The 65,040-nt window shown below is 45.4% G+C and overlaps 2 protein-coding genes across 2 annotated transcripts; both read right to left on the reverse strand.

The window, feature by feature from the left end:
- Positions 1 to 23,072: 23,072 nt before the first annotated feature.
- LOC117053384 (fatty acid-binding protein, adipocyte-like) lies at positions 23,073 to 23,716 on the reverse strand. The gene has a single exon (XM_033161070.1). It carries the CDS (start codon positions 23,659 to 23,661, stop codon positions 23,263 to 23,265), a length of 399 nt encoding a protein of 132 aa, XP_033016961.1. The 5' UTR covers positions 23,662 to 23,716; the 3' UTR covers positions 23,073 to 23,262.
- Positions 23,717 to 41,431: 17,715 nt separating this feature from the next.
- On the reverse strand, positions 41,432 to 58,204 carry MEPE (matrix extracellular phosphoglycoprotein). Its single transcript, XM_033160994.1, has 5 exons — positions 58,116 to 58,204; positions 55,122 to 55,187; positions 48,851 to 48,904; positions 45,973 to 46,065; positions 41,432 to 43,682 (listed from the first exon to the last, which is right to left on the reverse strand). Exons 2-5 carry the CDS (start codon positions 55,173 to 55,175, stop codon positions 41,454 to 41,456), a joined length of 2,430 nt encoding a protein of 809 aa, XP_033016885.1. The 5' UTR covers positions 55,176 to 55,187; positions 58,116 to 58,204; the 3' UTR covers positions 41,432 to 41,453.
- Between the last annotated feature and the right edge of the window lie 6,836 nt (positions 58,205 to 65,040).

The following is a 65,040-nucleotide window of genomic DNA, read 5'->3' on the forward strand; positions in this document are numbered from 1 at the left end:
TGAGGACCCAAACACATCCATAACTTAAAATGCCTCTCCCAAATCTCTCTTTCTTCCTTACTACATGAATTAGTTCCACCAAAGTCAATAACTGGTTTAGCACTGTACTTCGCAAGCCCTGAGGTAGCTTGTGGATTTATTGGCTGCCAAAAAACTATGAAGCGCTATCAGGGTTTTTAAAGCCCACAAGCTTATAATGGAAGCATGCCACAAGTCTCAGCTGGTAGTTGCTGTCTCTGTCAATGTTGGTGTGGTTTATTAAACCATACTCGAGACCAGCTGATGGTGCAATGTATTAACTGGGTGGAAAGCGAGATGAGAGGCAGACAGGGCTGTAATCTGAACCCCTGGATGGGCTAGAGGCCTTGGGTGGTCAACCTGGATGACCTCCAAGCTTTCAAGGCCCAGACTAACCACATGTAAACAGAGAACAAGCAGACGTCTGTGCAACATTGTGAAATGTTCCTCACCTGTGTCTGCAGCTTGTCTTTCTGTATGCACCACTACTAAACCACCTTCAACTTAAGCACCTTTAAGATGAGGTCTGTCAACATAATCCTTCTCCATCATCATGAACTCAATCCCACCATACACTGGACCTCTTTATTTGAAGGCTGCTCCAAACATGGCTTAATTTTTATTTATTGTATTGATTTCTCATGTTTTCCTCCAAGCAGCACAAGACAGCACACATGGTCTCCCCTCATTCAACCCTACTTAACAACCCCATGACCCTATATAACATCTGCCAGCCTTGGTTATTCAGTGTATGCAAGCTGATTCTCAAATGTTTAGTACTAGAGCAAGGTTAGGGTCTGATTTCCAGATCTGGGATGTACGTTCTCATGTTAGGGCCTTGGTGTTAATTATTATTGCATTTATTTGCATACATTTATCTGGTGCATGGGTAGTGTAAGGATACGATATTATTTCTTGAGTATATCAATGCAGTAATTTCTTTCTCAAAAGTGACACCCAAGATAGCTTGCATCTTGAGTCATATGCAGAAAATACTACAAAACACTGAAACCGATTAAAGCAGAGTTAAAATGGGATACAGAAAGAGCACCTAAAAGCGTTTGAACATCTAAAAACTCAAGGGGTTAAATGACTGGTGGAATAAACAACAACAACACCATCATCATCATCATCATCAACAACAACAACATCTTCCCAAGGCTTAAAAAAGTATCAAGGAGAGGGCCAGTCAGCCCTCCCTAGGCTTTGCGTTATGAGCTTTGCTGGATGAGGTCAAAGGCTCATTTAGTTTGGCATCCTGTTCTCACATTGGCCAAATGCACATACACGTACACACATCACTTTTAATTGTTCTTCGAGATGCAGCAGGAAGGAAAAAGGAAAATTGGGATATTCTAGGATCAAATCAGAAACCAAGATGACTTCTGTAATTCCAGAACTGTCCCTGGAAAATCAGGACACTTTGAGGTTATGTAAACTTGGAGATACCCTCTATTTAAAGTGTTCCTAAGGGAGTGACCGTCCCAGACCAACACACTTTTTTGGGGGGTGGGGAACGGTGCCTTAATGTGGAATCAATGACAGCAACCATGGTGGGCAACTAACAGCTGGCTAACAGCAAGGTAGGACCTGCACCCTCACCTGGGGCCCTGCTTCACTTCACCTGTATTCAAAACACAGCTAGAGACGCCGCAGAGCTGAGAGGAAGGTCAGAGACCAGAGGAATGGAGAAAACAGAGCATGGCTGGGACTGATTAGCTTTTCAGAATTTAAAATGTTTTCTGCTAGTTAATCTTGATGAGGTTAATCTGTATGCCTATTGTTTAAAATAAAACCGAAAGAGACCTGCATAATGGGAACCCTATTTGCTTTAGATTGCAAGTAAGACTTTTTGTTCACTGATCTAAGAAGTTAAGGATCGCTGTGTATCAGTGTTCTTCTACCTGATCTGAGTTTGCAGAAGGTATACATCTTTCTCAGCTAAGATCTCCCCCTTTTTTCTGCCCCTTTGGCTCATCAGCTTTTCACTTGATCTGAATACAGCTGGTTTGTCTTTTCTTAGATCTCTCATTGATCCAGGTTTAGGGGGAAGAAGAATGGAAAAATAGTCCTTCCCACATATAGCCCAGTTTGGGTTGGAACAATCCAATCTGATCAGCAAGCAGAACCTTAAACAAATTTGCTCTAATTAACCTTATCTCAGTAATCTCTGAGTCCCATAAATGCTAGCGAGGTCACCCTCTTGCGTGATGCAGCCTCATTCTGCCAACATAAATGGAGCCAAGCGGATTTTCACTAGCCCTGTGCTGGCTGGTTCACTGAAAGGAAAAGCAAAACATTTTCCTTCAATAGACAATGGAAGCAGAAGACTTGGATTAAGGGGAAAGGGGAGACCCTGCCATCTTTTTTCTATCTGCTGCAGAGCAAAAACTTGCTAGCATTTTATCCTCAAATCATTGCACACCAGTCTGCTTTGCTTATGGATTTGGGTCAATAAAAAACAGACCAAGAACTCAGGCCAATATAAGTTTCAATAGTGAGAGTAATCCCTACTCACAAGTAAAATTTGAATTGCAACAAGAATAAATATAGTTATATACAGAAATTGTAAAGTCAAAGTCACAAGGATATATGCAAAAAAATTAAAGACTCTCATATCCAATGCTGTAACAGATCATTGTTTTGCATATATCCTTGTGACTTTGAGTTTCTTGTTGCAATTCACATTTGACTTGTGAGTAGGGATTACTCTCACTATTGAAACTTATATTGGCCCGAGTTCTTGGTCTGTTTTTTATTGGTGCATTTACTAACAAGAACTCCAATTTATTTAACTTTAGTATTATGAATTTGGGTCAGCTCAAGCAACTGGGAGAAAATAGGTTTGCCATATTTTAAAAAGTGAAGCCTGTTGATTATTGTTATTATTATTTGGTCAGAGTTGTTGAGCTTTTTTCTTTCTTTTTTCTTTTTGCAAAAATCATCATATGTTGCCACATTTTATGTTTTAACACATAACGGAAATTCCCCCCTAAGACAAAACCCTAGGACAAAAGCAAGGCAGTTGGGTGAATGAAAGCCAGCTTGCATAATTGCAGGAAGGGGCAATGGAGGATCAGCTGCCTGTGACACATGTCAAAGTATTGTGCAAAGAGATATGCAAAATGGATGCTGGGGCTTGAACTGAGGACCAAATGGCCTGTCTTTGGGATCTAGTCTAAGGTTACCAGATAATAATAATAATAATAATTTATTATTTGTACCCCGCCCATTTACAAATCAGTCCCCATACAAAATACATTGAAGTCAAAAAGTGTCCCTGCATTCATTGAAAAAGAATCTAGTAACCTTAATCTAGTCTTGTGTGGTATTTGGGCCTCAGCCAATAGAGCTTTCTTAACAACCATAGTCTAATGGGATACCTGAAGTAGTTGCTGGTTACAATTTTATCTATGATAAAATGACCTCGTGATATTCTACTAGAACTTTATTGTGAAGGGCAATTAAGAATAAATAAATACTACTAGGTCTTGCACAACATGGAGAATCCGAGGATGCTCAGAAATTCTTTGTCTTGGATCTGTGACTTTTAATGAGTATCCATAAATTGCATATATTGGGAAGATTATATTGCCTTGCCCTAACGTATCTAAATCGATGTACCTTTGAAGACTGAAACCTTCTAAACATCCAACTTGTTTGTCAGCAAATTATTTTCTAGAAAACATCTCTGTAGATCACACCAATGATGTTCTTTCTCCAGAAATCCTGGAGATTTTTTTTTGTGTGTGTCTCTTTTTTATTATGCCCCTCTGAAAGCACTGGAGCAATCATGGGTTTCGTGGTTTCTTGCATGGTTTCGCTTTGGGAGGCAGCAAATAAAAAGCTTAATAAGAGAAATCGTGTTTTCCCAGACTCCAGCTGGTGAAGTGCAGCGTGTAACTAGCTTAATTTGCAAGTGGCTTTGACTCATATGTTCCAAAGTCTTGCAGTTAAACGCTAGACGTTATGTGGACGTCACAAGTAAATTTACTGCTAATGGAAATAAAGGAGAGATTGAGAGAAGTCTTGCGACTGAAGATACTACGCAAGCTTTCCATAGTGATAGTTGCTGAGCTGCATTCTGGCAAATCATAGCTTGCCATAATCAATAATGTATTAAAATTTTATTTTAAAAAACAGCCCCCAAGAGAACAAATTGTGGCTACTCAAGCATTAAACATAACTCTGCCTCCTCTCAGACCACACTGCCTATTTGCAACCCGTGATTCCATATCCATTGTCATGGATAAAGGCAAGAGATCAGTGTGGACCATAAGAGGTACTTTGTGGCTGGGGTGGTGGTGAGGTGATGGCTATAATCTGCCTCCACTGTTGGAGGCAGCACACTGGTATTCACTACCAGTTGCTGGGAATCACAAGTGAGGGTTCCTCTAGGCACCTGGTTGGCCACTGTGAGAACAGGATGCTGTGCAGACCTTTGATCCAGTATGACTTACATTTTTGAATAGAGCATTTCAGATAACACTGCATTAGCCCAACAATGATTTATAGAGCTCCTTTTCTAAAATCAACTCTGGTTGATGTTCTTGAGAAAAAGAAAAAAAAGGCAGCGTTCAAACAACATTTACCCTTGAAGCTTGACACAACAGCTTGAGTTTCTACAAAACCTCCCTGACGTTAGCCGATCCCTGTTTCCAAATTAACTTTAATAGGAAGGGAGCCTGAGGAACTGAGGCAAGTAGTGGTGACAAGAGATGAAGTTCTAGGCCTCACTGATAAAATAAAAAGTGTCAAATGGCCAGGTCCGGTTGGCATCTTCCCAAAAGTTATTAAAGAAGATAAATGTGAATTGCTGATATTCTAACAACTTTAAGATCAGCCTCTGTACCCATGGACTGGAAACTGGCCAGTGTTAAGATCAGTTTCAGAAAAGGGCAACCAAATGATTGAGGGGATGGAACAACTCCCCAGTGAAGAAACATTTCAACACTTGGGGCAAAAAGGGAGCAAGAGCCAACATGATGGAGCAGACCCTCCAAGTATCTCAATTTTCCAGGGACAGTCCAGATTTTCAGAATCCATCCCAGTTTCTTATTTGATCCTGGAATGTCCCACTTTTCCTGAATATGTCCCTATTTTCACCGGAGAAATATTGGAGGGTATGGAGTTATCTGACCCACAAGCCATCTGTATAGGGAAGGTTTTTTTTTTAAAGTTTAATACTTTAATATGTTTTTATATATATTGGAAGCCACCCGGAGTGGCTGGGGCATCTCAGTCAGGTGGGTGGGGTATAAATAGAAAAATAATTATTATGGAATAGGAGGTCCCTATTTTCATTGGATAAGTGTTGGAGGGTATGGTAGAGGCAGTGGCGTAGGAAGGGTGAGGTGTAGGGGGTGGTCCGCCCCGGGTTCCAGGGGAGGGGGGTGACACTCCCCAGCCCCTCCCGCCACTCCCTCGCTGCCCGGCACCCCATCTGTGCTTCTTTACAGAGGGGCAGGGCAGACCCACGAGCCACCACTCGCTTGCCGGCTCGCCGAGGGGGCAGCAGCACCGGCCCGGGCATGCGTAGTGTATCCGAGTCGGCGCTGCTGTTCCTGCGGCGAGCCAGCGAGCGAGCAGCGGCTTGTGGGGCTGCCCTGGCTGTGCTGCTTTACAGACGGGGCAGCCCCACGAGCCGGCAAGCAAGCGTTGGCTCATGGGGCTGCCCCAGCTGTCCGTAAATTCCGGGCATGCGTAATGCATCCGAGTTGGCACTGCTGCTCCCGCGGTGACCAAGCGAGCTGGCAAGTGAGCGGCGGGTCGTGGGGCCTCCCCGTCCATAAAGCAGCATGGCCGGGGCAGCCCCACAACCGCCGGCCCGGATGCACTACGCATGCCTGGAAATCCCGGGGGGGGGGTGCCTCTGCTCTGCCGCCCCGGGTGGTGGAGAGGCTTCCTCCGCCACTGGGGGTGGACACAGCAGACGACACAGTGATTTCCAAACAGCTCTTGTTTATTCTCAGGCTGGAACAGAAGTGAGCTGAAGGCCTCAGCAGCCTGCTTATATAGAACTCAGCTACAAAGCAACAGTAACAACTTTCCACAGTTAACCAATCCCTGAACGTCCCTTTACAATCCCTCTTTTGCATATGCTGACCTGAGTGAAAACTGCAGCAGAATGAACTATATACACACACCCCTAGTGGCCTAGGGTGAGAACTTCAATACATAACTCTCTCTCTCTCTCTCTCTCTCTCTCTCTCTCTCTCTCTCTCTCTCTCTCTGTGTGTGTGTGTGTGTGTCTGTCTGTCTCATAAGGCTTGAACTTATAGCCATCAGGTGAAGCTGAATGAAGACTCAGGACAGTTAAAATAAAGTACTTCTTCACAGCCCATATAGTTAAACTGTGGGATTCATTCCCATAGGAGGCAGCGAAGAGTATCAACTTGGATGGCTGGCTGTAATGGGATTAGACCTATTCACAGAGAATAATGGCTGTCAGTGGCTACTAGTCACAATTGCTATAGTCTTCCTCCACTGGCTACAATCCTTCTGAATAACAGTTATTGGGAATCGCAGGGGGCTAGAGTGTTTTTGCACACAAGTCCTGCTTGTGAGCATCGCAGGTGACATTTTTTTACCACAGTGAGAACAGAGTGCTGGCCTAGATTGTCCATTGGCCTCTTCTAATAGGGCTATTCTTATGTATTTTTAAATGCTGTTCTGGTGTCTCTTCTTCATTTTATTGTTTATTATTGTATTAATATGTTGGTTCAATTACAATTTGCCTTGAGCATTTTTTTTTTATAATGGAAAGGCAGGATAAAAATCCACTACTAAACAATAGTAACGATATGAAGCCATAACTTTTAAGCGTATTTTGCAGTCATTTATCTCCTTAAAGCGATTTCAGGTATAAGAGTTTCCAAAGTGGTTTACAAATGTCTGAAATGGTAAAGTTCCCACAAAGGTCAATACAGTAACAACAGAGCGCTGCAACAGGGGACCCTAATGCTAAGTCAGAGAAGGCCAGCTGTTGAATGAACTAAAAAAATTCTTCACCCCATGCCAAAAAAACTAATACTGTTATGGTTGAATAGGGGAATTATATAAACAGCAAAGTCCAAAGGGAATTAAATTCAAGAGGGTACAGACTGCATTAATTACTTTGATATCAGCGACTATTCATAAAATACAATTGTGCTGATAACACAGATATCCAGGCATTGTTAAACCAGGATGTCTATGGCATACTATTCTTAATTTCAGTTTGTTTTTACCCTTACTGTTTAAAATCCTCCAATTCCCACTGTGTGTGCCAAACATTTCATGCATCTAATGAAGCAGTCTGTAGTCCATGAAAGTCTGTGCCCTAATAAATTGGTTAGTTTTTGAGATGCCATTGCAACCCATTTTGTGGACTTCATAGCCATTTCCTCCTATATCCATATTAACTGGACAGCAATTTCCAGTTTTTCAATTGGTCTTTCCATACAGGCATAGGTATACTATCTCCATTTCCTCGGGCCCCTTTGGAAGGAAGGGTGGGATATAAATTTAATAAGAAACTAAATAAATATTGGGCCCAAATCAACATATATTCCTTCACTTGTTTAAACTCCCATTCAAATTTTAAAAATGATTTTGTAATGATTAAATGAGATGTTCAATGAAGTTGTTTTTGTGCTGCAATGAATTCCTTGGACTTGGTTGATGTTCTTAAAGATACGTTGCCTCTCCAAAAAAAAGAAAAAAGAAAAAGAAAAAAGAGAGGACAGGTTTGTTACAGCTCAAATATAATTATTTCATTTCTTACGATTTATATACTGCATCGTAAGATCTCAGGGTAGTTCACAGAATAAACTACAGGCTAAAGATCTCAGGGTAGTTCACAGAATAAACTACAGGCTAAAAGCCTGGTTGGATTCATTCCATTTACCTTGTTTTTACTTTCACTGTAATGTAGAATATTTTAAGGCACAGTTAAGGCTGTCACCCTGTTTCCTTTTACTTGCGAGTAAGTCCACTTGAACTCAAATGTGGCCCTCCAGGCCTTTATCTGACCCTTAGAATTCTCCCGAGGCTGTGCCCCATCCCAAGGCCCCATCCTTCCCCAACCTGCACCACACATAGATTGTGCTTTTGCATGGGTGAAATGTGTCTTTTGAGCTGTGATAATCCCTCTTGCTTGATGAAAGATGGAGAGATAGGGGTGTGTGTTACACCAGTGTGGTGTAGTGGTTAAGAGTGGTAGACTCGTAATCTGGTGAACTGGGTTCGCGTCTCTGCTCCTCCACATGCAGCTGCTGGGTGACCTTGGGCTAGTCACACTTCCTTGAAGTCTCTCAGCCCCACTCACCTCACAGAGTGTTTGTTGTGGGGGAGGAAGGGAAAGGAGAATGTTAGCTGCTTTGAGACTCCTTCGGGTAGTGATAAAGCGGGATATCAAATCCAAACTCCTCCTCCTCCTCCTCTTCTTCTTCTTCTTCTTCTTCTTCTTCTTCTTCTTCTTCTGTACAAAAGGTAAAAAAGAATACCCTTTGCTCTTCCAACTTTCTTCTGGCCCACCCACTTCTGGCATGTGACACTTGCCTTTCATCCAAAGAAGGTTGCTCATGAGGGAATGGCTCTAGAGCTGCTGTTTTAACTTCCCCTGATGCCTCTGATGCAGTGTTGCTCCAGGCCATTGTGGGAAATTAAAATGGCGGCTCTTGGACTCGGCCTCCTGTCTGCTTCTGCTGGGTGTCTGGACATGCCCACATTGGAGAGGGGTCCCTGACACAGGACAGAACCTACCAGAAGATAATTTTGAGGGACCTCTGAAACCTGGATCGAGCCCTATGTTAGGGGATCAACATTGAAGGAACATCTTTGAACTTCTGTCAAGACTCCATGTAGGGAGAGACTGCCACCCTGGTAGTCTTCCAGTTACACCCTGGACTGGAATGACATTGGTTTACTACTGAATAAACATATAAGAAGAAGTAAACAGTCCATTCCCTGTACATGTGGACGGTCAGATGTTTCTTCTTCTAAGTGTCTCTACATGCAGCTTGTCCTTTACAGCTCAGCCTCTCGACTTAGTAGACAGACAAGTTGGCAAATCAACATGAGCTTGTCTGCTGGAGGAGGAGTGGAGTGGAGTGAACTCGGTAAATGTGTACAGAACCCTCTGCCAGTAATCAAGTCAACAGATCATATTTTATTGGAATGGGGCCTGTGCGGTAAAGGAGAACCTCCACCCTTCCCTCCACCTACAGTGATAGTTTTTAATGTCCCATCAGGGCAGTAAGAAAAATAAAAACAGTCTGTCTGGGGTCTGAAATTGCTAGAGTAGAGCACATCAATAAAGATGTCCATCATGCTAGATGTTCTGCTCAGGAAACACCGGGGCCTGTTAATAGTTATAACATGCTCAGCTAACTGCACACAGAGGCTCTTTAGAATTTATTTATATACTGTACTTTTCCGTGTATAAGATGAGGTTTTTTCTTTAAAAATCACACTAAAAAGTGGGAATCATCTTATACATGGGCAGTGCATAGGGTGGACGTTTGATTGGTTGCTGCTGATGCTGTCAGTGGCTATTATGCATGTTATTGGTTGCTGCATCGATGGGTGGTGTTGATTGGATGACGCTCTGGCAGTTGGGCGGGCGATGGGACAGATGGGAGGTGGATTTAGCGACGTGCGTGGGAGAGTGATTTCGGCAATCCCCCTCCAAAAAAGCTCAACGACCCTGGGTAATTCCCCCTAAAAACAGCTCAACAACTCTGTGCCATCTCCCCCCATTTTCTTAAAATTGAGCCCCCCAAAATAGGGGTCGTCTTATACATGGGGTCGTTTTATAGACAGAAAAGTACGGTATATACCTGGCACTAATATTATGCCATTTTAAAAGGGAGCTTCGCTCCACTGCTTAAGGTGCCACTGCTTACTCTGGGGCAGGCCTTCACCTCACTGATGCCCAAATGGCACATTGATTATGTGAAATGCAGGATTGAATGGACAGCTGTGGGGATGGGTGACTGGTGTTGCAAACAGTGCAACTGCTCCATTTTGAGTGGGACATCCTGGATTGACAGAAGCCATTCCAGCTTCTGATGCCAATCCTGGATGTTCCAGAAGCCAGTGCCGCACTCACCCATGAACCAAAAGATCGCGGAACCAAAAGTTGAACTTTTTTCGGTGCCACGTGCTCCTATTCCTCCCATGCCACTTCCAGAAGTACGTGTTTGTGAGTCGTTTGTGGAGGTGGTAATGTGTACACACCCAAACCTGAGATTCTCTCATCTGTATTTTTAAATACTTGAGTCAAGAAGCATGCTTCTTCTGAAGATGTTCCCCAGCTCTTGGTTATACAATATACCCATCTTATTTTAATTTATATATTGAAAAGGAAAATACATCTCTCTCTCTCTCTCTCTCTCTCTCTCTCTCTCTCTCTCTCTCTCTCTCTGTGTGTGTGTGTGTGTGAGAGAGAGAGAGAGAGAGAGAGAGAGAGAGAGAGAGAGAGAGAGAGAGAGATGTATTGAACATTTGGAAAACAGTGACAGAATAGCTGCAGACTAAATTTTTGCAGACGACAAAAAGTTGGGAGAAGCAAGGACAACCAGTACAGAGAGGAAGAGGAATGAGAAGATGATAGAGGACAACCAGAAATGGATACAAGCAGATGAAATTACATGTCCTTCTAGTCTAAGGGCAGATTGCTCTAAGATAGAAGGCGTATGCCGTGGATGTTGCTCTGAAACATCCAAATCAGGGAAGCACATTAGAAGAAGGGCTGTAGCTCAGTCGTGGAGCATCTGCTTTGCATGCATAATGTCCCAGGTTCAATTGGACTGGGAATGTTCCCATCTGAAACCCCAGAGGGCTTCTGCCAGTCAGTCTAGTCAATATTGAGCTACATGGACTGATTCAATGGGGAAGCTTCCTATGTTCCAAAAGAACATTTAAACTATTGCCAAATTGAGAAGATCCATATTGGGGGGGGGGGGAGAAATTTTGGCCTTGCAGTGGGTGCCATATTACAAAAGATTACCAAAGTTGGCACCTGTTACTGCAGGTGTGAAATGCTGCCCTAATAGGTCTCTGTTATAACTTAATCTACTCCCCCCCCCCTTTGCAACACAGCACAAGTAAACCTGTCTTCTTCTGTCTTGCACCGGAAGCCATCAGGGCAAGGGCAAGCTATTTTGCCAGATGCGGTGACCACTTCCCATGAAAGAACGCAAGAGATTCTTCTGTGCCCACCCCAATGAAAACAAATGGGAGCTGCGCAAGATAAAAACGGTGCTTGATCGCTCAAGAAAGCCTTTGCCACCCTGGTGTCCTCCAGATGTTAGACTACAACTCACCTCTGCTTCAGTCAGCATGTGGCCAAACTCTGTGGTACACAAGATCAGGCCAGTAGACCATCTTAGTCTAGCATCCTGTTCTTACAGTGGCCAAACAGATGACTGTGGGTAACCTGCAAGCTGGACATGAACACAACAGCACCCTGCCCACCTGTGATTCCCTGCAACTGGTATTCAGAAGCATGATGCCTCTGACATTGGAGGTGGAATATGGCCATCATGGCTAATAGCCAATGATAGTCTTGCCGTCCATTAATTTGTCTAATCCCCTTTTAAAACCATCCAGGTTGGTGACCATCACTGCCTCCTGTGAGCCAGTTCCATGTTTTAACTGTGCCCTGTGTGAATAAGTGCTTTCTTTTATCTGTCCTGAATCTTCCAACATTCAACTTTGTCGGATGTCCCATAAGTTCTGTTAGTATTTCACCCCCTCCCTTTGTGAGAATCGTATGACTTGTGGTCTGAGAGAAGGGGGGGGGGAACTGAGTCTTTGATCTCCCTAGTTAACTTCTCTGTGCTATGTCTTGTTCAGACAGTCAGACAGACAGACAGTTAGTTGTAATTCTATCTCTGCTGTAGATAAGATGTGTGGAAGGAACTTAGCCACACAGGCTGTATAATCTGTGTATACAATGTAGCTTGTAGAAATAAAGAAGAACTGTTTCAAGTTAATATAGCCACCGCTTTTATTCGACCTCTGAAGTTAGTACAGGTGCTCATGAAACACAGTCGTGAGTCCAGTTATCTGGATTGAGCTGAAGGTGTTCCAGTCTTCTCGCCTGGCCCAGTCGGGGCACAAAGAGGGGCACAAGACGTGGATAGATCCTGGCTTAAATCCACAAGTTCTAGTGTTATGACAGAGGGATAAAAACTTTTTTTTTCCCTATTCACTTTCTCTATGCCATGTATAATTTTATAAACTTATACATTTCACTTCTTACTCACCCTTTCTCTTAACTAAAAAGGGCTGCCACGTAGAAGATGGAGCAAGCTTGTTTTCTCCTGAGGGTAGGATTCGAACCAATGCCTTCAAGTTACAAGAAAGGAGATTCCGGCTAAACACCAGGAAGACCTTCCTGACAGTAAGATCCGATCAATAGTGGAACGGACTCCCTCAGAAGGTGGTGGACTCTCCTTCCTTGGAGGTTTTTAAGCAGAGGTTGGATAGCCATCTGTTATGGATGTTGCGATACCTGTGCTGCAGGGGGTTGGAGTGGATGAATATTGGGGTCCCTTCCAACTCTACAATTCTATAATTCTTAGTCTCAAATGCTGCTACTGTTCCTCATAGAGGAGTTGCTCCATCTCCTTGATCATTTTGGCTGCCATTTTCCAAACAGAAACAGAAAGAATGACCGCTCCCCACATCAAATGGGGGGCGACTTTTACGTGGTCGCGCCCAGCCCCCTGGATCCCATTGCGGCTCCTGGTAGTTCAGACTGGCCTCTTCCTCCCCAGGCTTGATACCTGGAGGTCTCCGCCTCCCTCCGCCAATTGCCTTATCCTGCCTGGGGAGGCGTTGCCAGGGGACTGGCCAGGTAAAGGGGGAGGGACCACCCTGCCCACACAATAGAAGGTGTAGCTACCTGGGAGACGGCAGTCGGGCTTCTCCCACCCTCCACTCCCTCAATTAACTCTTATTTTGCAGGTTAACCTCTTCTCCCCAGGGACACAGGCACTGCTATGTCAAGGCCGCTGTTGAAGGGTCGAAAAGGAATTTCCCTGCATTGGCAGGTTTCGCCTTTCCCGTAGCAATTCGTCACAACTTTGGCGGTTTCAGGCCTTGGGCGGAATCCTTTAGTCATCTTCCTAAATGGGGGGGCGTGGGGCGGTGACCCCATGCCCCCATTGCGGCGGCGATACCAGGGCTCCCCGTTAAAGGGGTCTTGGGGGGAGGCATTGGCCATACGCCGAGAGGTTGTCATTGCTCTCCCCCTCCAGTGGCGGCGAACGGGGGGGGGGGAGGCTCTCTGCTTGAACATATGTTCTCCAGAGCCAGCCCAACCCCCACACATTCTGGATAACCCTGAAGTCTCCCAGATTCCTGGCTGGGGGCCAGGAGGGATAAACGCCCAATGCCTAAGCCAAGGTCTCCCTACACCTGAATTTTAATAAAGTTGTGGCCAATTTTAATCCCATAGCACGTTGTCTTGTGTCATTATTCCGCTCAGGGGTCGCATGGGGTTTGGGGGGCTCTGCCTGTGTCCACGCAAAAGAGGGAGCAGCATCGGTAAGTCATAAATCTAAAGGATAAGTCACAAATATAAAGTCTCAAATTGAAGGACAGAAAAGCTGAAGTGTACTGCATGTTTCCAACTAGCTGTTGTCTTGGGCAAACAGGTCTCACACACTCTTAGAGCGAGGGTGGCATATTGGTTAGACAGAGGTTTGGACCGTGATGAGAGAGAAACACATTCAGCTTCCCACACAGCCATGAACTTCACTGAGTGACTTCAGGCTAGTTACTGTCTCTGGGTCTAACCCACCTCACAAGGCAGATGATAAAATGAAGTGTGTGAGGGGAAACATTCCACACAACAACTCGAGCTCCTTAGCGGGGGAATGAAATATAAACAGTTCTACTGCCTCATCGCAGCCATTTATTTTAGAGCTACCTAAGTTGAAATTTTCCAGAAGACATGTTTTTTTAAAAAAACAAATCCCCTAGAAAATGAAGACCACTTTGCAGAATTTTATCCGAATGTTTTGCACAATATTTTTGATGGGGAGGTGTCATCCCACCCTTCCACCGCTTGCTGTGGGACGATGCTAAGTTTCAGGGACTTGTGGCATGTGCAAAAGGTTGACCTGGTTGCTAACACACTTGTTGCCATTGCCACTTGCAGTGGCAACAAAAAAATGAGAAAGAGAATAAGCATTAGGTGGGGGGGTGGGTGGGGAGAGAAATAGCTGTGCTGCTACTGCCAATGGTGAGCCCCTCACTGTATAAAGTGATCCACACCTGATTGCCCTTGGTGTGAAATATTAGGGAGCTTTCCTCTCCTTTTCGTGTGTGGAGGCCATTCAAAAATAGCACATACCCCACCCACAATCTGAAATGGCACAAACCATTCCAACAAATTGTTTTGCTGCACCTGCCTGTGGTTGAGGCTGAAGGCTAGCTCATTTTTATCTACAAAAGAGTTACATATCACCATTCATCAAAGATACCAGAGCATTTCAAAGCGATGCAGTAAGAATCGTACAAAAATTAAAACAAAACCAGAGATCAACTCTTTCAACAGGTGAAGGTTAAAACAGAAGGTGCTTGCTGAATCTTTATTGGCAGAGCATTCCACAAGACTGGGCTGATGGTATTAAAGGTGTAGTTTCTCGTTTTCAGATAAGCTTCACCACCTCAGGGGACAACCAACAACACTGCTGCAGATGATCACACAGATCGAGCTGGGACATAAAGGTTCAGGTGATTCCGAAGGGATTGTTCAGGGCTGGGTAAATTAAGATAAGGACCTTGAATCTGGCTTGGTAGTACAGTAGATGGGAAGCCATGCAGACGTTTTAACTATAGTGTCACATGTTGTCAGCCATGTGTCCCCATCAGCAGTCTGGCTGCCACATTCTGCAGCAACTGCGGCAGCTTCCAAACCAGGCCTAGGTGCAGCCCTTTCTGCCACATGTGTAGACCAGAGCACCTGAAAAAGCCACCTGACTTTCCCATGTCTTGTAGTAAAAAGGTACAGTCATACCTCGGGTTGCAAACACTGCGGGTTGCGTGTTTTCGGGTTGCGGACTGCACTGAACCCGGAATTACCGAAACGGGTTACTTCCAGGTTTTGGCGCTCACACATGCACAGAAGCGCAAAATGACGTCACGCGCATGCGCGGAAGTGCCGAATCGCGTCACCTGTGTGTGTGCAGATGCGGCACTATGGGTTGCGAACGCTGTGGGTTGCGAATGTGCCTCCCACATGGATCATGTTTGCAACCCGAGGTATGACTGTAAAGGTAAAGAACCCCTGGATGGTTATGGGGTTGCGGCACTCATCTTGCTCTCAAGCCAAGGGAGCTGGTGTTTGTCCCACAGACAGCTTTCTGGGTCATGTGGCCAGCATGACTAAAGCGCTTTCTGGCACAATGGAACACCGTGATGAAAACCAGAGCGCACGGAAACGCTGTTTACCTTCCCACCGCAGCGGTACCTATTTACCTACTTGCACTGGTGTGCTTTCAAGCTGCTAGGTGGGCAGGATCTGGGACAGAGCAATGGGAGCTCACCCCGTCATGGGGATTCGAACCACCGACCTTCTGATCAGCAAGCCCAAGAGGCTTAGTGGTTTAGACCACAGCACCACCTGCGTCCTTGTGGTAGTGCTGCCCAGAGGTTGTATAGCTTCCAATCTTTGGGATTCTTTTGTGTTGCTCCCTTACAGATTTCTTTCACTTTTGATTTCACTTGGCTGAGCATATGTTTGGATCTCGCCCTCTCCATTGTTCTCCTCTCTTTTGGCTCAAGTTGCTGAGTTTTGTTTTAATTTCTCCCCCCCCCCCCGGTGTTCCCAGCTGTTATTTTTTCCATCTTCTATAGGCTGAACAAAGGAAACTAGACCACAGTGACTAAGCATCAGCTGGTGTTGCACAAAACTGTGAAGTTCTCCCGCTGGGACTCTTTTCCCATCAGGTGGGGTTGATTAAGTATGTCATCCTCTTTCCTCTAGTTAGTTCATAGCTGATTTATTAATACATTCCATTCTTGCTCTGCAATCCACAAACCACGACCATCCAATAAACTAGCAGTTTGTCGAGCTTAAATGGCTTACAAGCATTGCATTGCCCCACATTTTTGCCAAATGTAACCCTTCTGTGAGATATGTGTTTGGCATTAAAACGTGAGCCAATCTAGCAAAGTTGCATTTCTCAAACCGATATGAGAACCAAAACACTGCTGTCCTTCGAAATCTGTACTTCTTCAGATTATGCAATGCAATTCTCCAACCCAGAAATGCATACAAACACGCATACCTTTATATGTTAGAGGAAAGTGAGCAGAAAAAGTGCATATATTTATTAAAATAATGTACAAAAATACCATTATGGTAGGAGCAATCTCATGCAAAAATATCTATGTTAGATAAAAGTGTACAAAAATGCATACCAATTTTAAGGTGAGCTTTAAAGTACTGTACAGTGATACCTCAGTTTTCGAATGTAATCCCCTCTGGAACACCGTTTGAGTTCCGAAATGTTCAGAAACCAAAAACTCAAAATGGAAGCCTAAAAACGGAAAACTCAGAACGGAAGACACATTTCCGGTTCGACTTCCGAGGTGCATTTGAAAACCGAGGCGCTTATTTCCGGGTTTACAGTGTTTGAGTTCCAAAATGTTTGACAATGGAGACGTTCGAAAACCGAGGTACCACTGTAATCACACACTAATGCTAAAATGGGGAGAATAGAAATTAAGACGAGAAATTGAGAGAAGCTACAATTGACAGATCGGTTCATTCTTCACTGCAACAGCTTCATGTATATCACTAGATCGTCATTCTTCCCATATCTATTTAGAAAATCCAATTAAGTTTGTGAATATTTTCAATAAACCGGATTGAAGGAAATGAAAGGAATGGTGTGTTTGTGTATGAGTGTGTGTGTGAGAGAGAGAAAGAGAGAGAGAGAGAAATCAATGAAGCTGCCTAATGTGTTTTAGTGATGCACTATAATTCAATATACAAAGGACATCTTTAATATTTTACTTTTAATTCCCTGACATGCCAGCACCAAATATGGTCTGCAAAAATTAAAGGACTACGGAAATCAGTCCCTACAATTAATCCACTAAGGCTTCAGTTGATTAATCTGTCCAATTAAACCAATCAAAGGCAACAGGCCTAGCTGAGAAGCAAATTGCTGGTGCTGTATAGACAGCCTCTCTGAATGTGCTGCCTAAGGAGCATGTCCTGAGAAATCAGAAGGTCTTGTGCTGCACAAGGAACACAGACAGATGTACTCAATAAAGATAAAGACTTTGAGTGATATGGAGTGGATCTCTGGCTAGGCTGGCCTTGCCCTCACAGAATTCAATGCATCTTTTAAAAAAGAACTAAATGTAAAAGGTAAAGGTAAAGGACCCCTGGACGGTTAAGTCCAGTCAAAGTCCAGACTATGGGGTTGCGCCACTCATCTCGTTTTCAGGCCGAGGGAGCTGGCGTTTGTCCACAGACAGTTTTCCGGGTCATGTGGCCACCATGACTAAACGGCTACTGGTGCACGGAGAACCGTTACAAGTGCCAGAGCGCATGGAAACACCGTTTACCTTCCCACCACAGTGGTACCTATTTATCTACTTGCACTGGCATGCTTTCAAACTGCTAGGTTGGCTGGAGCTGGGACAGAGCAATGGGAGCTCACTCCGTCGCGGGAATTCGAACCACCAACCTTCCAATCGGCAAGCCCAAGAGGCCCAGTGGTTTAGACCACAGCGCCACCCGCACCCCTAAATGTACCTGTTGCTGGAAACAGCAGGAGGGGAGAGTGCTGTTGGGCTTCGGTCCTGCTTGCAGGCTTCCCATGGGCATCTGGATGTGAGAACAGGACGCTGGACCAGATGGGCCCCTGGCTTGATCCAGCAGTGCTATTCTTACTCTGTTAAATGGATGTGTGTGTTGGCAGATGAGTATTTATTGTGGGATGGATACCCTCATTTGTGCTCGTCTGAAGGCTGTACAGAATTCCATTGGCATAAAAAATGCCAGCCCCCCTCCCATTCCAGTCCCAATTTAATCCTTATTTACTCTTTCTGTGGGAAACCTGATAAGTTAAAAGAACCCTGCTGCCAATGACTCACTTGCGATGTATCTCAATACCTGCAAGCAGTATTAAGCCCCTGTCTAGGGAGCACCCTTTGAACATGTAATCAGTGCAATTAAAGCATATAAAGACAAGGAGCATAAATGCTTCAAAGGGATGGAGTGGTGTGGAAAGGGAGGGATTTATAACAATGGGAACATTGTATGTGTGTGTGTAGGGGAGAGACCAGTGATGGCTTTTACTGCGTAAGAGATTTGTTTCTGTCTGAGTCCTGAATCCAATTTCATGGTGGTTTTACTCTTTCCAGTAAAACAAAACCTCGGTGAAATATTTCAGGGGTGTCGGAACATACCCCAAGGTTGACTTCCTTAGCATTCACTGGAGACCGTTTATGATAGATGGATTTATTTCCACAAACATATAGGCTGAGCATAAAGGCTCAGAGCGGTGATGCTCAAACAGATCTTGCTCCCAAATTAGGTTTCTAAGGGGGTTCCCAGAGACATAGCTTTGGATTCAGCACAGAGTGACAGATATCGTGTCTCCCCAGAGCTGATATCATTTAGTTTACGTCCTTACCATTGATTAAAACAGCAGCAGTGCAGAACAGGAAACAAGGAAGAAGGTGGCGAATAGAGAACAAGCCTTTTGCGTGGCCAGGCAGATTTCCCCGAACCCCGGGCAGCCCCTGAGGGAAATAATAATAATAATAATAATAATAATAATAATAATAATAATAATAATTTATTATTTGTACCCCGCCCATCTGGCTGGGTCTCCCCAGCCACTCTGGGCAGCTTCCACCAAACATTAAAATACATTTAACATACACGTGACATTTAACATTAAAATACATTTAACGACGCGTGACAACGTTCTATGGGATTAAATTGGCCACAACTTTATTAATATTCAGATGTAGGGAGACCTTGGCTCAGGCATTGGGCGTTTATCCTTCCCAGCCCCCCAGCTGGGGTTCTGGGTAATTTTAGGGTTATCCAGCATGTGTGGGGAGCGGGCTAGCTCTGGAGAACATATGTTCAAGCAGATAGCCCGCCCCCCTTTTCACCGCCGCTGGAGGGGGAGGGCAATGACAACCTCTGGGCGTATGGCCAATGCCTCCACCTGAGACCCCTTTAACAGGAACCCTGTTATCACCGCCCCACGCCCCCCATATTGATAGATGACTAGGGGATTCCGCCCGAGGCCTGCAACCGCCAAAGTTGTGTCGAATTGCTACGGGAAAGGCGAAACCTGCCAATGCAGGGAAAGTCCTTTCCGGCCCTTCAACAGCGACCTTGACATAGCAGCGCCTGCGTGCCTATGTGGCTGTGGAAATACAATGGTTAACCTGCAGAGTAAACGTCAAATGAGGGAGTGGTGGGTGGGGAAGCTCTGAATCCAATGGCTGCTTCCCAGGTATGACTCAACTCCTATTGTGTGTACTGACTAATCCCTCCTTCTACCTGGCCAATCCCCCGGCAACACCTCCCCAGGATTGGGCGGCTGTTTGAGTGGGTGGAGACTACAAGTATCCAACCTGGGAAGGTGGTGCCAGACCCAACTGTCAGGAGCTGCACCGTGATCCCAGGAGGCTACTCGCGACCGTGCAAAATGCGCACCCCGTTTGATGCGGGGAGCGGTCATTCTGTTGTACCCAATGAAATGCTCTTCCCAGAGAAGCATTTGGTCAGTGCTAGTGGTCTATCCTTCGGTAGATGTCTGATATTCGCAAGGGATGGGTATTTTATGTTTTTAGATTATTTTTCTTTGGACACCATATTGCATTGTTCCAATGCATCGCTTTGTTTTCAGTTAATATTTGTTTATACATAGTATTTTTGTAGCGTTATTTTTCTTCTTCTGTAAATTGCTTCAGTTGTGGGAAATACTTAATAAATTTAATAAACTGAATGTGCCCTCCTGCCATCTTCTGCCCCTTCTGGTTTGCTCCCCTTTAGATGGCTGCGTTTGTTTTTCTACATACAAAATCAAGAGCAAAGACACAGCACTAAAAGTATGCAATGTATATTTCGATTTTTCTTTTCTTTTCCTGATGAGTGAAATTGTAAGAAAACAGTTTACTATACCTTGTAGGGGACTATTATTATTATTATTATTATTATTACTACTACTACTACTACTATTTTGGTAGAACGATTAAGAACCAGGTAAACTGTTTGCAGTCTCTGTTCTTTTACACCATCAAACTCACATCCAAACATTTCCGCCTGAACCTAAAAGTAAAATATTACCTTTACTTTGCTCTTGCCCAAATTAGTAATATGGCTATACCCAATTCCTGCTTCATGTTGCATGGCTCATAATGAGTCCTTGTGTCCCCCCACCAACACTTTCACCATTTGGGCGTGGGTAGGATTTAATGATTACCCAGGCATACAAAATAGCATCCGTTCACTCCTGCTTGGTATGTGTGGGAGCAGGAGGTGGAGGTGGAGGTGAATGTGCAAAACAAAGGAGAGCTGTTCATTGACAGGAAGCTGTCAGTTAAACACGCTCCAGGTTAAAATGGGTGACTAGAAGGCAGTGATGCAACAATAGCTTGGAGGAAAAGGCTATGGCTGGATGGGCACAAGCACAAGCCATTGCTTTCAGGTGGAACGTGAGAATGTAAAGAGAGCTCTCTCCTGGATTAGACAACAGGCGGGTGGCACTGTGGGTTAAACCACAGAGCCTAGGGCTTGCCGATCAGAAGGTCAGCGGTTCAAATCCCTGCCACGGGGTGAGCTCCATTTGCTCGGTCCCCGCTCCTGCCAACCTAGCAGTATGAAAGCATGTCAGAGTGCAAGTAGATAAATAGGTACCGCTCCGGCGGGAAGGTAAATGACGTTTCCATGCACTGCCCTGGTTCGCCAGAAACGGCTTAGTCATGCAGGCCACATGACCTGGAAGCTGTACGCCGGCTCCCTTGGTCAATAAAGCGAGATGAGTGCCGCAACCCCAGAGTCATCCCTGACTGGACCTAATGGTCAGGGGTCCCTTTACCCTTTACCTTTGTCTTGCCCAGTAACTTTCCCAGTGAATCAGAGGCTTCCAAAAAAGACACAACACACAAGGCATTATGACAACAGCCTTCCCACACACTGTGCCCTCCTCCCCAAAGCAATTGGTAATCAGAGGTATGGTGCCTCTGAACTTGGGGGTCCTGTTTAGCTCCCGGCTAATCACTGTTGATAGGCATAGCCTCCATAACGATTGGCACCTTCATTATACCCCTTTAGGTGCCAGGCGAAAATATTCCTCTTCAACCAGGCTTTTTGTTTTGTTTTTATTTTGAAGTTTGTGTTTTTATCTTGTATCTTTATGCTGTGAACCTCCCTGAGATCTAGGGTGAAAGGCGGTATACAAATTAAATAAAAAATAGATAAGATAAATAACAAACTTTCTTTTGATTGCCCTGAATTTACTGACAATTTATTTCTTTGACCATGAATTCTAGTATCTGAAGAAGTGTGCATGCACACGAAAGCTCATACCAAAACAAACTTAGTTGGTCTCTAAGGTGCTACTGGAAGGAATTTTTTATTTTGTTTTGTTTTGACCATGAATTCTAGTGTTATGAGAGTGGGAGAGAAATTTTTTTACAATGCTCGTAATTTTATAAGGTTATATCATGTACCTCTTTCTTTCTCTCTCTCTCTCTCTCTCTCTCTCTCGCTCTCTCTCTCTCTCTCGCTCTCGCTCTCGCTCTCGCTCTCTTTCTTTCTTATGCTAAATTTAGATAATAAGTGCTACATAGGAAGCTGTCTTATGCTTAGCCAGATCACTGGTCCGTTTGGCTCAGTATTGTCAATACCAGGACTAGAGAACCAGTCCCAGTTAAGGTCCAAAGGCTCTGGGGGAACTCTAGGGACTCAGCTACATTGGCAAAGAAAAAGCACTTTATATGTGTTGTTTATGCATTCTAACACTGTGACACCTGATGGCGCTGTGGAGTTCTGTTTTTGCTTACCCGATTTCTCATACAACGTTTGCAACACATTTAACTGAAATGCTTCTTTGATGTGTCTAGAGATCCAGCCTAGGTTGGGATAAGCTGTCCTCCTAGGTCCACTCACAATTCCAGGTTACATTCTCAGTCAACTCACAAGTGAAGTGAGCTCTCCACCATTTTTGTGCTGCGGGCTCTAAGTTGTTTTCCACCTGCGTAACAGATCTGAGCTGTGATGAGCTGAGCTGGATTGACTTTCTGTCTCGGGGGAAGTTAACACCTACAGAATTCCCAGTACCACTTCCTGAACAACCTTCCGTGTTTGCTTTCCACGTTGTCTCACATCTGTGTACCTACCTGGCACAATCCTGCTTCCTCCCAAGAACTAAGAGTGGCATGACTGTTGCGACACCACAAATGAGACAACATTTCCAGGTGTGCCCACTTTATTATATGCTTTGTTTCTTGCGATGCCATGCACATGGCACAGCGCATCGCCAAAACTCTCACTCACACAAACCTTATTAATGCGCTCGCCTCCCAATCTATTTTTGTTTAGACGAGGCAGAAATAGTTCAGCTGAGTCTTTTAAAAACTACTTTTAACTTCTTCTTTAAAAAAAAAAATAGACAATACATCATAAATTGGGTTCTCTAAGCCTTTTTTATGGAAACTGTCAGAATAGCACACAAGCCTACCTCAGCACTGAGCACATGATGGGACCATGACTTAAATGGAAAACCTGTTGTTTTCTTTGCCCTAAATTTAGAACAGGGGACATCGCTGACATTTGCCCAACCTTGGAAAAAAGAAGAAGAATGGCTCATGGTTGCAGGCTCTTGGTCGCCTCAGACAGCTGCCCATGAACCAGCTCTGCTATTTGCATGCAGAGCAGCCAATGTTCAATCCATGGCATGGCCCAGAAACTGGTCCCACTAAGGCTAATGGGGCACTGCCCCATCAACCTCACTTGGCACTAAGTCAGCTCCCACCTGCCTGCCTTCTTTTTATTTATTTTTTAATTTTTAATCATTAAGCACTTTATTGAATAGTCACCATACTTTTAGGTTGAATACTGTATACAGGTTCTTTGGAACGGTTCTATCAATGACATCAGTTCTTTGGAGAAAGCAACTGCCTTGTGGGGCTCTGCATCCCAAACCAGCTAACTCTTCTGCTTCTGTGTCCCATTAACCATATAGGGGAAGGAGTCTGTCTTCATGCTTTCTCATACACTCTGGTGCAGATAACCTTGTTCATTTCACACTCCACAACCAGCTTTCCATCTTCTATTTTTCTTTTTATTGTGGTCTCTTTGCCATCCCATTTCTGCACCCGATTGAGTGACCCATTGTCTAACGTCACAACACTCTTTACTTTCCTGTCATCTGCTGTGGTCTCATCAAACGGTTCCCCCAGTTTGAAGGAAATCTCGGTGTTCTTTAAACTGCTCTCTGTTTTGATGGTTATAACATCTCCATTGCAACTGATGATCACATTGGGCTTGGTAACACCAGCCACCTTCCTGGTGGCAAAGCTCACACAAAGTTCTTTCATATAGTCATCAAACTTTTCAGTGGAAACCAGCTTCCAAGTTCCCAAAAATTGTTCACACATGGTGTAGAATTAACTAAGTCTCATAAGGAACTTCTTACATGTTTAACTAAGCACCACAAAGAGCACAGCACCCACCTGCCTTCTTATTTACTTACATCCCGTCCAGCATGGCATGTCAGCTCTCTGCTCTTCACTCTCAGTGTTGATTTACAGGAAAATGGGTCATGCTTTGGAACAAATTCAATGATAATGTCCAACCTTATGGTGCTTTCAACCTGATCAAACTGTTGTAACATTCTGAGTACAAGCACGTGTGCGTGCGCGCGCGCACACACACACACACACACACACACCACTTGTGCACGTCTGCATATATGTGTGGTGCCAGGAGATAAATAAATCTCCCAGATAAATAAATAGAACCATACCAGGAAATGGCAGGAGAGAGCTGGAGAGTCCCCGTGGCTTGTGAGAAGACCCTCCCTGAAGCCCGAAGAGGATGGTAGTGAGGGCAGAGCAAACCCCAAAGAGACATGAGGTGCAGTGCGGCTTTGTTTCAACTTCTCAACCTCCCTGCCTAACAGCTGATGCCCAGGGTAGCGCAGCAGCCCTTTCCCATCACTTCCTCCATCTGGCCCCAGAGCTTCAACTCTCGATATTTTGGTCTGGATTAGAGAGCAAGCGAGAGCAGGATGTAATAGCATTTAAAGGCTTTTTAGAGGGTGCTCCTCACTTTACACAATTTCACCTATGTGTGTGGGGGCCTAGAAAGTAACCCCTGCGTCAGTGGAGGGATCCCTCTATTTCTTTAATTTATTTAGTTTTTTAATAAATAATTGGGAGGGGAACCCCTAGAATGCCCTGGCTTTGCCTGTCATTGGCTCTGACTCCACTTACTGTTGGTCTCTCCACTTTCCATGATACCAGTTCCAAGGGGCATCTCCAGGTACGGCTGGGAAATACTTCTGTCTGAAATGCTAGAGAGTGACTGCCACCTAGAACAGACAGGCCAATGTTCCTCAAACTTGGGTGCCCCCCCATGTTGTTTGAATTTGACTCCCACCATTCCCAATGGTTGGCTAAGCAGGCTAAGGATGTTGCGAGTTGTAGTCCACAACCTCTAAGGACCCAAGTTTGAAGAACATTGGAGGAGACATTCCTGAGCAAGACAGACAAATAGTTTGATGTGAAAGAAGGCACTTTTCTAGGCCAATCATGTGTGCGTCCACCTGCAATATTAAGTGGTTCAGCCCAGACACAGGTAGGAATGGGCGAGATACCTGATTCAGTTCGCATTTAATTCACTTTCCTTAACAATACACAAACTGAAACACAGAGCATCCTTTGAAACCCATAGGGATCCTGACCCTCTTTAGGTATTGCTGGACTTGCTTGGTTGGCATCCACCTGTCTTGGGAGACAATGGAGGAGTGCACCTTTGGGAGTGAAGTCAAACTGTTGGAAGGTTACAGCGCCTGCCTCCCGTTATTCCTGACCAATGGCCAAGCTGGCTGGAGTTGATGAGACTCAGAGTTCAGCAACATCTGGAGGGCCAAAAATTCACAACCCCTGACCTAGGCAATAAGGCTATTTGATGGTAAGCTTCATTAGGAGCATGCTTCCACCCTTTAATTCTTATTTTTTTCTGATTTTACATGACTTCCTTCCTTTTGATTGGGGGAAGGGAGGGGCCTGAATATCAGAGGATTGGTCAAATTAAAAGAGAGGATTGGTCAAATTCATGGAGAGTAAGGCTATCAATGGTACTAGCCATGAAAGCTATGCTTTATCTGCATGGTTGGAGGTTGTAATGCTTCTGGATACCAGCTGTTGGATAGCACAGTAGGAGAAGGTGCTGTTGAGCTCAGGTCTTGCTTGTGGGTTTCCCAAAGGCATCTGATTGGCCACTGTAAGAACAGGAGGCTGGACTAGATGGGCCATTGGCCTGATCTAGCAGGCTCGTCATATGTTCTTAAATACTGTTTTGTCCCCCCCCCCAAAAGGGAATACCATTATTGGGACCCTGGCTCCCTCCCCCTCAAGTCCTTTTAATGATTAGAAAAAATGGAAGGGGGAAGGAAACAGAAATATACAGCAGCATCATGGAACTTTCTTTTATTTGCCAACAATTTGGGATGGAGAAGAAAGAAAGAGGAAGCGAAACCCCCTAGGGAGGATGTGGTCTGGAGATCTGGCCCAAGACAAACTTTGAGAGAAATTTGATCCGGTCATTGCCACACAGCCACTGTCCTCCGCAGCATCCCCTTGTCTTTGCCAAAGCTCATTACAGGCTTTTGCTGGGGCTTTTGTATAGTGTCTCTTTTCAGTAAGTTTAAAGAGAGCCTTCTCTTCCAGTAAATTACTGCCTACAGTTGGGTTTTTCAAACAAGTCTGTAAACTTGTGTTTTCATACAGTCTGGCTCGTCGTGGGCCTTGCCTAAACACTGCCCATACACAAGGCTGGACGGTATAGCAAAGCTGAGTCTCTGGTATGAAAACAAACCTACAGACTTCTGGTTCGAAATGCCCACAAGTAACAACAACATGTGGGGAGTAACATGGGCAGGGTGGCTTGGAATGGGACCAGGAGCGGAATAAGCCTGTGACGTGGGGCCTCGGTCACTCCAGTCTTTAGTCTTCATCCTGGGACTGGGCCCCTTAAGACAAGAAGCCTGTGGAGAGGGTCAGCGGGCAGGGGGAGGACGCGGGCCAGGATTTCTGAAGAAAAAAAAGAAGGAATTAGAAGCAAATGGTGGACCAAGCTGATTGTCAACCCTGCTTGGCTGTTTCGAGGGACATTCACTGTACACAAGCACCACAATGCCAATTTAAACAGTCATGGCTCTCCCCTGTGGAATCTGGGAGCTGTTAAGGGTTCTGAAAGTAGTTAGGAGGCCCTTATTCACCTCACAGATCTACAGTTTACAGAGTGGTTTAACAACCAGTCCCTCCCTTCACAGGAAGGGGCTTCTGGTGAAGGCCTTGGGGTTAGGGACGGTTCATGTGGGGAGACGTGGTCCTTGAGGCATTGCTTATCCTGAACCACATATGGCTTTGTAGGTTAAAACCAGCACTTTGAATTGAGCCCAGAAAGTAATTGGTAGCACGTGTACTCCAAAAATGTTGCCCAGTCCCTTTTTAAATGCTATCTAAGGTTGCATCCCTTACTTTAACTGGTGATTGTGAACACCAGTTCTGCCGGTGGCAGAAAACCCATTCTGAATCCGACCGGACACAGGTTAGAGCTCAACGTCGAGCCTACCAAGTGGCGATAGCGACGGCGAAGAAGACTTTCTTCACCGCCTCTATTGCATCTGCGGAAAATAGCAGCAGGAGACTCTTTCAGGTGGTTCGGAATCTATCGGAGCCACCTTCGTCATCGGGGCCTGGTAGGGACCCCAAGATCTCCTGCAATGCGTTTGCAAAGTTTTTTGCGGATAAAATCGCTCAGATTCGGAAAGAGATAGACTCCACCGTGGGAGCAGGGCCAGGGCGGGAGAGTGCCAGAGTCCTGTCTAGTCCAGTTGCGTGGGATCAATTTCAGTCTGTTACCTCCGAGGATGTGGACAGGCTGCTTGGACGAGTGAAACCAACCACCTGTCTCCTTGATCCTTGCCCATCCTGGCTTATAAAAGCTAGCTGGGAGGGGCTGGGCGATGGGCTGCGCGGGGTGGTGAATGCTTCCCTCTGTGAGGGAGCCTTCCCAGCCCCGCTGAAAGAGGCGGTCATTAAACCGCTTCTTAAAAAAACATCTTTAGACCCGGCCAATATGGCCAACTATCGCCCAGTCTCAAATCTACCATTCTTGGGCAAGGTGATTGAGCGGGTGGTTGCTGAACAACTCCAGGCACGCCTGGAAGAAGCGGACCATTTGGATCCCTTCCAATCGGGATTCAGGCCTCACCATGGGACCGAAACCGCCTTGGTCGCGCTGGTTGATGATCTCCGGCGGGCTAGGGACAAAGGTGAGAGCTGTTTCCTAGTTCTGCTGGATCTCTCAGCGGCCTTTGACACCATCGACCATAACATCCTTCTAGACCGGCTAGAGGGGTTGGGAGCTGGAGGCACTGTTATACAGTGGTTCCGCTCCTTCCTCCTGGGCCGTGTTCAGAAAGTGGTGGTGGGGGATGAATGTTCAGACCCCTGGGCTCTCACTTGTGGGGTGCCTCAGGGTTCTGTCCTCTCCCCCATGCTTTTTAATATCTACATGAAGCCGCTGGGAGAGATCATCAGGGGGTTTGGGCTGGGTGTTCATCAGTATGCGGATACCCAGCTCTACCTCTCTTTCAAATCAGAACCAGTGAAGGCCGTGAAGGTCCTGTGTGAGTGCCTGGAGGTGGTTGGAGGATGGATGGCGGCTAACAGATTGAGGTTGAATCCTGACAAGACAGAAGTACTGTTTTTGGGGGACAGGAGGAGGGCAGGTGTGGAGGATTCCCTGGTCCTGAATGGGGTAACTGTGCCCCTGAAGGACCAGGTGCGCAGCCTGGGAGTCATTTTGGACTCACAGCTGTCCATGGAAGCGCAGGTTAATTCTGTATCCAGGGCAGCTGTCTACCAGCTCCACCTGGTACGCAGGCTGAGACCCTACCTGCCCGCGGACTGTCTCACCAAAGTGGTGCATGCTCTGGTTATCTCCCGCTTGGACTACTGCAATGCGCTCTATGTGGGGTGAAGGTGACCCGGAAACTTTGAAGGTGACCTGGAAACTGACCCGGAAACTGCAATTAATCCAAAATGCGGCAGCTAGACTGGTGACTGGGAGTGGCCGCCGGGACCACATAACACCGGTCCTGAGAGATCTGCATTGGCTCCCAGTACGTTTCCGAGCACAATTCAAAGTGTTGGTGCTGACCTTTAAAGCCCTAAACGGCCTCGGTCCTGTATACCTGAAGGAGCGTCTCCACCCCCATCATTCAGCCCGGACACTGAGATCCAGCGCCGAGGGCCTTCTGTCGGTTCCCTCACTGCGAGAAGCAAAACTACAGGGAACCAGGCAGAGGGCCTTCTCGGTAGTGGCGCCCGCCCTGTGGAACACCCTCCCATCACAGGTCAGGGAAATAAACAACTACCTGACATTCAGAAAAAACCTGAAGGCAGCCCTTTTTAGGGAAGTTTTTAATGTTTGATATTTTTGTATTTGATTTCTGTTGGAAGCCGCCCAGAGTGGCTGGGGAAATCCAGCCAGATGGGCGGGGTACAAATAATAAATATTATTATTATTATAACACTGGAAGTTATTTGGGTATTGCATAAAGAAACACATATTGAAAGATGCTTTGAGCGCGTTTTGAACCCGAAGGAGAATTCTGTACAACACGGACCTTTGGCTTCTAGCATTGCCCTTCTAGCATTTTCGAAACCAAGACTTTATGGTCTGACAAAAGATGTTGCCATCCTACTTGATCTGTGTGTTTTTCGTTATGCAAACTGCACCTTAGGAAGACCTCAAGGCGATGTTGAATGGTGAAAAATAATTACAATGGTGTCTTATTTTTAGAACATTAGGTGAGATCCTATTTGTCCTTCTTAAGATAATCATGTCAGCAAGATTTTTATGGCATCCAGTTATAATATTCTTTAGTTGTAATTACTGACCATGATGTGAGTAGGTGTTTTGGCTGTCAAGGTGGCTCTCATTGGGTTTCTGAGTAATCTACCTAAGAGGAGACAGGATGTCGTTCAAGCACCCAGAGGGAATTTCCTGGTTTATAAAGAGAGGGGTCATGGTTAGGCTAATTAAACAGTCCATAAATATCCATTGTTTTTGTTGTAGCATAGGAAAGGGCGATTTTTCCAATTTTGAGGGTTGTCGGCAAGGTGATGTCTTTGCTTTTTAAACCTAGACAGCATCTTAAAAAGCAAAGACATCACCTTGCCGACAAAGGTCTGTATAGTTAAAGCTATGGTTTTCCTAGTAGTAATGTATGGAAGTGAGAGCTGGACCATCAAGAAGGCTGATCGCCGAAGAATTGATGCTTTTGAATTATGGTGCTGGAGGAGACTCTTGAGAGTCCCATGGACTGCAAGAAGATCAAACCTATCCATTCTCAAGGAAATCGGCCCTGAGTGCTCACTAGAAGGACAGATCCTGAAGTTGAGGCTCCAATACTTTGGCCACCTCATGAGAAGAGAAGACTCCCTGGAAAAGACCCTGATGTTGGGAAAGATGGAGGGCACAAGGAGAAGGGGACGACAGAGGATGAGATGGTTGGACAGTGTTCTCGAAGCTACTAACATGAGTTTGGCCAAACTGCAGGAGGCAGTGAAGGATAGGCGTGCCTGGCGTGCTCTGGTCCATGGGGTCACGAAGAGTCGGACACGACTGAATGACTGAACAACAACAACAATCCAATGCTAGTGCTATTCAGTATAGACCCATTGACATTAATGGACATGACTAACTTAGGCCCATAATTTCAATTGGTCTACTTTGAACAGAACTTGGTTGCGTGCAACCTCAAGTTTAGTTCTCCACATTTCCATGTCAGTTTGTAATGCTTTAAAACAAACAAACAAAAAATCAGCAGCATTGTTTGCAGTTTTGTTGAATATTCCCATTTTGCATAGTGCTTTCGCATTTCGTGCACAAAGTGTGATAGATCGCTTCTGCGCATGCACACACAGCAAACCCGGAAGTAAACACTTCTAGGTTTGCCACGTTCGTAACCTGAAAAGCTGCAACATGAAGCAAACGTAACACTAGGTATGACTGTAATAAGAACTATATGTCACGGGGGGAGGGGGGCGCATCAAGATTTTAGAGATGCTTAGGTGGGGCATGGCCAAAAAAAGGTTGGGAACCACTGACCTAACTCTAAGTGTGATATGAAGCCTGTCAGCTGATTGTGCATTAGCCATCTTCCAAAATAGCAGGCAAAGTCATAATTCAGAAAGCCTTGCTTGTGTGAAAACCATGTTATCTGTTTTGTTTTTGGTTAAGAGTCCCTCCTAACTTGAAGGCTGCAGAAAGCTGCAGAAAAAGGCATGGTGTTAGCATTTCCACAGCGAGTACCACGTTTCTGCAATAGTTGAAAGGGAGATGTGGAAGCTAGGAAACTGTCCTAAACTAAACCAATCCATTGGCCCATCTAATTCAGCATTATTTACACTGATCGCCAACTGCTTTCCAGGATTCTCCCAATCCTACCCAGAGATGCCAGGAATTGAACCTGGGACTTTCTTCATGTAAAGTGGATGCTCTACTGAGATACGGCCCTTCTTGTGTGTGAACACACAATAATTCTGCATCCAGGAGCCTTAATCAGTCACAGTGCATTTTTTGCATGTTTGAAAACTGCATCCGCACCTCTCCTTTCAGAATAGCTGTGATTTCTAGACAGCAAAAAGACAAGAGATTTGGGTTTTTTTCTGTTGTAGCCTTATTGCAGACCTTTCCGTTAACCTTGGGTTCTTTGTTGCACCCGGGGGGGTGAGGGAGGAAGGAGTCAAAAAAAGACACTGAGGATTTGAAATAGAGAAAGAGTTTTTATTCCTGTCATTTAGAATGGCAGGAAGGCACCCGCGTGATAATTCACAGCGAACTGCCCCGAGCATCAGTTGCATACAGTTTATATAATCTTCAAACCCCTCATTCCCCCTCCCCAGGAATCTGCTTCTTGCACGTCACACCATTAGTAACATTCTTGAAAATTCCTGTTATCAAGGACTTATCTTCAAGGCAAAAGGTCACTTAGCGTTGAGTTCGTTCCTGGTGCACGCCTGTCTCCTTGAGTGGGCTCCTCTTGATCTATTCCTTTCCTGGCTTAATATGCCAGTAAGGAATGCACTACTAATCAAGGTTCATATCTATCAGAAAAGGTTTCATCTAAACAGGTTACAGAAAAGCTTTTACTTAAAGGGTTTCAGCCTTGAGTTCATTATTGGGTGAAAATTCCTGTCTCACACTCTTATCTCAAAGTGGGGGTTAAGCAGCCCCTGGCTGCCCCTGGTACCTCCCGCCTTTCCCTCCAACCGGCAATTCAAAGAATTATCCTGTCTCTGGCTATCTGGCAACTCTCACATCCCTGTGCCATCCAGGGAATTCCTGTGCCATCCAGGGAAAGGGGCGCTCCAAGGAAGGGGCGCTCTAACCTGCTCCTTTTCATGATTAATGATATGCCAGAGAGGTATGTACTAAGAGCAAGTAACACAAAGACAGAGCTTACAGTAAAAGCTAAATATTATGCCAATAACATAGAAATATTAAAAAGGCCATGCAAATAGTATCAAATAAAAGCCAGGCAAATAGTATCAAATAACAGGGGCCAAAGCTTTACAAACTCAGGTAAAGTCTAAATACCATTTATAGAGAGGCTAGGAATGCTACACATCAGTAGAAGCTACATGTCAAATAAAAGAACTTAAAAAAACGTTAGAGAGAGAGAGAAAGAATCTCAGTTTAATAAGGCTTAAAAAGGGAGAGAAGGAAGATCAGTTAAAAGGACTTAATTGCATAGAGAAGAAGGTAAAAGCATAGAGAAGAAGGTTAGTTGCATAGAGAAGAAGGTAAAACTTACATAGAAGAAAGAAGATCAAACTATCCAGGGGAGGCTTCCAGAACTCCAGTTATTCAGAGAAGGCTTTCCGTCTAAATATCAGTTAAAAAGACTGACTTTCAGCTCAGAAAACTGAGAACTCCAGTGTAAGTTGAAAAACTCCTATTCAGAAAAAAAAAGCTTGCGTCTGTATACTGACTTTCACAGAATAACTGAAAGCTCCAGTTATTCAGGGGGGCCTCCTCGTTCAACTCAGAGCCAGGTATGAGATAAGGAGAGGAGAGAGAGAAGGAGAAAGGGGGAGGAAGCCCCCTCCCTTAGCTGCCCGCTTCTGGATTAACAGTATGTCAGTAAAGAATGCATTAGCAGACAAGCTCTTAGCTAAAAACTTTTTTTTTCCAACTTATACAGAAAGAGAGAAAGCTAACCAAGAAAGCTTGGTTACAAACAGACTTATAAACTTATAAACTAGAGAATTAAAACTCTCCCTCTTCTCTGTCACTTATGAAATTGCCCTTAAATTGTCAGGTCAGGAGGTTTCTCAGACCCTCAGGACCCAAACCTGAGGCCTAGGGGTGACCTCTGGGGATGTCAAAGGCTCCAGTGATGTCATTTAGCATGGCACATTAAAACATTAACCATAGTTGCTGAAAGTATGTCATTCAGATTAAAAAAACAACAACAACCCCACAAAGTCTAACATAAAGCAAATATAACACTGGTTCAACACTGAGATAGAAACCTTAGCTAAATAAGGTGTTCCCAGATCCTGCTGAAATGAGTGGATCATTCCTTCTCCCTGCTTAGGGAGCTTTTGTAGTGAAGGCACTGTCTCTCACCTGGAGATTCACCTGCCAACTGGGGGAGAGGGCAGGCAAACCTGGAGACTTCAGTTCAGCCCCTGGGGTCTGGCAACCCTAAATGTGAGGAGGGGGTAGACGTGGTTCCTCAGAGCACAAAGCACAATGCTCATATTCAAGGTACTCTTGTCTTTATCTGGTTCCAGGCCTGAGTCCTGGCACTGCAAATAGGTTTCACAGCCAGGTTTATTTCAATCCTGCTTGCCAGGCTTGCTGGCTGTTTATGGAAACAAACCTGCTCTTTTATTTTTCACATTCTTTCCCATGAATTCAAACAAAGACAGGATGTTGGCCTCCAAATTGCTTTCACTTTCTTAACCATAGTCAGGGAGGCTCATAAAAGTTGTTTGTGCTTTTGGCAGACCCAGGGGACATTGTATGTGAAATTGGAAATCTCCTATCCTAGAAGTTTATCTGGCAGGTTATCTGCTGAGAGGACCCCTGTGCTCTGAGCTGTATTTAAACCAGGCTCCGTGGAGTACAGGAAGACTAATACCAGAAACTTTATTGTCAGTTAACTCTTGTTTTGCTTTGTATTTACTGTATGTACTTAAACCTAGACTGGCATTTTGCTTTGTTTTTGTAATATTGAGTTGGAAGTGCTCTGCACCTTGGGGTTGGGGTCTGTTTCTGCTCTCCAACTTCAGGCCTGGCTTTGGGTCCAGCCAGGTCTCTCCAGCCCCAGTAAAATAACTGGTACTAGCTTGTTGATCTGATTGAAGAACTTCTACCTAGTCCTGTCCTGAGGATTCTGTTAAGTTGTGGGTGGACACAGCAGACGACACAGTGATTTCCAAGCAGCTCTTGTTTATTCTTAGGCTGGAACAGAAGTGAGCTGAAGGCCTCAGCAGCCTGCTTATATAGAACTCAGCTACAAAGCAACAGTAACAACTTTCCGCAGTTAACCAATCCCTGAACGTCACTTTACAATCCTTCTTTTGCATATGCGGACCTGAGTGAAAACTGCAGCAGAATGAACTATATACACACACCCCTAGTGGCCTAGGGTGAGAACTTCAATACATAACAGATTCAGTGTGGGTTTACATCATAGGATTCCTGTCTTGCTTGCTCCACTAGGAAAGCCATTCTATTTACTTTGTTCATTTTCCCAGATGTCAGCACCCAAAACTCTGATTTAGGCGCAATTCATGCATTGCAGGGGGTTGGACTAGATGACTCTTCTGGTCCCTTCCAACTATGACTATTGAATTCATTCGGTTTGTTAAATTGTTGGGGTTTTTTGCCATCTTTGAATTTATTGACATGCTCTGAATTGTATATTTGTATTTTGGTGTTTGGCCAAACTGCAGGAAGCAGTGAAAGATAGGCGTGCCTGGCGTGCTTTGGTCCATGGGGTCATGAAGAGTTGGACATGACTGAACAACTGAACAACATTTTGGTGTCTTGAATGTTTGCTGTCTGCCATTTTGGGCAAGTTTGGAAAACTCAGCAGTGGCCAGAGGATTGGAGAAGATCAGTCTACATCCCAATGCCAAAGAAGGGCAGTGCCAAAGAATGCTCCAACTACCGCACAATTGCACTCATTACACACGCTGGCAAGGTTATGCTTAAAATTCTACAAGGCAGGCTTAAGCAGTATGTGGACCGAGAACTCCCAGAAGTGCAAGCTGGATTTCGAAGGGGCAGAGGAACCAGAGACCAAATTGCAAACATGCGCTGGATTATGGAGAAAGCTAGAGAGTTCCAGAAAAACATTTACTTCTGCTTCATTGACTACGCAAAAGCATTTGACTGTGTCGACCACAGCAAACTATGGCAAGTGCTTAAAGAAATGGGAGTGCCTGATCACCTCATCCGTCTCCTGAGAAATCTCTATGTGGGACAAGAAGCTACAGCTAGAATTGGATATGGAATAACTGATTGGTTCAAAATTGGGAAAGGAGTATGACAAGGCTGTATATTGTCTCCCTGCTTATTTAACTTATAACTTATTTAACTCATCATGCGAAAGGCTGGGCTGGATGAATCCCAAACCGGAATTAATATTGCCGGAAAAAATATCAACAACCTCAGATATGCTGATGATACAACCTTGATGGCAGAAAGTGAGGAGGAATTAAAGAACCTTTTAATGAGGGTGAAAGAGGAGAGCGCAAAATATGGTCTGAAGCTCAACATAAAAAAACTAAGATCATGGCCACTGGTCCCACCACCTCCTGGCAAATAGAAGGGGAAGAAATGGAGGCAGTGAGAGATTTCACTTTCTTGGGTTCTGTGGGAATACACTTCGTGGATCCGTTAAGATCCGTGGTTATTTGTTTATTTTAATGGTTATTATGCACTACTTTTCGTATCCTTCCGTTTTGGAGTCAGTGGGTACTTTTACCACTGACTCTTGCTTTCACTTTCACTTTTGAGCGGAGGCATTTTGCCACTGGGATTACTCCACCTAAAATTGTAGTTCCAGAGGTTTTCAAAGTTATCAATGGTCGTTTAATCTGCTTCCCGCCTTTTTGGGGGGCAGCAACAGTGGTTTTATTGGTTAATATATTGGTTATGATGTCACGCTTGGTGATCAATAAAAGGCTGAGGCTCCCCACTTAGGCAAGTTAGTTCTTTTAGGATCTAGGTCAGTCTACGTTCTTCTTTAGTTCTTTCAGTTGGGTCAAGTTTAGTTTAAGGGTCTTTGGGCTGAGGGTTGGCTGGGTTGGATGGGTTGGAAGCGCGTGCCGGTGGTAGTCAGGGCTTAGATCGCGGAAGACTTATCGGTAAAGGTTAGATAGCCTTTAGACCTAGCATAGGGTTAGATCGCGGAAGATTTATCGGTGTAGTTTTATTTAGTTTAGCATTGCGGAAGATTTGGCGCTGTAGGGACTGAGAGTTTAGGGGAAACTTAGCATAGGGCTAGGAACAGCAAAGTGTAAGAGCCTATGCGGGTCAGCCAAAGCCATAAAAGAAACTTCGGTGTCTGTCTTTATTGGGGAAAAGGTTTGGATTTAATTTTAGTCGAAAAACGACAGGGGATTTTCGTTTAATGCTTTAACTTTGCCCTTGGTTTAGTTTCCTTTACTTTAAGTGATAGTGCAGGAGGTCACAAGTGGTTTCAAGTTCAGTTTCGAGGCATCCATTCAGATTCGAGGCATCCATTCATTTTCGAGGCATCCATTTATTTTCGAGGCATCCACTTACTCACGCACCTTCGGAGTCATTTCCGTCTTACTCACGAACCTTCAGATATTGAGGCTTGGCCGGCGCCCGTGCCCATACGCATGCGGAACGCTGGCCGCTTATCCCCGGCAACTGGTATCTCGTGCGTGGGTAGCTTAAACTCACGCACGGGAAGCTCCAGCACCGAACCCCGCAGGTTCCATGATCACTGCAGATGGTGACAGCAGTCACGAAATTAGAAGACGCCTGCTTCTTGGGAGAAAAGCAATGACAAACTTAGACAGCTTCTTAAAAAGCAAAGACATCACGTTGCCGACAAAGGTTTGTATAGTTAAAGCTATGGTTTTCCCAGTAGTAATGTATGGAAGTGAGAGCTGGACCATAAAGAAGGCTGATCGCAGAAGAATTGATGCTTTTGAATTATGGTGCTGGAGGAGACTCTTGAGAGTCCCATGGACTGCAAGAAGATCAAACCTATCCATTCTTAAAGAAATCAGCCCTGAGTGCTCACTAGAAGGACAGATCCTGAAGTTGAGGCTCCAGTACTTTGGCCACCTCATGAGAAGAGAAGACTCCCTAGAAAAGACCCTGATGTTGGGAAAGATGGAGGGCACAAGGAGAAGGGGACGACAGAGGATGAGATGGTTGGGCAGTGTTCTCGAAGCTACTAACATGAGTTTGGCCAAACTGCGGGAGGCAGTGAAGGATAGGCGTGCCTGGCGTGCTCTGGTCCATGGGGTCACGAAGAGTCGGACACGACTGAACAACTGAACACCGACAACAACATTTTGGGCACAACTCATTGTAGCAAAGTGACATGTAGGTAAACTCAAATCAATCAATCAAAAATGAAAGTGAGATAATCACATGTGAAAGCACGCTAGGCTTCTTTGGTTGCTACACTGGCCAAATACACGCTGGCAATATTTGTTTAGACATACTTGTCACCGTGTTGCTGTTGTAGTTCTTGTCCTTTTAATTGGGCTCAGTTTCGAACTCTATGCCCTGCTGTCAAACTGACAGACGAATGCTAACTCCCACCTCACCCACAGAAGGTCTGCCAATGTTCTTCTGCAGAGAAAAATTATTCAGTGCCATCAGCCCTTCTTTAACCTAATAAACTTCCCCCAAAAGCAATTCAGGCCGGATGTCATTATTCAAACTGAGGATATATGTATATTTAGCTTTTACGAGTCTACAAAAATACAATCAATTCCAAGGACCTGAAGAAGTGCTTATTTTAACAACAGGTGGTCTTCAAGAGGTTGTTTTCAGTTAAGTTCTAGGAAGCAGCCATGTCTACAAAACCTGTCACAGACAGTTTGGTTTTTGTAACAAGGTTATCATTGGTTATTTCAGGACTGTCTGTCTGAAGCAAATCATCTGCAGAGGCAGGTAATGTAAACAGAAAGGAAGGGCTGGGGTGGATGGGGAGGAGATATTTAATTCAGTTCTTCTTTGCTCTCACATAGCCCCCATCCACACCAAATGATGCATCTAGGCCAGGCTTCCTCAACCTCGGCCCTACAGATGTTTTTGGCCTACAACTGCCATGATCCCCAGCTAGCAGGACCAGTGGTCAGGGATGATGGGAATTGTAGTCTCAAAACATCTGGAGGGCCGAGTTTGAGGAAGCCTGATCTAGGCAGTTTAATGGAAAGGATGAGTGCAAATTTTATGTTGCACATGCATTAGCCTTCAACCTACGTTTCCGAGCACAATTCAAAGTGTTGGTGCTGACCTTTAAAGCCCTAAACAGCCTTGGCCCTGTATACCTAAAGGAGCATCTCCACCCCCATCGTTCAGCCCGGACACTGAGATCCAGCGCCGAGGGCCTTCTGGCGGTTCCTTCATTGTGAGAAGCAAAGCTACAGGGAAGCAGGCAGAGGGCCTTTTTGGTAGTGGCGCCTGCCCTGTGGAACGCCCTCCCATCAGAGGTCAAGGAGATAAACAACTACCTGACATTCAGAAAATACCTGAAGGCAGCCCTGTTTAGGGAAGTTTTTAATCTGTGATATTTTACTGTATTTTAATATTTGTTGGAAGCCGCCCAGAGTGGCTGGGGAGACCCAGTCGGATGGGCAGGGTGCAAATAAATTATTATTATTATTATTATTATTATTATTATTATTATTATTATTATTATACCTGCAAATTTCCTTTGCTGAATTCATTTGCGTTTGTAAAATATTGTTGTGTGCCACCCCAATTTCCGAGCAGTGTGAGATTCCAGGGGTTCCAGGCACTGAGGTGTCTTTATTTACACACATATACAACAAGGATGGTTCACAGCATTGACACCCCAAGAAGGTCTCGCTTTTCCCATGGTTGCAGCTGTGGATTCAAACAGAACTCAATCATCACTCTGTATCTCTCAGTTTCCAGCTTCCTGCCTTTGAAAAAGTGCTCAAATTAAGGCAGAGTGCATGCAATTTGCCCTTGATGCTTGGTGCCTACGTTTGCATATACACCCGAGGTGCCGACTTGTGCCCAAGATTGAGGGGGCCCAGCATGCTCTGTGTGTGTGTGTGTGTGTGTGTGTGTGTGTATTGTGTGACATCATGTGCACATCGCACGTTGGGTGCACACAATGTCATGCACACAACATGCATGTGTAACGTCATGCACATGACACGTGTCATGAGCGCGATGGTACAGCGTTGGAAGGAAGCCAATTGTGGAGCCCAGCATGGCGCAGCTTCAATAACCAGTGGCTCCTCCTCTCTCGCATACCGGAGGAGCTGGCCATTGAAGCCGCACAGTGCTCAGTTCCATGCTAGGCCTCCTCCACACACACCCAACATTGAGGTGGCCCAGCCCCCTCCCAACAGATATTGAGGGGGGCGAAGACACCTCGGCCCATAGAGTTGCCATGCCTGATACACACACACACACACTGGGTGGGCACTCCACCTACAATCTAGTAATCATGTTTTGTTTTTATGGTTTTATTATATTATAAGCTACTTTAAGAATCCTGTTGGATTGAAAAATGGGGTTTAAAGTTACAGAAAGAAAGAATACATCAATAAATGTAAAAAAAAAAAAATTCCAAGGGGGGGAGAATGATACCAGGATCTATTGACTGCAGCTGACTTCTCCCCCCGCCCCCTGGAAGATTTAAAATGTTTACTAGTATCCACTTCCAGTAAGCTTAAATAGATTTTGAAATCAGGACAGGTTTGCCCTCTAGTGGGAATCTGAGTTGCAGCCGTGTGTTCATTTCTCCCACTAAAAGCTTTATTGCTATTTATGCATGCATTCGTGAATACCTGTCTGCATTCTCCCAGGACTGTGTGTACAAGAACACGTGAAGAAGGGAAGAGCAAGCCTGAATGTGTGGCCTCTAACCCCATTGTAACCCTCTGCATGTTCAAGGAGGACTATCTCCAGTGGGGGAGCCTCCTGTGGTTGTGGGGGCTCCCATGCATTCTAGAACCCTGGAAACTCATCATCTTACACTCACAACTATCCATGGGTTAGATCTGGACTAAGTTATTGCACGTAGGTCCCACTGAAACCAATGCGAAAAGTAAACTGAAGTCCCACTCATCTCCATGAGAATTGTGTGTGACTAAAACCCTCTTCAGGTTCTCATAATGAGGCTTAAATAGGGACACAAGGTTGACAACAGCCTGCGTGAACACATGTACTGTAGCTCCACCACCCCTTCACCATCACCCTCCTCAAGTTCAAGGGCAACTGCAGCTGCTTGCACTGGTTTCAGTGGGACCTACGTGCAATAACTTAGTCCAGATCTGACCCATGGATAGTTGTGAGTGTAAGAGCCACTTGTCTCCCATTAACTACATTTAGCAGTCGGGTTGAAATAATGTGCTTGCAAGAAGTTCGTGAGTGCATTGCATACCCTTTTGCATGTTGTCTGTCTGCTGTGCAAACTTTTCCAAAGATGATCCCAGGAGCAACGTACAAAAGGAATCTAAGATTTTCCTAATGGGATTAGTTTTCCAGTGTTCTAAAAAAAGCCTGAATACAGAGTATAGGAGACTAATTACACAATCCAACCGGACACAGTAGACTTTTTATTCCCATTGAACTGGGTGGTGGAACACATGCTTAATTATTGCATGGAAATCGACAGGAGAATTGTGATCAGTTGCCCAAGAGTTAAATTTACATTTCCCTTTTTGAAATAAAGCTGACAAAAGCTGGACTTTTCCAATACTTTATTGGCATGCGACATAATCATAGCATCGGTTATTATTAAATACTAACATGTTATATAGATATCCCTCTACTGTTTTGCAGCATGTTTTACCCAAATAAAATCAATACAGTAAAACAACTATTCAGTCCTCCAGCTAATAATTTCGGATTACAACATCAAAGGTATTGTGAAAGACATAAATTTCAAAGTTGCTTTTAATGCAAGGATAAGGAACCTGTTTCCTTCCAAATATTGTTGGATGGACTCCAATTTCCATCAGCCCAACCAGCATGGCCAACGGTCATGGGTAATGTAGTTGTAGTTATGCGTCATCAGTAGTTATGCATCATAGATTCCCCTGCCTTCAGACTTTAGAAAACATTATAATGACAAGAGCTGTGCTAAGTATTACCCATTGCTGATTTTTGGACATTATTGTGGAAATACTTTTTCTTAGCTGCCCCAGCTGCAACAAAACATGTCTCTCCCATATCAGTCTCTAAAGCCACAGTGGGCACTGTAACTCTCCAATAGTTTGACTTTACCCCCAAAGGCACGCTCTTCCATTGTACAGACAGATGCTAACAAGCTGCTGCAAAAGGTGCTTTACCTAGCTGCTGCTTCTTCCTTCCTGAATTAACCTAACAGATGATCACTACGCAATCACTGCACAGTGAACAGGTTACAGCAGCCACACACACACCCCAGAGCCGCAACTTCCAGCAGTGTTAGCTAAGGCTGATAGGAGTTGTAGTCGAAATTAGCTGGAGGGTGCCAGGTGGGGGGGAAGGATGTGTTATGGACTCACCTCAGGATGTCATGTGGCAAGCAGATTGTGCAATATAATGACATCACTAAGAATAAGTGCAAGCAAAGCCAATTTACACAAATAAGCTCTCCATTTTGCCATTAGTGCCCCCCCCCAAATAAATGAGCAAGGGAGGCACAGCTGAAAACACTTGAGTTATTTCGACTCAGCCCTAATAACGGCTCTTGAAGTGCAATGCTCTGATATATGCCTACTCCAAAGTAAATCCCATTGAGTTCAATGAATCTTGCTTCCAAGTAAGTGGGTATAGGATTTCAGCTTTATTCTGCTCACCAGAGCAATGCCACATAATTATGGCCTATGTATGACCTAGCCTAGCGCATTTTAGGCTCTCTTTTCTTCCCTTCTGAACAAATGCAAGCAAATCAAGCAGCGCTTTTCCGCTCCTGGGAATCTTCTTGTGAGTTGGTTCTTTGGCTGTGGTCATCACTTTCATGACTTTCATCAGATCGGTCTTCTTCAGTACTCTCAGATGATTGATAACTGTCAGGTCTGTCATTCTGATAGTCTTCATATGACTGGCGGCTGTTTTCCTCACTCTCCGATGATTGGCTGCTGTCATTTCTACGGACAGATTGACGCTTCTTACCATGTTGACTGCTCTTTCTCCGCAGGACACCCGAATACCCATGGTAGTGCTTACCTGCACTGCTGCCATACGTTCCAATATTAACCCTAGATGCCTTTTTGCTTGGCTTCACAACCTTCTTATTGCTCTTCACAGTGGCCAACGAGTGCTCCTGACTTTTAAGCTTCTCATTCTTTGGAATATTAAGGATGTCTCGGATACTGCCATGAGACCCACGAGATTCAGACAGGGCACTTTTGAACTGGATCGCTTTTTGACCACTGAGCTCCTCCTTTTTGCTGGAAGAATCTATATCACTCCTCTTGAGATCTGCAGAATCTCCAGTGACTTTGTTGTAACTGATAGCTCTTTCTGCAGTGTCCTTGTTGACTTTTTGAAATGTGACACCAAATCCTGTTTTGCCACTTTTAATCATCTTTGGGCCACCCAATGTGCTCTCGTGAGCATTTTTGTTTGTTTTTTCATAACTGCCACCTTCACCAATACTAGGCCTTTTATGAATAATACCAACTTCACTGGGACTTTTTCGACCTGGCTGTGTTGTATCAGAATCTGAAATTTGTTTGCCAGAAAGGAGAGTAAGTTCACCTTTTGAAAGTGACTTAGTAATACCAGATCCATCCACATGACCATTTAGTTTCCTGCTCAATATAACTTTGCTTTGATTTGTTTTCTCTGCCTTGGTATCACCAAGATCCCCCACGTGACTGATAAGCCTTTCTTTGGTACCAATTTCACCATCTTTTTTCTGTAGTTTGGTAACACCAGCTGCTTCCAGATGGCTCTTGGACCTCCCATTAGTGGCATCCTTTCTGGTTTCATCTTTCTTCTGTAGGTTGGTAACACCAGCTGCTTCCAGGTGGCTCTTGGACCTCTCATTAGTGACATCTTCTCTGGTTCCATCTTTTTTCCATAGGTTGGTAACACCAGCTGCATCCAGGTGGCTCTTGGACCTCCCATTAGTGGCATCGTCTCTGGTTCCATCTTTCTTCTGTAGGTTGGTAACACCGCCTATTTCCACATGGCTGCCACTAGTGACACCATCTTTTACATCACCCTTTGTACGTGGTTTGGTAACTCCATATCCGTCCTTCTGTCCATTCAGCTTCTTAACTGTCACTGTATACCCATCTTTGCCTTTTGTATGCACTGTAGCATTGCCAGCCCCATTTTCATTAGCCACTTTAATTTCACTGGTGTCTACGATGTTTGTGTAGTTGCCTCTGCTTCTCATGAGTTCAATTTCCCCTAGACGTTCTCGAGAAATGTTGGCTTTTACTTCGAGACTTGTATGTAGTTTGGTGGTACTGTTATCCCTTTTGCTTCTGTCTAACAAATGAACATGGCCACCTTCTTCTTTTCCTGGCTCCCTATTGGTGGCATCGGCTATGACTTTCAAATGGACTTTTGAATAATCTTTGCTTGGTGGGTCTTTAATTTTCTTGGGAATATCATGGAAAGGATTGTTTTCCCAGACTGCACTGGCATCATTCTCCTTCATCTCTATTTTGAGGTAGTGATCTTTTGATGACTTGGTATTACTAGATAACCCAAATTTGCCATCTTTATCTTTCCCCCGAAGTTTATCAGTGCCTCTTGTGTCTTGGTGGTCTTTGACTCGGTCATGATATTCATTGCCAATAATGACGCCATGATGGGTGTCAACTTGGACTGGAAAGCCTAGGTCCCCACTCCCATCTATCTCAATGGTGTTATCTCCTGTAGCAATTTCATTTCCTTCCTTGTTTACAATGACCTCCAAGTGATGCTGGTGGAGATCCTGATTTGTGGTGTTTCCATAATGTCTATATAAATTTTGGCTGCTTCCAGTAGTTCTACTGCCCTCAGACTTCCTGCCATTTCCAGTTGCATCAAAGTGCTTCTGCTCTTCTCTTGCCTCTTGTCTTGTATCAGTGAAATTGTCAGTGGCCTTCCTTGGTACATTTTTTCTGTCAGACCCATGAGTGATAAAGGAAATGTTATTTCTGTTTTCTTCTTCTTCTTTCTAAATTCCAAAAGAAAACAAATGGTGAGCTTGACAGGAGAGTGTATTTAATTTAACAAGCAAGGTAAAACTTATCCATCGTTTAATTTGTTTATAGCTAATGTGTTTATCCATGGAGTAGGGGAACCACAGGGACCCAGGTGGCACTGTGGGTTAAACCACAGAGCCTAGGGCTTGCTGATCAGAAGGTCGGCGGTTTGAATCCCTGCCACGTGGTGAGCGCCCGTTGCTTGGTCCCAGCTCCTGCCCACCTAGCAGTTCGAAAGCATGTCAAAGTGCAAGTAGATAAATAGGGACTGCTCCAGCGGGAAGGTAAACGGTGTTTCCATGCGCTGCTCTGGTTCGCCAGAAGCGGCTTAGTCATGCTGGCCACATGACCCGGAAGCTGTCTGCGGACAAACGCCGACTCCCCCGGCCCATAGAGCAAGATGAGCGCCGCAACCCCAGAGTCAGACACGACTGGACCTGATGGTCAGGGGTCCCTTTACCTTTACTAGGGGAACCACAACCTTTGCTACTCCAGTAACAATTCAGTCTGGAATTTCCATGTTTTGTTCACTTTTTATTTTTTTACAGAGAATCCAGACAATGTCACTGGCAGGCTGATGCACTCTCTGTTTTCTATGTTGTCCTCTTCAATGTTGTCCTTAGACCTGATTTGTGGGAATTATTTTGATTTTAAACAGTTTTAGAACCATCCTGCCCAGTGCCAAATGGCAAAATGCCAACAAAATGTTTCAGGGCCAGTGTGTGTGTGTGTGTGTGTGTGTGTGTGTGTGCGTGTGTGTGTGTGTGTTTTAATTTAAAAGCTTCCTGTTTGTAGCTCTGGCCCTTCTTATCATTTTCTGCTGAGTGTGGCAGTAGGAATGGTGATAAATAGCTTGTTAATTATCTCTTGGATTGCCTGTTAATTACACTTTAATGTCAATTTACTGTTCCTGGGGAAGCAGGGAGCTCATTTCCTCTACAGAAACGGCAAGGCTGTTAAACTTGTGGGGTAGTTTTTTTTTTAATGAGGATTACTTACAGAAGAATATTAGCCATTGGGATGGGGCATTGCTGGATAAATCAGCAAGATCTGAAGAACCAACCCACTTATGAGGCAAAGTGAGGAGTTTGCCCCAGGCAGCAGGAATTGCAAAGGCAGCAGATCCAGCCTCCAAGGATGCATTGACTGCTGCTGCTCCAGCAGCGAAAGCTGCTGCAAACTCCTTTGAGGCTAGACCTACCATCTCTTTGACAGCTCTCCCCACAAGCGACCTCTACAGTGGCCTCTTGGCAAATAGGAGATGTGCTATTGCGCTCCTCCCACCCTTGTTCCCAATGTAGAGCATTATCCCCACTTGTTCCTGATACAAATCTTCACTCACTCCTTCCCTTGCTGCGAGGGCGCCATTTTGTGGTTCGCCTCAAGTGCCAAAATGACTTGGGCTGGCCCTGCTTATCTGTGTTGCACCATCATTTAATTCTGCTCCCAGCTGCTTAAAGGTAAAGGTAAAGGGACCCCTGACTGTTAGGTCCAGTTGCAGACGACTCTGGGGTTGCGGCGCTCATCTCGTTTTACTGGCCGAGAGAGCTGGCGTTGGTCCACAGACAGCTTCCGGGTCATGTGGCCAGCATGACTAAGCCGCTTCTGGCGAACCAGAGCAGCGCACGGAAACACTGTTTACCTTCCCGCCATGGCTGTACCTTTTTATCTACTTGCACTGGCATGCTTTCAAACTGCTAGGTTGGCAGGAGCAGGGACCTAGAAACGGGAGCTCACCCTGTCATGGGGATTCGAACTGCTGACCTTCTGATCGGCAAGCCCAGTGGTTTAACCCACAGTACCACCTGTGTCCCATCCCAGCTGCTTATGGAAAAGGAAAACACTCCTCTAACATGAGCACCGCACCATGTTTCTGCAGATCTTGCTCAAGAACAGTTTACTCGGCAAAAGCTGAGGAGTAAAGTCACTTTGGTGGCATTGCATCAGGAAAGGTGAGTGTGCAGATTTTGATACATTTGCAGGCCAGGGGACATTTCCAAGCTTAATAACCCAAGCACTTGTGCTTCAGGCTGCAGAAATGCTTGTCATTCTGAAGGCAAGGGGTTGAAAGGTGTATCTCCTCTTTCCCCATGAGCCTTAAAATGGAAACAGCTGCTGGGATGCTGTTTCTTGGTGCTGCAAATGAGAATGAAATAGCAGGAGAGTTTGTGGGTGAAACAACGTGCTCCTTGTATACCATGTGGCGATACTGCAACAGATGCAGACAACTAAAAAGGTGTATGAACCAAAACGTTATTCTACCTGAATCTGTGTTTGATTGTTGGTCACCGCAGACGAGTACACGTAATTAAATATGTAAAACCCGTGCCTCGAGTGACGACCTTTGAGCATTATCTGGGGGCAGAAAAGAAGGCGTTAAAAGTACTCTTGGAAATCCCACTCTTCTGATCGTTTCAGCTAAGCCTGCTTCTTGAACTAGGAAAACAACAACAACAACAACAACAACAACACCTAATGGACACCAGGATGTTTGTGTGATAATCAACACTGCCTTGTGAATGGTCAGTATAATTATTATTTTTTACAGTACTTTTAAACTTCATTGTAATTAGCACAGTCTGCATTATTATTATTAGTCATTTCCCTCTGACCTCTCGGCTCACATTTCTGCCCCATGAAATCTTATGCCACGTAATACATCTGTCTGACTTTAAAGAGCCACCGGATTAACCCAGCTACCTCTGTGGAAATTATTACAATCCCCACCAGAGGGCACGCTTAATCTTCCTTCCATATTCCAGAAGGACAGTCTCTTTAGTCTGTTAGCCAAACCAGAAAGATGCAAACAAGCTTTTCCAAAGCAGTCGATTTTGGGGTCACGGGGACTGTGCAGGGGGTGGGTAAAGACTTAGGGATCAAAAGGGGAGAGGTCAAAAAGGTGCAAAATAAGTTTAAGAGGTATAGCACAAAAAATATAATTAGTGCACTTGCCAGTGAGGAGACTGTAGGTAATAAGATGATTTCACATTTCAACAGTATTCCTCTTTTTTTTACAATTTATGGTTCTTAGTAATGGTGATCAATGGTTAATAAATATTGATTATACATTGATATTTCTTGGCTTTATTTTATTTATATTCTTAAGAATCTGGATTGGGGATAGCAACAGCTTTATAAGCTCTTCAAGGGATCAGTGAACTCAAGTTTACGAAACCCTGCCTTAAAGACTAGGCATTGTATTAAAGCCATTTTTCCCTGTCCACGAAAGCTTACACCACAACATATCTATGATTCTTTAAGATGACACAGGACTCCTGTTTGCTTATCCTTAAGTGTGGGTGTATCTCTAGGTAGTAATTTTAAAGGACATTCCACTCAACTTAAACATTGTTGCTGGATCCGGGCAATATGGTTGTGGAACATGTATTTGTCCCCAGAAGTTCTAGACTTCCTCCCCTCACATTTTCTTTAAAGAATAATGTGGAGGTTCACAAATGGCCGTAACAGAGCGGAATTGATCCGAACTGTATAATGCACCTCATTTCTAACACTTACAAAAGCTTGTCATTAACTTACAAAATGGCATTGCTACAGCAGTTCAAATATTGAGTCCAAACAAATGAAAATGGACAAATCTCTAAACCTCCCAGCAGCCTTCCTCCACATCAGCAAAAGCTTGTCTGAAAAGGATGAGCTGGCCTTGCTTCCTACCAATGATGTGGTGATCTGGATCATGCCTACGGTTGGTTCCACCCTTTAACCAAGATGGGTCCTCCCTTGCCTCAAGGAAGTGGAGGAGCGGTGAATCACTGGCCCTGTCACCTTGACCACTGCATCTGAAAATGCAAACGTGGTGGTGGTGTTGCAGATGCTCTCCAGGGACACCTCGCTCTCAATGCCTCACTCTGAGGAAGGACCCTATGTTCCTCAGAGCAAGGTGTAGGTCCTAAGAAGGGCCTTACAGAACCCCTGAACAGGAGAGGGAAGAGAGTTGGCAGCAGTGGCAGTGGAGTAGGCTGGTGTACAGGGGGGCAGTGGCTGCTCTGTCTTGCCTCAGGCGGCATAACATTTCATGCCAGACGTGGCCATGCTACAGAGCTGGTTCCAAAGACGCAAGGCCTCAGGGTAAGAAAAGAAATGCCCCCCTGTACACCAAGCCCCCTGTAGAAGCTTGTTTTAGGAGCCTGTGTGGCTTCATTCTTTCAAATTAATGAGTTTTGTTAGTTTTTTCACACCGTTTAGGTTAGCTAACCTGAGTTCAATTTATATTAAACAGTTTGGGAGGAATTCCCCCTACTGCTCTTGAGTCCTTTACGTTTTTGCATCCTTGAAAGCCTTTTTCATTTTCCTATAGTCTTTAGAATTAATTTCCCTCTGAGGAAACAGACTACATCCAGTGAAATGAGAAAAGAGCCTGCATCTCGTTAGGGTTTTCAGTTTGATTTATAAGTTATATATATTCTTGTTTAATTCGTCACATAGCTATTTAGGGGTACTCACCCTGAATTTTTTTGGATTTGAGTTTAGTTTGGGTTTATATCCTTATAGTATCTTCATCTCGTTTCAGGGATTGTCACGGCTGAGTTCTTTATACTTTTTTGGCCCATTCATGTTCCAGCAATGGAAATTAGCATTAGAAAGCAAAGTGCATTAAAACAGAAGAGTACCCTATCGATTATGCCCCCGTGCAGCATCCGTATATTGAAGCACACTATTCACCCCATGTTTCTGTGGAACAGACGACACTTTCCTTCCTAACAGAAGCTGAAGGAAGCCCCATTGTCATCAAAATACCTGACTCATTTACCTGGTGTATATACACTCGGTCTTTATCACCCCTGTTATACAGAAAATTGCAAGTGGATCTGAGCCTCAATGCTTAAAATCCCTGATAGAGGGTAAGGATCCAGAGATCACGCTAAGGGTGGTCAAATTTTGTGCGGCTGCCATAAAACTCAGGGAACAAGCTATGCGATTACAAAGACTAAGGCCTCAGATGCAAACTCTAGATAATATTTTAGAGACTAAGACCTAAATCACATTTCTAATGGCTGTCATATTTGTATTGTTTATTGTCATATTCGATTGTTAATTCAAACTTAATTCTATTGTGCTTTATGTTAGCTTAGTACGGTATGTGAATCTGATCTGGGACCATAATAAATTTCATTTCATTTACCTGGTGATCTCCCTGGCACTTCTGCTTCACTTTCCTGTAATGGGGTTGAAGCTCCTGGAGAAAGATGGGAGGGAAAAAACAATGTCAGGTAAATCTCTTCTGAATTGTTGGTGTATTCTGCTAAAGGGTTGTCTACAGGTTTTCAGAGGGAGGCTGGGTAAGAATCTAACTTTGTTTTAGCTGTATAGCAGCAAACTCCTGGTCTTGTTGTGACACTCAGCTGAACATGGTCTCAGAAAAGGTGAGGCAGGAGGGAGGCTACATATGCTGACCCCACCTCCATGTTCTCCATCTCCACTGACTGCAGCCTCAGGTAGAATCATAGAATCATAGAGTTGGAAGAGACCACAAGGGCCATCCAGTCCAACCCCCTGCCAAGCAGGAAACACCATCAAAGCATTCCTGACAGATGGCTGTCAAGCCTCCGCTTAAAGACCTCCAAAGAAGGAGACTCCACCACACTCCTTGGCAGCAAATTCCACTGTCGAACAGCTCTTACTATCAGGAAGTTCTTCCTAATGTTTAGGTGGAATCTTCTTTCTTGTAGTTTGAATCCATTGCCCCGTGTCCGCTTCTCTGGAGCAGCAGAAAACAACCTTTCTCCCTCCTCTATATGACATCCTTTTATATACAGTTACAGGTGGGTAGCCGTGTTGGTCTGCCATAGTCAAAACAAAATCGAAAATTCTTTCTAGTAGCACCTTAGAGACCAACTGAGTTTGTTCCTGGTATGAGCTTTCGTGTGCATGCACACTTCTTCAGATACACTGAAACAGAAGTCACCAGATCCTTAAATATAGTGGGGGAGTGGGGAGGGGTATTACTCAGAAGGGTGGTGGGAATGGGTGATAGGCTGATAAGTGTGGAAAACCTGTTGACGACTCTAAACGGCTGCAATTAGTCTTGCAGGGAAGGGGTGAGATGGCTAAAGATGGCTTTGTTATGTATAATGAGATAAGAATCCAATGTCTTTGTTCAAACCAGGTTTCTCCATGGTTTTAAGTTTGGTGATTAGTTGCAATTCAGCCACTTCTCTTTCCAGTCTATTTCTGAAATTTCTTTGTATTAAGACAGCTACTTTGAGATCTTTTATAGAATGTCCTGGGAGATTGAAGTGTTCTCCTACTGGTTTCTCTGTCTTGTGATTCCTGATATCAGATTTATGTCCATTTATCCTTTGGCGTAGGGTTTGGCCTGTTTGTCCAATATAGAGAGCTGAAGGGCACTGTTGGCATTTGATTGCATACACAATGTTGGAAGATGAGCAATTAAATAGTCCTGAGATGGTGTGTTTGATGTTGTTGGGACCAGTAATGGTGTTATCCGGGTTTATGTGGCAGCAAAGTTGGCATCTGGGTTTATTGCAGGCTCTGGTACCAGTGTCCATGTTGAGTCCTGTTTTTGTATTATTGTGGGTGAGGAGCTGTTTGAGATTGGGTGGCTGTTTGTATGCGATGAAGGGTCTTCCTCCCAGAGCTTGAGAAAGAGAACTGTCATTGTCTAGGAGAGGTTGTAGATCTCTGATGATGCGTTGTACTGTTTTAACTTGGGAGCTGTATGTGATGACTAGTGGTGTTCTGTTATTTTCTTTTTTGGGTCTGTCTTGCAGCAAGTTCTCTCTGGGTATCAGTCTGGCTCTGTCGATCTGTTGTTTAACTTCATCAGGTGGATATTTTAGTTCTAAAAAGGTTTGCTGTAGATCTCTTAGGTGAGAGTCTCTGTCTGTAGAGTTGGAACAGATGCGGCTGTAACGTAGGGCCTGGCTATATACAATGGATTGTTTGGTATGTTTGGGATGGTAGCTAGAAGCATGTAGATATGTTTGTCGGTCAGTTGGTTTGCGGTATAAGGTGGTGTCTATGTGTCCATCCTGTATTTTTATAGTAGTGTCCAAAAAGTGTATTTCTTCCATAGATTGGTTCATAGTTAGGTTGATGGTGGGGTGAAAGTCATTGAATGTCTTGTGGAAGGTGTCCAGGGTCTGTTGACCATGTGTCCAGATAATAAAAATATCATCAATGTAACGCAGGTACAAGAGAGGTTTGAGTGGGTAGGAGTTTAGGAAACGTTGTTCTAAATCTGCCATGAAGATGTTGGCATACTGTGGGGCCATGCGGGTGCCCATTGCTGTGCCGTTGATCTGAAGGAACAGGTCCTCACCAAATTTGAAGTTGTTGTGGGTAAGGACAAAATGACAGAGTTTCGTAGCAAAGTCTGCTGTGGTTTTATCTGAAATGGTGTTCCTTATAGCTTGTAAACCATCGTTGTGTGGGATGTTGGTATACAGAGATTCCACATCCATAGTGACTAGAATAGTATTGTTAGGAAGGTTATTCAAAGATTGTATTTTTCTCAGAAAATCTGTGGTGTCACGTACGTAGCTGGGAGCACTGATGGCATATGGTTTCAGAACAGAGTCCATATAACCGGAAACCCCCACTGTAATGGTGCCAATACCTGAGATGATGGGGCGTCCTGGATTTCCTGGTTTGTGTATTTTGGGTAGAAGATAGAAAGTTCCTGGTCGAGGTTCTGCTGGTGTGTTCATGAGGATCTGTTCTTGGATGTGTGGGGGTAGCTCCTTAACAATCTTGTTCAGTTCTTTTTTGTATTCTTCCGTGGGGTCTGAGTCCAATTTTATGTAAAAGGTGGTATTGGAAAGTTGTCTGTGAGCCTCCTGGATGTAATCAGTTTTGTTCATGATGACAACAGCTCCACCCTTGTCCGCCTCTTTAATTATAATGTCTGGGTTGTTCCTGAGATTATCTATGGCTCTCCTTTCAGCATGGTTTAGATTTTGTTGTAAGCGATGGTGTTTTCTGGTCACATCTGTTTGGATTCTGCGGCGGAAGCAATCGATGTACAGATCTAGTGTGGTATTGCATCCATCAGGAGGGGTCCATGCGGAGTCCCTTTTAGTGTAACATTTTTTCGGTGGTGGTTGGTGGTCAATGTTCTGTTCATTAATGTGTTTGGAGGGTGGTGGATGTTCCCCAGTAGGTTGAGAGATGTTGTGTTGTGAAGATGTTGTTTGTTCTTTGTCTTGTTCTTGTGTGTGTTGGAAGTACTCCTTCAGGCGTAAACGGCGGAAAAATGCTTCCAAGTCCCCATAGAACTGAATCATCTGTGGGGATTTGGCAGGGCAGAATGATAGTCCACGTGAAAGGATAGATTCCTCAGCTGGGCTGAGAGTTTGCTGTGAGAGATTGACGATATTGTTGATCTTCTTGTTTTGATTGGTAGCCTGTAGGTTGGAAAGGTTAGAAAGTTTTTTGTTTTTCTGTTTTTTCAGTAACTCCAGTTGAGAATGATAAATGGTTTGCTTTTCCTTGTGGAAATACACTTTTTGGACACTACTATAAAAATACAGGATGGACACATAGACACCACCTTATACCGCAAACCAACTGACCGACAAACATATCTACATGCTTCTAGCTACCATCCCAAACATACCAAACAATCCATTGTATATAGCCAGGCCCTACGTTACAGCCGCATCTGTTCCAACTCTACAGACAGAGACTCTCACCTAAGAGATCTACAGCAAACCTTTTTAGAACTAAAATATCCACCTGATGAAGTTAAACAACAGATCGACAGAGCCAGACTGATACCCAGAGAGAACTTGCTGCAAGACAGACCCAAAAAAGAAAATAACAGAACACCACTAGTCATCACATACAGCTCCCAAGTTAAAACAGTACAACGCATCATCAGAGATCTACAACCTCTCCTAGACAATGACAGTTCTCTTTCTCAAGCTCTGGGAGGAAGACCCTTCATCGCATACAAACAGCCACCCAATCTCAAACAGCTCCTCACCCACAATAATACAAAAACAGGACTCAACATGGACACTGGTACCAGAGCCTGCAATAAACCCAGATGCCAACTTTGCTGCCACATAAACCCGGATAACACCATTACTGGTCCCAACAACATCAAACACACCATCTCAGGACTATTTAATTGCTCATCTTCCAACATTGTGTATGCAATCAAATGCCAACAGTGCCCTTCAGCTCTCTATATTGGACAAACAGGCCAAACCCTACGCCAAAGGATAAATGGACATAAATCTGATATCAGGAATCACAAGACAGAGAAACCAGTAGGAGAACACTTCAATCTCCCAGGACATTCTATAAAAGATCTCAAAGTAGCTGTCTTAATACAAAGAAATTTCAGAAATAGACTGGAAAGAGAAGTGGCTGAATTGCAACTAATCACCAAACTTAAAACCATGGAGAAACCTGGTTTGAACAAAGACATTGGATTCTTATCTCATTATACATAACAAAGCCATCTTTAGCCATCTCACCCCTTCCCTGCAAGACTAATTGCAGCCGTTTAGAGTCGTCAACAGGTTTTCCACACTTATCAGCCTATCACCCATTCCCACCACCCTTCTGAGTAATACCCCTCCCCACTCCCCCACTATATTTAAGGATCTGGTGACTTCTGTTTCAGTGTATCTGAAGAAGTGTGCATGCACACGAAAGCTCATACCAGGAACAAACTCAGTTGGTCTCTAAGGTGCTACTAGAAAGAATTTTCGATCCTTTTATATATTTGAACATGGCTATCATATCACCCCTTAACCTTCTCTTCTCCAGGCTAAACATACCCAGCTCCCTAAGCCGTTCCTCATAAGGCATCGTTTCCAGGCCTTTGACCATTTTGGTTGCCCTCCTCTGGACACATTCCAGCTTGTCAATATCCTTCTTGAACTGTGGTGCCCAGAACTGGACACAGTATTCCAGGTGAGGTCTGACCAGAGCGGAATACATTGGTACTGTTACTTCCCTTGATCTAGATGCTATACTCCTATTGATGAAGCCCAGAATTGCATTGGCTTTTTTAGCTGCTGCATCACACTGTTGACTCATGTCAAGTCTTTGAGCAGTGAGTGGGAATGTGTAAAGGGGACATCTTTGCGTGTTGGGACCATCTTTGCATGTTGGGACCCTCCACACAACTGGGAACCCTGAGCATTCAGGATTTCTTGAGGGGTCATCTTACCCCATATGTCTCTATCCTATCACTTCAACCTCCATATCTATAATGTTGGTTCTGTGTTTGTAAGGAATAATCCCTTCAGTGTGGCAGCATTGGAACACACAGCCTTCAACGTACTGTATAGCAAGGGACTACGAGACTCTGGGCAGGAAGCTGAAGAGCCTTGGGGGCACAGGTGGTCTTTTCACCACTCCTTCCTGTTGAAGGTCACGGCCCAGGAGAAGAGAGGAAAATACTGGAGGTAAACCACTGGCTGCGCAGCTGGTGTAGTCAGGAAGGGTTTGGCTTCTTGGATCATAGTTTCCGCTTCCTTGAGGAAGGACATCGGACAAAGAGATGGGCTGCACCTCACAGCGGTTGGCAAGGATGTGTTTGCTAAGAATCTCGTGAACCTGACCAGGAGAGCTTTAAACTAGAACTTGAGGGGGAAGGAGACAACATTGCAGATGACAGAAGAGCACTTGCTACTGGGGATAATAGCATCATTGATGCACAGCAAACTGAGGTGGGGCTCAAGAAACCTGCTAAAGGGCAGGAAATTACAAGAAGGAAGCAGTTGGAAGGAATGACTCGTGGTTTCACTTGTCTCTATACAACTGAACAGGGGCGGAGCAAGGGGGCAGGGGGTGGTTCAACCCGGGCACTGCCCTGGGGGGTGACACTCTGGGGGCGGGTGACACTCTGGGGGCGGGCCCCACCCCCGCTGTGCTGCTGTTCACACGTTGCAGCCTTTTAAAAGTTGCCGCACCGCGTGGAAGGGGTGCCAGCTGATCGCGCCCGCTGCAGCCTTAAAACTCGGTGTGGCGTAGCCCGGCGCTGGTCGGAAGGGGACCAGCTGATCACGCCCGCCATCTTGGGCGGACTGCACATGTCCACACTAACTCAAAGCAGAAATGGTGTCTCTCCATGCAAATAAATGTCACTCCTTGACTTTAATTCATGTAGAGGAATTTTATACAAAGGCACATGGGGAAAGAGGAGCATCATGAACTACACCCTGTCATGTCAATCTGCCTGAACATTAGAATCAACACTGGATTCCAAAATGTGGAGTCCTAGCCATAGTTTTTCACCAGATGTCGCACTTCTCTGAATGTTGCACAGTATGTTTACACCGTGTCTTTTCATAGATACGCGTTCCTCTATTGAAACTTTCTAAAAACATCTGTCCTCCAGATGTCACTCTTCCCCAAAAGTTACTCTTGGGAGAATGTGTGTATCATTTCAGCCTGAAGTTTGGAATACTCACCGACTGAGCCCAGGTTAAGCCACAGAGAGTCAAGTACAAAAGAGCAGCCTTCATCTTCAGAGCTTCCTAAGGACAGAGCAATATAACTGAGAAATGTTCTTATTTCACCTTTAATGCCTATGATCACAATCCAGAATACCCTCTCATTGCTCCTGAAAGCAAACCACTCATTGTTCTGAGAATCAGCAATTAAAGAGTACAATCGTATTTCTGAATCAGAATGAATGGAGCATTGATTTGCAAAATGTGGAGGCTAATCCTATCCTTGTTTGTTTATTCATTCATGACATTTATAGCCCATTGTTCCTTCAGTGTGGTATACATTGACCCCCTCCCGCTTTTACTCTTACAACAGTCCGGTGAGGTAGGCTAGGCTGATAATCAATGACTGGCCCAAGGACACCCAGCATATCAGGGTTGAGTAGGGATTTAAACCTGGGTACATAGTCAACTCAGCCGGTAGAGCATATATTGGGGGAAAGTGTGCATAAAAATGAAGCTGTTGGTGGAAATAATGTACAAAAATACATTATATTAGGGGGAATTGCTTTGCAAAAAAATTTTGCATTAGGAAACACTGCATATAAAACTGTGTTTATCAGGGAAAAGTTGCACTAAAATGCTGATGAGTTTCCTCGAGGATTTTTTTTTTTTTTAAAAAAGCAGAAATAGTGGAGAACTGAATTTGATATAGGAAAACTGAGAAACACAGAAGCAAAACCGACAGATCCTTCTAATCTCTTGTTCTGATTGCAATTTGCTTCAATAGGAGCTATCCACTCGCCATCGCCATGTCTACTGCAAGCACTTGGTAATGATGGTACAAATTGGGACCATTAACAGAGACCAAAAATTTACAGCCCCTCACAACCACCAAACTAAGGTCCTGATGGGAATTGGGACCCTGCACTGGCAATTTGTGTTGAAAAACAACAGCAACTGTGCACTTAAGGGCACAGATACAGAACTACTGTGACATCTAGTTTAGCCCGTAGTTAATTTTACTCAGTGAGACTTAAGTCATAATTAAATTCTCCTATGGCCACCTCATGAGAAGAGAAGATTCCCTAGAAAAGACCCTGATGTTGGGAAAGATGGAGGGCACAAGGAGAAGGGGACGACAGAGGATGAGATGGCTGGACAGTGTTCTCGAAGCTACTAGCATGAGTTTGGCCAAACTGCGAGAGGCAGTGAAGGATAGGCGTGCCTGGCGTGCTCTGGTCCATAGGGTCACGAAGAATCGGACACGACTGAACAACAACAACAACAACAACAACAACAACAACAACAACATGGATTTCAATGGGATCCATCTAAACTGAAGACGGTACTCAACTAAGGTTTACTCAAGCCCACTGAAATGAATTGAAACATGACTAAGTTAGGTCCATTAACTTCATTAACTTCAACATGTCTACTCTGAGTAAAACTTGGTTGTTTGGATCCAACATAATGTAAATTTCAAAGTCTTTGCATGTACTAATCCAAGCCATGGGATTAGGGCTGTTGTGGATAACTGATTATATTAAATAAAACAAGAGCTATTAGCAGCTGCCACCAATGGCAAAGATTATCACTATGCTAACATGCCTCTCCTCCCCCTGCCCCTCAAACAAGCAGAGTTTGCCTAGAAACATCTGGTTTAAATTGAGCACATTGCACCTCTAATCCTCGAATTCTTCAGTAAAGATATACAACAGCCTTTGCCAACCTGGTGTTTTGTAACATCTGAGGGGCAGCAGGTTGGCAAATGTTGAAATGCAACATACCTGAGATCAATTATGTAGAAATATTGCTCCAAATTATTCAAATCCATAAAACTGCATAGCTATGAGGGAGGACCCCAATGCCGTTTAATTCACCTTCTTACACCTCCACATGTTAAACCACATTATGCATAACACATTAAAAATGTGTTGTTAAAAATGTGTGTGCTGCAGCCTGTCTGTCATTGTAGGTTTTGAAGGTAAGGTGGCCTGTGGGGAGAGGGCTCTTGCACTTTTAATAGTGGTGTAGAAGAGGAAATGTCTACACTACTATTAAAGGTACAGGAGCCCTGTCCATTGTTCATTGGGCCACTTCTACTTGAAGTATCAGGATAGTAAAAACATAAAAAGTGCAGATAAATTCAAAATACATGCCATTGTGCAGAAACAACAGCAACAACAAAGGAAGCAATTAGAAAATCAGTGGCAAGCAGATCCAACCCTAGACAAAAAAGAAAAGACAAAATGCAGAAAATAAAATCGGTTTACCTACCAAAGATCTGAGCAAATGTAACTTTTCTGGGAAAAGATTGGAAAAAAATGTGATTGAAAATGCAACCATTTAAAAATAAGAACTGACATACATGGTTGACAGGATATGGACTTGGGTGTGAAATAAAGAATAAGAATTGAATGCTTTATAATATTGAAGGTAATGCTGTAATGTTGTACTGGAGGAGAAATATTGTTGATTATAATATACAACAATAATTGGAGAATCCCCCTTAGGCTTCTTGCATCGAAAGAAATTAAGGAACTGGAGGTTCCTGGGTTGAAGACTGGAAAAGTATTGCCCAGCAGAGGAAGGAACAGCTGAATATTAATCTAGACTACTGTGCATTTGACTACTGTGAAGAAATATTGTATATATGGCTGACAGATCTGAGCAAATGGGGCGAACTTTGCTTCCATCTAAATAGTAACATAATACTCCCCAACCCATATCTGTACAGATCCTATCATCTTTACCTGGCATGCTCTATGCACAAAGCTAAGTATTCTTTAATACAAAGGTTGAAACCTTCAATCTTAATAATCACTGTTGTTTTAAACAACTATCTAACATATATCGGCTCAAGGAAATGGGATTAGACTTTGATGGAGGTCCAATTTCCATTTGTCAGCAGTCAAGCTTTTTCAGCGTTAGAGAATGGAAGGCAGAGTGTTAGGTTTAGCTGATCCAAGAGGAAGCAGGAGATTGTTATAGAATAGTAAGGAAATAGCTCACGTTTCCTGAAGAAGACAGGGTATCTTCAGCCGATGTTGGCAGCCTTTTGCCCACCTTGCTGAAGTTTAAAGTTTATTATAATAGTAATGGCCAATCAGCTCTGGCCGCTTTCAGCACTTGCCCACAGATAACTGGAGGAGGGTCGGTTTTAATCTAAAAAAGTCTTTGTGGTGGAAGCCAGCCATCTCATGTTCCATCGAGGTGGATAAACAAAATTTCAGGTTATAAATATCTATTGTGAGGCTGAAGGTGCCTGATAGTGACTGACATTTCATGGTGGGGGCTTCTAACTTCTTCAGTTAATGATATGGGTAGAACTATACTTTTGAAAGAGGGGTGGTCTCAAGAGGCCTGATCCAGCCACCCTTCGAGACCCCGCTGATTTTGACAGCAGCAGCAAAAAAGAAAAAGAAACTTAAACTTAAGGGAGACAGATGGCTCATTTGATGAACAGAGAGGAGCAATAACCCCACTCCACAGATTAGCTGAGGAGGTGAGGCCTATGTTCCTATGCTTATGCTTCTGTGTGTCCTTTGTATGTGAGCATCCTGTGGGCAGGTAAAGGTAAAGGTAAATGACCCCTGGATGGTTAGGTTCAGTCAAAGGCGACTATGGGGTGCAGCGATCATCTTGCTTTCAGGCTGAGGGAGCTGGCGTTTGTCCACAGTCAGCTTTCCGGGTCATGTGGCCAGCATGACTGAACCACTTCTGGCGCAACGGAACACCGTGACAGAAACCAGAGCGCATGGAAACGCTGTTTACCTTCCCATCGCAACGGTACCTATTTATCTATTTGCACTGGTATGCTTTCGAACTGCTAGGTTGGCAGGAGCTGGGACAGAGTTACTGGAACTCACCCTATCACAGTGTTATGTATTGAAGTTCTCACCTTGGCCACCAGGGGTGTGTGTATATAGTTTATTCTGCTGCGGTTTTCACTCAGGTCAGCTTATGCAAATGAAGGATTAGAAACTGACACTCAGGGATTGGTTAGCTGCAGAATGTTGTTACTGTTACGTTGTAGCTGAGCTCTATATAAGCTGGTGGCTGAGGCCTCCAGCTCAGTTCTGTTCCAGCCTGCAAATAAATAAGAGCTGTTTTGGAAATCGCTGTGTCATCTGCTGTGTCCACCCACAACTCAACACTGGCGACAAAGGTGGGATCATGGACATCAGAACACAGACAGCACACAGCCAGTCTCAGAGCAAGGGCAAATCACTGAGCTGAATCACCGAGCTGAATCACTGAGCTGAAACGCTGAGCGAAATCACTGAACAGAACCAACTCAGAGCTGCCCGTTCTGGCTAGAGCACTGTGTTCCATCCATCGCCCACCGCTTCGGCATCGGAATCATGGCTACACTAGTGCCTCTACCGCCGTTTGCCCCGGCCTCTGAATCATGGGACTCATATCTCGCTCGGTTCGAATGCTACCTTCAAGCAAACGAGCTAACAGAGGTATCAGAGGAGCGGAAGCGAGGCCTTTTCCTCAGCCTCTGCGGGCCCGAAGTGTTTGAGACGGCCAGAGTTTTAGTCGCTCCACTCGCAGTTCACAGAGCACCGTGGGACGCGCTACAAGAAAAGCTACGTGGCCACTACGCGCCCAAGCCGTCCAAAATTGCGGCCCGCCACGCCTTTTACCACCGGAACCAGGCAGAGGGGGAGTCGATCAACGACTACGTCGCCGCTCTCCGAAAGGCCGCATTAACCTGCGAGTTCCGAGACTTAGACGATGCCATGATGGATCGGATCGTCTGCGGAGTCTGGGACAACCGTCTGCAACGGCGCCTCCTTGCCAAGCCAGACCTCACGCTGCAGAAGGCCATCGAGGAGGCTGCGGCCTCAGAAGCGGCTGAACTCTCCGCCCAGGAGATCCGCAAGGCCAGCAGCCCACGTCCTACAAAAAAGCCAATCGCTGTACACCATGAAGAGGCTAGCAGCGACGAGGCATCAACCAGCGAAGACGATGACGTGCACCAGACGAAGCGGGAACGCGGGAAGTTCAAACAGGAGTCCAAGGGCCAATCAGAATGCGCCGGCTGTGGAGGCGACCACCCCCGCGTCAAATGCCGATTCAGAGACGCCATCTGCCGGCAGTGCTCCAGAAAGGGTCACATCGCCAAGGTCTGCCGATCTACGCCATCAAACACAGCCTCTTCACCATCTCGCAAGTCCAAGTCGTCAACCCGGTCCGCAAACAGTAACTGTTTCGCTCTCACCAACTGTTGCTGCTCATCCGGAACCACGATTGGACAAACCGACTCGCCTACGCGACGCAAACTACACATCACGGTGCTCATCGAAGGAGCTCCGTGTGACATGGAGATCGACACCGGGTCTGCCCTGTCCGTTGTGTCCTGGAGCACTATCAAAAGACTTGTGCCCAGGCTTTCTAAGAGGCAGCTTGACCGACACCGTGTACACCTGAGGGACTACCAGGGAAACGACATTCCCGTGACGGGCGTCGGCCAGTTCCAGGTCAAGTTCAAAAATTTCTCGGGTCCACTCCGACTCGTGGTAGTTGAAGACCCGCGGCCCAGCCTCCTAGGGCTAGAATGGTTTGGCGCCCTCGGCCTGGAAGTCACCGGCATCAACTGCATCTCCAACGCGGAAGTGGAAAAGTTAACTAAAGAATTTGCCGAGGTTTTCGATGGCACCTTGGGCCAATATACAGGCACACCCATCTCCTTTAGCCTTGATCCACAAGTAGCTCCAATCAAGCTAAAGCCACGCCGGGTTCCGTTCGCCCTCAAGGCTAAGGTGGACGAACAACTGGACAAATTAATCGCGCAAGGGGTTTTGGAGCCGGTCGACCATGCCAAGTGGGAAACGCCTATCGTCACACCTGTCAAGCCGGATGGGTCGGTGAGGATATGCGCAGACTACAAGTGCACGATCAACAAGGCGCTTCAGCAGCACGCTTATCCAGTTCCCGTCGTCCAACACCTGCTGCATTCTTTGGGCGAAGGCAAGGTCTTTGCTAAGCTGGACCTTGCCCAAGCCTATCAACAACTGCCTGTTGACGACGCCACCGCTGAAGCTCAGACGATCGTCACCCACCGAGGAGCGTTCCGATGCCGCCGACTACAGTTCGGGGTGAGCGTGGCTCCCGGCATCTTTCAAAGCCTCATGGAGCGCCTTCTGCAGGGACTGCCAGGCGTGGTACCATATTTCGATGATGTACTGGTATCCGCAGACTCAAATCAGCAGCTGTTCGAGCGCCTCCGCGCTGTGCTGACCAGGTTCCAGGAGGCCAGACTCAAGGTGAAGAAAGAAAAGTGTCTGATTGCCGTTCCACAGGTGGAGTTCCTGGGCTACCTCATCAACGCCTCTGGCCTTCACCCAACGGCATCCAAAATCCGGGCCATTCAGGAGGCCCCGATTCCAAAGAACAAGACTGAATTGCAGGCGTTCCTGGGGCTGCTGAACTTCTACAATATGTTCCTGCCCCACAAGGCAACGCTAGCTGAGCCTCTCCACCGCCTGCTCAGCACGAAGGCGCCATGGTCCTGGGGTCATCGGGAGACAGCGGCCTTCAACGCAGTCAAGTCCCTCCTCTCCTCAGACAGTGTGCTGGTACAGTACAGTGAAGCCAGACCACTGGTCCTTGCCTGTGACGCCTCGCCCTTTGGCATCGGTGCAGTCCTCAGTCACCGGTTCCCGGATGGAAGGGAAGCACCACTTGCTTACTTCTCTCGAACGCTGTCTCCGGCAGAACGGAATTACAGCCAGCTCGACAAGGAGGCACTGGCGCTTGTGGCTGGAGTGAAGAGGTTCCACGAATATCTCTACGGGAGAACCTTTGACCTCATCACTGACCACAAGCCGCTCCTGGGCCTCCTTGCAGGGGACAGACCAACTCCGCCGATCCTCTCGCCACGCATGCTGCGATGGACTGTTTTTCTGGCAGCATACAGCTATCGGCTCATTCATCGCCCAGGAAAGTCGCTGGGCCATGCTGATGCCCTCAGTCGTTGCCCTCTTCCGGCGTTGGTGGAAGATCCAGCTCCTGCTTCATCGGTACTCCTGCTTGAGGACCTCCCAGCTGCACCAGTGTCGGCTACCGATGTGGCCTCCGCATCTTCCCAGGACCGCACCATCAGACGTGTGCTCAACTGGGTGTGGAGGGGGTGGCCAGAAGGGCCATTCACATCTGAGTTCCAGCCATTTGCGACCAGACAGCATGAGCTCTCGGCTCATCGCGGCTGCCTACTGTGGGGAGACCGAGTCGTGGTTCCCCAAAGACTCCGCCAACGCGTCCTTGAGGCTCTGCACATCGGCCACCCAGGGATCGTTAAAATGAAGGCGTTGGCTCGGTGTTACGTCTGGTGGCCTAACATGGACGAGGCCATCACCTCCTGGGTTGCCTCCTGTCAAGCGTGTCAAGAATCGAGACCTGCACCACCGGCAGCTAAGGGCAACACCTGGGAGACGCCAAAGGCACCCTGGTCGAGAGTGCACATTGACCTTGCTGGCCCTTTTCACGGCCGGACCTTTATGGTAGTGGTGGACGCTTATTCGAAATGGCTGGAGGTGGCTCTGATGCCCTCCACCACTACCGAAGCCATAGTCCGGGTGCTGCGGGGCCTATTTGCAACGCATGGATGTCCTGATGTCCTCGTCTCCGACAACGGGCCACAGTTCACATCAGGCGCTTTTGAAAGGTACCTCTTGGGGCTAGGCATCCGCCACGCCCTAACAGCTCCATTCCACCCGGCCAGCAACGGACAGGCAGAACGAATGGTGCGCTCAGCGAAAGAGGCACTGGCACGCCTGGACCAGAAGGACTGGCATGAGCGGGTTACGGAATACTTGCTCGTGCAACACATTACCCCGCATGCAGCCACAGGGCGGAGTCCAGCTGAACTGCTTATGGGCCGTCGCCTCAGATCTCCGCTCGACCGGTTGCATCCAGACTTCGGGGTAGCCGAGCCCCCGGGCGGTGCTAACGCACCAAGGTCTTTCATTCCCGGGGATAAGGTTTTTGCCAGAAACTACGTGGGGGACATTCCTTGGGTGCCGGCCACGATAGTGGGAGTCACTGGGCCCCGCTCATATCAGGTAGCACTTGAGGACGGGCGTTTGTGGCGCCGGCACATAGACCAACTGAGGCGCCGGGTTGGGACTTTGGACGATACCGCAGTACCCTCAACGGCAGCCTCAGCTCTAGAACCGACACTATTGGAAGGCGAGGCTCCATCTACACCCCCTTCACAAACTGCGGACATGGAGCCAAGCCGAGCCACTGCAGGGGTTTTGCCTGACTCCCTTGAGACGCCGACCACCGCCTTGCCTGAGTGTCCACCAAGTCCGATCGTGACAGGCCTTCCAACAGCAGCGGAGCCGGAGACCTCAGGCCCAACGACACCAGTGGTAGCACAGCAGTCGCAACGGGACTCGGGCAGCCAACCGGGCTCTGATACTGGCCCACGGCGGTCAGGTAGGGTTCCCAAACGCCCAGCGTATCTAAAAGACTATGCTACACACAATTTGCACACATAATGCTGCATCGTAAATTGAACTGTTATGCTATGTGTTTTAATGAATATTGCTGTATATAATGGAACCACTATGCTTGTAACCTAATGCCTTATCTCGGTGGGGAGGGGTGTTATGTATTGAAGTTCTCACCTTGGCCACCAGGGGTGTGTGTATATAGTTTATTCTGCTGCGGTTTTCACTCAGGTCAGCTTATGCAAATGAAGGATTAGAAACTGACACTCAGGGATTGGTTAGCTGCAGAATGTTGTTACTGTTACGTTGTAGCTGAGCTCTATATAAGCTGGTGGCTGAGGCCTCCAGCTCAGTTCTGTTCCAGCCTGCAAATAAATAAGAGCTGTTTTGGAAATCGCTGTGTCATCTGCTGTGTCCACCCACAACTCAACACACAGGGATTCGAATCTCCAACCCTCTGATTGGCAAGCCCCAAAGGCTCAGTGGTTCAGACCACAGTGCCACCTGCATTATGTGTGCATGCTCATGCTTGAGTGTGGGATGACCACAGCCACTTGAGACCATTACAGGCATGAGACCCCTGGAGGGTTGGCCAATGGTTGGCCTATGAGCCCCAAAAGATTAGCCACTTCTATGGGCAAATATTATGGTTTGATTTTTTTCATTTACTTCTCCACACTTTCACATCAGAAAAGAGTTTTCATGAACATTTTATTGCAAATGTCTTCTTATATACACACTTTTGAATGTCATTTTTCTTAATAGACACATTTTTCAAAGAAATTTCCCCATATATGTTTGGTTTTGTATGCCACTTAACACCAATATATGCATTTATATGCATACCTTACCTTATCAAATGCATTCTTGTACTCGTTGCTTGGCTGAAGAACTGCATTTCAAAATTTGGAGATGCACAGAGTTCAAAGGATGGCTGCCTTCTGGTTTGCAGAAAGTATTTCAGAAAGTGTGAATTAAACAGGTTTGTCTTAAAGTGTGAACTGAATGGAATTTCTCCCACATCCCAAGCCAACCCTAGTTTAAAAGAACATGGGGCAATCCTGTGGGGGCAATTCCACTCTCCCCTGCATCAGTGGCAGAGGAAGGGGTGTATGGGCCACCCTGGGTGTCATCACTGAGTGGGGGTTGACAAAATGACAAGAATATGAGTTTTATTAAAAAAAAAAAATTAAAAATTGGGCTCACAAAACTTTTTAGTTCAGGCAACAAATGTAACAAAACACGTCTGGCACTGTGCACCACACTGTGGGACCACGGGGCCTGCAGCATGCCGAAGCCACACGTCTCTCCTGGGAGTGACATGATGGCTTGGGTGCCTCCAGGCTCTGTGCTGCCTGAAGGGTCTTGTGTCTGTGCTCTGCCTCTCCCCCAGTCACCCTACAGCTGAGGGGGAGGTGGCAGAGAGGCTCCATGCAGTGCGCCCCCATGGGTGGCTTGCCCCACCCCCATGG

This window comes from Lacerta agilis, chromosome 9, assembly GCF_009819535.1.
Source record: "Lacerta agilis isolate rLacAgi1 chromosome 9, rLacAgi1.pri, whole genome shotgun sequence".
Lineage (NCBI taxonomy): Eukaryota > Metazoa > Chordata > Lepidosauria > Squamata > Lacertidae > Lacerta > Lacerta agilis.

Coding starts and splice junctions, on each gene's coding strand:
- LOC117053384 (XM_033161070.1), bottom strand. CDS start 23,661: ATGTGTGAACAATTTTTGGGAACTTGGAAGCTGGTTTCCACTGAAAAG.
- MEPE (XM_033160994.1), bottom strand. CDS start 55,175: ATGAAGGCTGCTCTTTTGTACTTGACTCTCTGTGGCTTAACCTGGGCT. Junction 48,905..55,121: donor GCTTAACCTGGGCTCAGTCG/GTGAGTATTCCA, acceptor ATCTTTCTCCAG/GAGCTTCAACCCCATTACAG. Junction 43,683..45,972: donor ACAATCAAACACAGATTCAG/GTAGAATAACGT, acceptor TTTGGAATTTAG/AAAGAAGAAGAAGAAAACAG.